The following is a 72,089-nucleotide window of genomic DNA, read 5'->3' as shown; positions in this document are numbered from 1 at the left end:
CCAACAGATCCAGAGAGGATGCAATCTCTATTGCACTCCACACTGCCCTTTCACACCTGGACAAAAGGAACACCTATGTGAGAATGCTATTCATTGAATACAGCTCAGCGTTTAACACCATATTGCCCTCAAAGCTCATCACTAAGCTAAGGACCCTTGAACTAAACACCTCCCTTTGCAACTCGATCCTGGACTTCCTGATGGGCTGCCCCCAGGTGGTACGAGTAGGTAACAACACGTCCGCCACGCTGATCCTCAACACGGGGGCCCCTCAGGGGTGCGTGCTCAGTCCCCTCCTGTACACCCTGTTCACCCATAACTGCACGGCCAGGCACGACTCCAACACCATCATTAAGTAAGCATTTCACTGTAAGGTGAACCTGTTGTATTCGGTGCATGTGACAAATACAATTTGAAACGACACAAAACTCTGTGGCCTTTTACAAAACAGTAAATGCATTTTCGAAATGTAGATGCCTTCTCAAAACATAAATGAATTAATCAAAACTAGTTAGACCCAGTAGATCATGGTTCTATTATGAAAGGTCACAATGTTAGAGATGATTTACTGTAGGACTAACCCAAGGTTACTTAGAAGTAACCAAACTTTTGACTAAAATATAATTAGGTCATAATAACATTTTTGTCATTTGAATAATGATTTGGTTTAGTAATTGTCAAAATGCCAAAAACAGTGGACTATTTTAGTAAACGAAATGCCCTTTCATTTTAGTCACATTTTTGTCACACCACATTTGTATTGCCTCATTAACCTTTAGTAAACATAAATCACTGACTTCCAAACATACATAGCTTTGTCCTACCAACACATTTTTCTGCATAACAACATATTCTCTTCCCAACAGCAGAAATATGACAAACATATAGAAGAATATAGAATAATTATCTGGCCAACTAAATTCCTAATTGAGAAAAATAGATATTGGTAATTAAATACAAAACAAACAAGACACACACAAGCAGAGAGAGAGAGAGAGAGAATCACCAGATGGTGCTACAAAGTGTTGGAAAAGTAGTGTGGGTTGCACCTCCATCACTCGGTCGTGTCATTGACATCGTTATCAACGTTCCACAGACACCGCAACCACATTGGTGTGCAAAAGTAAAACAGGGGCTAATGACTATGAGCGGGAGCTAATGACTGTTTCGCCCAGTGTTGCAGTCGAGTCACTAAACCTCCAGTCCGAATCGAGTCTCAAGTCCGAGTCAAGTCACGAGTCCTTATGACGGAAGTACGAGTCCCAGTGCTCAAGTCCTGGTCCAAGTGCCGAAGTCTGAGTTAATCGGTCCACATTAACTCAAAATAAAGTTATTCACTCAGTCAGATATAGTGTAGTTGCAAGAGGAATTTAATCAATACATTTTTTACTATCCCTTTTCCATTCTTTCTGTGCCACCAAGTGTTTGCATATATAGTCGTGGCCAAAAGTTTTGAGAATGACACAAATATTAATTTCCACAAAGTTTGCTGCTTCAGTGTCTTTAGATATTTTTGTCAGATGTTACTATGGAATACTGAAGTATAATTACAAGCATTTCATAAGTGTCAAAGGCTTTTATTGACAATTACATTAAGTTGATGCAGAGAGTCAATATTTGCAGTGTTGACCCTTCTTTTTCAAGACCTCTGCAATCCGCCCTGGCATGCTGTCAATTAACTTCTGGGCCACATCCTGACTGATGGCAGCCATTCTTGCATAATCAATGCTTGGAATTTGTCAGAATTTGTGGGGTTTTGTTTGTCCACCCACCCCTTGAGGATTGAAGTTCTCAATGGGATTAAGGTCTGGGGAGTTTCCTGGACATGGACCCAAAATATCGATGTTTTGTTCCCCGAGCCAATTAGTTATCACTATTACCTTGTGGCAAGGTGCTCCATCATGCTGGAAAAGGCATTGTTCATCACCAAACTGTTCCTGGATGGTTGGGAGAAGTTGCTCTCGGAGGATGTGTTGGTTCCATTCTTTATTCATGGCTGTGTTTTTAGGCTAAATTGTGAGTGAGCCCACTCCCTTGGCTGAGAAGCAACCCCACACATGAATGGTCTCAGGATGCTTTACTGTTGGCATGACACAGGACTGATGGTAGCACTCACCTTGTCTTCTCCGGACAAGCTTTTTTCCGGATGCCCCACACAATCGGAAAGGGGATTCATCAGAGAAAATGACTTTACACCAGTCCTCAGCAGTCCAATCCCTGTACCTTTTGCAGAATATCAGTCTGTCTCTGATGTTTTTCCTCAAGAGAAGTGGCTTCTTTGCTGCCCTTCTTGACACCAGGCCATCCTCCAAAAGTTATTTACCTCAGATGCACTCACACCTGCCTGCTGCCATTCCTGAGCAAGCTCTGTACTGGTGGTGCCCCGATCCCGCAGCTGAATCAACTTTAGGAGACGGTCCTGGTGCTGGGCTTTCTTGGACGCCCTGAAGCCTTCTTCACAACAATTGAGCCGCTCTCCATGAAGTTCTTGATAATCTGATAAATGGTTGATTTAGGTGCAATCTTACTGGCAGCAATATCCTTGTCTGTGAAGCCCTTTTTGTGCAAAGCAATGATGACGGGACGTGTTTCCTTGCAGGTACCATGGTTAACAGAGGAAGAACAATGATTCCAAGCACCACCCTCCTTTTGAAGCTTCCAGTCTGTTATTCGAACTCAATCAGCATGACAGAGTGACCTCCAGCCTTGTCCTCGTCAACACTCACACCTGTGTTAACGAGAGAATCACTGACATGATGTCAGCTAGTCCTTTTGTGGCAGGGCTGAAATGCAGTGGAAATGTTTTTTGGGGGATTCAGTTATTTGCATGGCAAATAGGAACATTCAATGAATCTGATCACTTTTCATAACATTCTGGAGTATATGCAAATTGCCATCAATTTGAGGCAGCAGACTTTGTGAAAATTAATATTTGTGTCATTCTCAACTTTTGGCCACGACTGTAGGCTACTGCTAATATTACAAAGGCCACGTTCAGTTGCAAAACGTTCTCAAATGTTGCTGATAGAAATTCCAATGAATAGTTCCAAAGTTATTCCTTATTCAACATGTCAGAGAGGCATGTTTGTTCTACCTAGCATATTTCTATCTGTACGTTCCAAAATGTTGCATCCTGCTGAACGCACCTCAGGTTGTTAGCCGAGAAAGAAAAAAACATATCGCTGGTGTTACGGGTCACATCATTTGAATTAAGGGTTCAAATTAAGCCATTTTGTCTGAGAAAAAGAGGGAGATTGGACTACGTTGGCTACAACCTGGCTATGAAATCCATTGGGGAAAGTGGGAGGGAGACTACAAATTCAAAGACAGACTAATTTTTATACTCAAGGGAGAGAAAAACAGAGCTTGACTGTTATATTACTATTACACTCAATGCTGTTGTTGTTTTTATTTCGTCAAGCAGCTTACGTTTCTTATCCAGGCAATGGGTAGTTCACTACTGTAGAAGGCTGGTGATGACTGGTTAGCTACAGGTAAGCAAGAGAGTTGCCTGCGAGAAGGGTCGCTAACTAGAAGGCAGGCAGTGACTGGTTATCTACAGGGAAGAAAGAGAGTCCCCTGTGCAATGTGTATAATCGGAAGCTGAGCTGGAGCAGAGCCTTTCTGCCCACACTCATCTCTTGCTCCCCGAACCTCACCAGCTGATGTAGGCTGTATGTGACGGGTGTGGCGAGTCCTTCCCACTGCTGAACACAACTGCACTGTGCATCTGTACTGCTAATATTAAGTGTACTGTTATATTAATACTTTAATATAATTGTACTTTAACATTAATTGTAATATTAATTGTACTCTCTACACTCTCCAAAAACCATTGTCTAGTCCATTTACTAGTCAGATTTTCGTCACAAGCTAGGTTTCCATCCAATTGGCAACAGATTTTCATGCGAATATTCTAAATTCCGAATAAAGAAAATATGCACATTTTCCTGACGGACTTGTTGCTGATAAAAATAATTGTGTGATGACATAGTGCACACAAAATGTACCTTTTCGCTTAAGTTTTCATGTACTGAATACAAATCTAAAGTTCAATGTGTTTCCATCGCATTTTCAACTCTGCGGATGAATACAAATGTGCCTACTCTGGTTTTGGCACTAGCCAGCAGTTCGCAGATACAGTACAGACGGCTAGTCTACATGATGAGACTATTATGGACAAGAGCCTGGCAGAGACAGTACAGACGGGTAGTCTGTGCTGGTAGGCTAGTCTACATGATGAGACTATTATGGACAAGAGCCTGGCAGATACAGTACAGACGGGTAGTCTGTGCTGGTAGGCTAGTCTACATGATGAGACTATTATGGACAAGAGCCTGGCAGATACAGTACAGCTGGGTAGTCTGTGCTGGTAGGCTAGTCTACATGATGAGACTATTATGGACAAGAGCCTGGCAGAGACAGTACAGATGGGTAGTCTGTGCTGGTAGGCTAGTCTACATGATGAGATTATTGTGGACAAGAGCCTGGCAGAGACAGTACAGACGGGTAGTCTGTGCTGGTAGGCTAGTCTACATGATGAGATTATTATGGACAAGAGCCTGGCAGAGACAGTACAGACGGGTAGTCTACATGATGAGATTATTATGGACAAGAGCCTGGCAGATACAGTACAGATGGGTAGTCTGTGCTGGTAGGCTAGTCTACATGATGAGACTATTATGGACAAGAGCCTGGCAGATACAGTACAGATGGGTAGTCTGTGCTGGTAGGCTAGTCTACATGATGAGACTATTATGGACAAGAGCCTGGCAGATACAGTACAGATATGTAGTCTGTGCTGGTAGGCTAGTCTACATGATGAGACTATTATGGACAAGAGCCTGGCAGATACAGTACAGATGGGTAGTCTAGTCTACATGGTGAGATTATTATGGATAAGAATTGAGAATTATTGTATTTGTCAAACCGCAGTCAGGCGATGATCATCATGTCACCAGAATAAGACCCTCAATATTTATTGGATTGGAGCACCGATATCACCATGCACTTAAACCACCCTGTGAAGTTAAACCACCGATAGCCAAATAAACTGCATGGTTTCACACACCATATCATACCAATTCATTTTACCCACAGAAAAAGTTTCCACCATGTTGAATGAACAAATTACAGTATCTGTCGGCATTTATAAAATTGTACCGAAGCTACCTGTTTCCATCACAGCTGTCATTATTTAATATTTTTATATAGGGTACGACTTCACTCATAAAGAGTGTGGATGGAAACGTGGTTAGTGAGATCATTTTGTCTCTTCTCGTTTTAGTCAACTGAAATTAAAAATCATTTTTGTTAATTTATAGTTTTTTTGGGGGGGTCTATTATTTAGTCAGTTAAGTCTCCTCAATTGTTTGCTGAATATTTGAGTCACTATTTTTGTTAATGAAATTAACACTGCATCTCTAGACAGTCCCCATTGCCTAGATCTTTCCATATATTGTACATGGTAGGACCCTAGTGGAGGCTTCTCAGAAAAGGACCATCCTGCTCATTGAACTTCTGAAAAATAAAAATAGTTAAACATGAAAAAGTTATCCTTTTTAGATAAAACTATACTAAATGTATTCACGTCATCAAATAATTGATTGAAACACACTGTTTTTCTAAGGTCTACAGTAGTCTCAACAGCTCTCTGTAGGGTAGCACCATGGTGTAGCCGGAGGATGGGTACATTGACTTCAATACAAAACCTAGGAGGCTCGTGGTTCTCACCCCCTTCCACAGACTTCCACAGTAATTATGACAATTTCCAGAGAACGTCCTCCAAGCTATCAGAGCTCTTGCAGCATGAACTGACATATTGCCCACCTAATCAAAGGATTAGGGAATGAATCTAGTACTGAAATCCTGAGATAAGGCTATCTAGCAGTGCATAACATGTGATGAGTAGTTGACTCAAAGAGAAAGTTTTGAAAACAAACATTTATTTAAAAAGGAAGGAGAAGCGAGAGCGAGAGAGATTTTGTTGTATTTTTATTTCCACTTTCACTTTCACTTACTTAGCTAGCGAATGCAGCTAGCTAGTTTAGCCTACTCAAACACCAGGGTAAAACAGAAAGGGATGCTATGTTAGCTAGCTGGCTATGGCTATCCAACACTTGAACTCTTCCAAGTCAAGGTAAGCTTTTGGTTTTATTAATTTATTGCCACCAGGGCCCGCCAGTGTAACTGCTAAACTGCTTATTGGATGTGGTGCATGATTGTAGCAGGTTTACTAATGCGTTGGTTCTAGTAGCTATATTGACTAAGATGCTAGCTAATATGGTGACAACGATGTAGGCTGTGTGTAGCGGTTAGCGGTTATGATATGGTTTGGCTTGGAAAGTTTTTTTTGCCTGGTCACAGAATGCTGATGCACTGTGCACTGAAGTCCACAAGCGAAGGGAATAGGTGAGAGGAGGAGAGCGAGAAGATGCAATAATTAATTATACAATGGTCAAAGGGATCACGCTCTTTTTATGTGGTTGCTATGAAAGGGAAATGTTTTTGCGTGTGGGGTATATATCAGGGGTGTATTCCTTCCTCCGATTCTATTGAAAAAGATTTCTTAAAACGGAAGCAAACGGAACAAAGCGGGGATAAACATACAATACATGACCAAAAGTCATCGAACATCTCATTCCAAAATCGTGGGCATTAATATGGAGTTGGTCCCCTGTTTTCTGCTATAACAGCCTCCACTTTTCTGGGAAGGCTTTTCACTAGATGTTGGAACATTGCTGCGGGTACTTGCTTCCATTCAGCCACAAAAGCATTAGTGAGGTCTGGCACTGATGTTGGGCGATTAGTTGTTTGACGGGGTTGAGGTCAGGGCTCTGTGCCGGCCAGTCAAGTTCTTCCAATCGATCTCGACAAACCATTTCTGTATGGACCTCGCTTTGTGCACGGGGGCATTGTCATACTGAAACAGTAAAGGGCCTTCCAGAAACTGTTGCCACAAAGTTGGAAGCACAGAATCGTCTAGAATGTCATTGTATGCTGTAGCGTTAATATTTATATTCACTGGAACTAAGGGACCTAGACCGAACCCTGAAAAACAGCCCCAGACAATTATTCCTCCTCCACCAAACTTTACAGTTGGCACTATGCATTAGGGCAAGAAAGCATTTCCCTGGCATCCGTCAAACCCAGAATCGTCCGTTGGACTGCCAGATGGTGAAGCATGATTCATCACTCCAGAGAACGCATTTCCACTACTCCAGAGTCCAATGGCAGCGAGCTTTACACCCCTCCAGTCGACACTTGGCATTGCGCATGGTGATCTTAGGCTTGTGTGTGGCTGCTCGGCCATGGCAACCCATTTCATGAAGCTCCCGACGAACAGTTCTTGTGCTGATGTTGCTTCCAGAGGCAGTTAGGAACTCCATAGTGAGTGTTGCAACAGAGAACAGACGTTTTTTACGTGCTACACTCTTCAGCACTTGCCGGTCTTATTCTGTGAGCTTCTGTGGTCTACCACTTCGCGGCGGAGCCACGATTTTTTACTTCAACAGAGATTTTCTACTTCAACAGCACTTACAGTTGACCGGAGAAGCTCTAGTAGGGCAGAAATGTAACCAAATTACTTGTTGGAAAGGTGGCATCCTATGACAGTGCCATGTTGAAAGTCACTGAGCTCTTCAGTAAGGCCCTTCTACATTCAATGTTTGTCTATGGAGATTGCCTGGCTGTGTGCTCAATTTTCAAAACCTGTCAGCAATGGGTGTGGTGAAATAGCTGAATTCACAAATTTTAAGGGGTGTACACATACTTTTGTACCAGTCAAAGGTTTGGACACACCTTCTCATTCAAAGGTTTTCCTTTATTTTTACTATTTCTGAATTGTAGAATAATAGTGAAAACTTCAAAACTATGAAATAACACATATGGAATCCTGTAGTAACCAAAAAAAGTGTTATACAAATCTAAATCTATTTTATATTTGAGATTCTTCAAAGTAGCCACCCTTTGCCTTGATGACAGCTTTGCAAACTCTTGACATTCTCTCAACTAGCTTTATGAGGTAGCCACCTGGAATGCATTTCAATTAACAGGTGTGCCTTGTTAAAAATGTATTTGTCTAATTTCTTTCCTTCTTAATGCATTTGTGTCATGTGTGCTCTCTCCGGCCTCAAGGTCACCAGGCTGGTTGTTTATGGCACACACCTGTCACCAGTGTTACTCGCATTTGCACATAACGCCACTCACCTGGACTCCATCACCTCCTTGATTACCTGCCCTTTATATGTCACTCCCTTTGGTTTCTTCCCCAGTCGTCATTGTTTCTGTTTCATGTCGGTGTGCTGTTTGTGTTTCTTGTTTTGTTCATTTATTAAATGTATTCACTCCCTGAACTTGCTTCCCGACTCTCAGCGTACATCGTTACAATTTCAGCCAATCAGTTGTGTTGTGACAAGGTAGGGGTGGTATACAGAAGATAGCCCTATTTGGTAAAAGACCAAGTCCATATTATGGCAAAAACTGCTCAAATAAGGAAAGAGAAACCACAGTCCTTTTTTACTTTAAGACATGAAGGTCAGCCAATTCGGAAGATTTTCATAACTTTGAAAGTTTCTTCAAGTGCAGTCACAAAAACCATATAGTGCTATGATGAAATTGTCTCTTACGAGGACCCCCACAGGAAAGGAAAATCCAGTGTTACCTCTGCTGAGGAGCATAAGTTCATCAGAGTTACCAGCCTCAGAAATTGCAGCCCTAATAAATGCGTCACAGAGTTCAAGTAACAGACACATCTCAACACCAACTGTTCAGATGAGACAGCGTGAATCAGACATTCATGGTCAAATTGCTTGAAAGAAACCACTACTAAAGGATACCAATAAGAAGAAGAGACTTCCTGGGCCAAGAAACATGAGCAATGGACATTAGACCGGTGGAAATCTGTCCTTTGGTCTGATGAGTCCAAATTTGAGATTTTTGGTTCCAACTGCCATGTCTTTGTGAGACCCAGAGTAGATGAACGGATGATCTCCGCATTTGTGGTTCCCACCGTGAAGCATGGAGGAGGAGGTGTGATGGTGTGGGGGTGCTTTGCTAGTGACACTGTCTGTGATTTATTTAGAATTCAAGACACAGTTAACCAGCATGGCTACCACAGCATTCTGTGGAGATACGCCATCCCATCTGGTTTGCGCTTAGTGGGCCTATCTGTTCTTCTACAGAATGACCCAACACACCTCCAGGCTGTGTAAGGGCTATTTGACCAAGAATAAGAGTGATGGAGTGCTGCATCAGATGACCTGGCCTCCACAATCACCCGACCTCAACCAAATTGAGATGCTTTGGGATAAGTTGGACCACAGAGTGAAGGAAAAGCAGCCAACAAGTGCTCAGCATATGTGGGAACTCCTTCAAGATTGTTGGAAAAGCATTACAGGCGAAGCTGGTTGAGAGAATGCCAAGAGTGTGCAAAGCTGTCATCAAGGCAAAGGGTGGCTAATTTGAAGAATCATTGAACTGGGTTACATTGAGCATGGTGAATGGAATGTGAAAGACAGTCATTCAATATGCTGAACTAGAAATACGTTCATGCTCATTAAAAATGTTTTGCTCTCCCTCATCTTAATAAATGGCACCGACCACCACTGTATGACACTGATGGGGTGATTTAGAATTTTGTGCAGTAGTGTTTACTGATTGACAGAAAAGGTTAACACAATTGTGCACATTTCTCTTTGAAACAACGTGCAAATATTTTGTGAAACAAACACGTAACAGTGAATTTTGTATTCACTGACGACATGTGTGTTCAAAGAGTTGCAAAAGGTGGTCTAGGGCAAGAAAATAGATCAGATGTATTTGATCATTTACTGTTCTGCTATAGATACACTGTACGTTTCAACATAAAAAAAATAGATTTTCCTCGATTGAGAAAAAAACCAACACAACAACCTCCCTTCTTTGGAGAAAGTAACCTGCAGTCGGGCAGTATGGAGAGATTTTAGAGGAGGGGAGGGTGTTCAATAAAACCACATCCCTCATCCCGAAGATGGAGAAGCATTTCATCTTCAGCATTTTGTCTGGGCATGTGATGGATGAAGGGGCTTGGCGGTATACACCTGCAGTCCTCATCCAGGCAGCCTAAGAGATCATAACTAAAGACGTGGCAGACAAAGATTATCTACAACATCCGTTATAGCCGCATGTGTCAGCCACCATCATTCTGCCAAGACAACTTTGTCACATCTCCCTCCTACGCCAACATAACCTTGCTTTGATAAAAAAGGGCCCCTGGCTGACCATCTAAAACAACTGCACTATTTCTGACACTAATATGGCATTTTACAAGGGCGCCTCAGTGGCAACCAGCAGATATCAATTACATCCAGCTGAAGGAAGCAGTGTGACTGCAACATGATGGACTCCATTGAGTTACAACACCATGAAACACCAGGGAGAGTGTTCAGGGTGAATCAATGATACAGCGGACTGATCAGCAGCATAGAAAACCTGGAAACTTAACTAGAGAGTGAAATTTCATATCCTAATCTCGAGCAAACTATTTCTGTGGAGCGCTGTATTCTAACTGAAGCAAATATCAGGTCAACATGAAATTTGACAATGGAATGAGAAAAGGAAACGCGTTATTTAGCCACCTTTCACGTTACACAAACACACGTCGATAACCTCCAACGTTGACAATAGCTACTCATATCATGAGACAAACAGATTATCCCTGTGTTCGTTTCAGTTATGGTACCAAGTTGCCTTTTGTCTGCGTTGGTTTTGTTGTGCTGATACTGTCGGGCATTGTTTTGCTGGGAGCGTGTGGTATTTTGAGGGGGTATTAAAGCGTACGTTGGCGCGCACAGAGTTCAAGGCTTTAAGCGCCCGGTGGTGGTATCCTCTGCTGCCGCTTGTCTTTGTTTAAGGGGGAGTAACTCTGATCTATCTGCCTGCCGGTAACCACGACATATTCACAGGTAAGACAGTCCAGACACATGGACCTAAAAGGTACTTGAGGTGTGTGTGTGTGTGTGTGCGTGCGTGTGCACGCAATGTACAGAATACAAACCCAGAGGCAGAGCTTAGTTTTATAATACACCTTGAAGGGGATTTAATGCTCCTGTGAGGGATCAGATGCAAAGTCATACAGGAAATGAAAACATGGCAACACACACACTTCCTCGAGCATTTGAACGATTGAGATCTGATCGAGTTTAGGAGTGGCTAATGTTACATACACCTTTCCATTTAGGGGACATTTCTCTATTATTTGTAGCGATTGTTCTTCTTTCATATTTTGTTACAGTAAGAGCGGCAGAGAAGTTGATATGTTCACCTCCACATACTGTTACAAGCCCAGGTAATATTTAGTTATTCTGTCTGTGGCCCTTCTCGACACCCACCTCTGTCTGCTGCTCCTGTACATAATGGTCCGATCCCTGGGAGGAAGTCGGCATTTACTAATACAAAACCTCGAGGAAATCCCCACGAATCCTCAAGGCGCACGTTTCTGCGCGCCCAAAACACAAAAGCTATGCAAATCTGCCCAGACTGTGTTTATCTACCCTCGGTTTCCGTTTGCACCACGGGAACCAGCATTGTGTCCTGCGTTGCGATTATCGCATGTAATTTACATAGAATACGCACAGGAATACGCACAGGAAACAGTGTGCTGATCTCTAACAAAGCAGGGAGAGAGTCTCTATCTGCTCAAAAGACAGCGATCTGACAGCAGAGCAAAATTACAGGTTTAACCGTAGGGTATTAAACCGACAAATCTACAAGGTTTTTTCCTTTTTGAAAATGTATTGTGTGCATTGAACAGTATCTCCTCAAAGTGTTCCTTGTTTATCTCCTCTGTTTGTTTTTTTAACCCAACTCCCTAACACCCTTCCAGGAAAACTGCCTCCTCATTCCAGGTTAATCTTCACTCTCTGTGTTTCCTTTGTCACCGAATCCATGTAGCACATGCTAAGGTGCAGCTGGATCAAAAAAGGTCTGTCATTTTTCCCCACAAAGACTCTACTTACTAATGTGTGTGTGTGTGTGTGTGTGTGTGTGTGTGTGTGTGTGTGTGTGTGTGTGTGTGTGTGTGTGTGTGTGTGACAGTGATAGGCACAGCGCACTCTGCCAATACAACACGTTTTGAGAATGAGGACTGCAAGTCATTACACTGTTGTGCTCTTCTGCTGACACAAAGTCTAGTTAGTACCCCGTCTGAAATCTGAGACCTGAGGGAGAGATGAGTGATCAGATTCTGGATGGTGCCATTTCTCTACAGCTGCTCGAGGAACGTATCTTATGTGAGACTGTTAAACTACAGCAAAGGTCAAACAAAGCTCACTTCCCACTGGGCACATTTCATTGAAATGACATGGAAACAATGTTGATTCAACCAGTGTGTGCCCGGTGGGTTAATACTAGGATTCATCTTTCTGTCCCTGATCTAATGCATTAACTCTTGTAATGTTGGCTGTGTGACATTATTAAGAGAAACTCATATTATAGTATTGTCTCAGGCCAAAATACTCATCTTAATTGTGTTATTTATTGAGTTGCTCAGTGTCGACAGTCAGCAGTCTGTGTCAAATGGAACAGACACCCATCGGACTCGTTTCCAGGAAGACAGGCACAAGCACATTCATTCCCATCATGAAGACAACACTGATTCTTTCAGCGCAGAAAACTCCAAAGGCCAGTCACAAGCCTAGCATGGGGCTCACAGCACAATAAACACCCTTACAGCTTATCGTCACCCTCATCATCATCATCATTATATGATGATTCTCAGTCATTAGTCTGCGGTATGACACTAGGTTTTTTTATAGACATTCTTTTTTTTTAATCAATGATGAAGGAAAGCTAATGTTCTTTTGTGTGTGCCCTACACATAATATATAATTTTATGTCATTTGTTCTAATATAATGTTGCACCTTATATAACCTTGTAAACACAGAATGTTGTGCAAGGCGAGTACTTCGTTACAGTATTTCATCTGAGCAACTATAAGAGTGTTATTTATTTTCTTACCAATAAAATAGTAACCAGGGAATTATCGAAGTTAGCCCCAGTCTTTTCACTGTGTCTACAGTTGAAGTCAGAAGTTTACATACACCTTAGGAAAATACATTCTAACTCAGTTTCACAATTCCTGACATTTAATCCTTTTAAAAAAGTTACTGTTTTAGGTCAATTATGATCACCAATTTTTTTGAAGAATGTGAAATGTAAGAATAATAGTAGAGAGAATAATTTATTTCAGCTTTTATTTCTTTCATCACATACCCAGTGGGTCAGAAGTTTACATGCATTCAATTAGTATTTGGTAGCATTGCCTTTAAATTGTTTAACTTGGGTCAAATGTTTCAGACCCGTGAAAGCCTACCACCAGTAACACACTACGCCGCCAGGGACTCAAATCCTGCAGTGCCAGACGTGTCCCCCTGCTTAAGCCAGTACATGTCCAGGCCCGTCTGAAGTTTGCTAGAGAGCATTTGGATGATCCAGAAGAAGATTGGGAGAATGTCATATGGTCAGATGAAACCAAAATATAACTTTTTGGTAAAACCTCAACTCGTTGTGTTTGGAGGACAAAGAATGCTGAGTTGCATCCAAATAACACCATACCTACTGTGAAGCATGGGGGTGGAAACATCATGCTTTGGGGCTGTTTTTCTGCAAAGGGACCAGGACGACTGATCCGTGTAAAGGAAAGAATGAATGGGGCCATGTATCGTGAGATTTTGAGTGAAAACCTCCTTCCATCAGCAAGGGCATTGAAGATGAAACATGGCTGGGTCTTTCAGCATGACAATGATCCCAAACACACCGCCCGGGCAACAAAGGAGTGGCTTCGTAAGAAGCATTTCAAGGTCCTGGAGTGGCCTAGCCAGTCTCCAGATCTCAACCCCATAGAAAATCTTTGGAGGGAGTTGAAAGTCCGTGTTGCCCAGCAACAGCCCCAAAACATCACTGCTCTATAGGAGATCTGCATGAAGGAATGGGCCAAAATACCAGCAACGGTGTGTGAAAACCTTGTGAAGACTTTCATTGCCAACAAAGGGTATATAACAAAGTATTGAGACATTTTAGTTATTAACCAAATACTTATTTTACACCATATTTTCCAAATCAATTCATTAAAAGTCCTACAATGTGATTTTCTGGATTTTTTTTCTCTCATTTTGTCTGTCATAGTTGAAGTGTACCTATGATGAAAATTACAGGCCTCTCATCTTTTTAAGTGGGAGAACTTGCACAATTGGTGGCTGACTAAACGTTTTTTTGCCCCACTGTAAGTATTTGATACATCAGAAAAGCAGAATTTAATATTTGGTTTGTTTGTTTGCAATTACTGAGATCATACGTTTCCTGTAATTATTGACCAGGTTTGCACACACTGCAGCAGGGATTTTGGCCCACTCCTCCATACAGACCTTCTCCAGATCCTTCAGGTTTCGGGGCTGTCGCTGGGCAATACGGACTTTCAGCTCCCTCCAAAGATTTTATATTGTGTTCAGGTCTGGAGACTGGCTAGGCCACTCCAGGACCTTGAGATGCTTCTTACGGAGCCACTCCTTAATTTCTCTAGCTGTGTGTTTCGGGTCGTTGTCATGCTGGAAGACCCAGCCACACCCCATCTTCAATGCTCTTACTGAGAGAAGGAGGTTGTTGGCCAAGATCTCGCGATACATGGCCCCATCCATCCTCCCCTCAATATGGTGCAGTCGTCCTGTCCCCTTTTCAGAAAAGCATCCCCAATGAATGATGTTTCCACCTCCATGCTTCATGGTTGGGATGGTGTTCTTGGGGTTGTACTCATTCATCTTCTACTTCCTCAAAACACGGCGAGTGGAGTTTAGACCAAAAAGCTCTATTTTTGTCTCATCAGACCACATGACCTTCTCCCATTCCTCCTCTGGATCATCCAGATGGTCATTGGCAAACTTCAGATGGGCGCTGGCTTGAGCAGGGGGACCTTGCGTGCGCTGCAGGATTTTAATCCATGACGGCGTAGTGTGTTACTAATGGTTTTCTTTGAGACTGTGGTCCCAGCTCTCTTCAGGTCATTGACCAGGTCCTGCCGTGTAGTTCTGGGCTGATCCCTCATCTTCCTCATGATCATTGATGCCCCACGAGGTGAGATCTTGCATGGAGCCCCAGACCGAGGCTGATTGACCGTCATCTTGAACTTCTTCCATTTTCTAATAATTGCCCCAACAGTTGTTGCCTTCTCACCAAGCTGCTTGCCTATTGTCCTGTAGCCCATCCCAGCCTTGTGCAGGTCTACATTTTTATCCCTGATGTCCTTACACAGCTCTCTGGTCTTGGCCATTGTGGAGAGGTTGGAGTCTGTTTGATTGAGTGTGTGGACAGGTGTCTTTTATACAGGTAACGAGTTCAAACAGGTGCAGTTAATACAGGTAATGAGTGGAGAACAGGAGGGCTTCTTAAAGAAAAACGAACAGGTCTGTGAGAGCCGGAATCCTTACTGGTTGGTAGGTGATCAAATACTTATGTCATGCAATAAAATGCTAATTAATTACTTAAAAATCATACAATGTGATTTTCTGGATTTTTGTTTTAGATTCCGTCTCTCACCGTTGAAGTGTACCTATGATAAAAAATTACAGACCTCTACATGCTTTGTAAGTAGGAAAACCTGCAAAATCGGCAGTGTATCAAATACTTGTTCTCCCCACTGTATGCTTGAGGTCATTGTCCATTTGGAAGACCCATTTGCCACCAAGCTTTAACTTCCTGACTGACGTCTTGAGACATTGCTTCAATATATCCACAGAATTTTCCATCCTCAGGATGCCATTTATTTTGTGAAGTGCACCAGTCCCTCCTGCAGCAAAGCACCCCCAAAACATGATGCTGCCACCCCCGTGCTTCACAGTTGGGATGGTGTTCTTCGGCTTGCAAGCCTCCCCCTTTTTCCTCCAAACATAACAATGGTCATTATGGCCAAACAATTCTATTTTTGTTTCATCAGACCAGAGGACGTCTTCAAAAAGTAAGATCTTTGTCCCCATGTGCAGTTGCAAACCGTAGTCTGGCTTTTTATGGCGGTTTTGAAGCAGTGGCTTCTTCTTTGCTGAGCGGCCTTTCGGTTTTGTTGATATAGGACTCGTTTTACTGTGGATATATATACTTTTGTACCTGTTTCCTCCAGCATCTTCACAAGGTCCTTTGCTGTTGTTCTGGGATTGATTTGCTCTTTTCGCACCAAAGTACATTAATTTCTAGGAGACAGAATGCGTCTCCTTCCTGGGCGGTAGGACGGCTGTGTGGTCCCATGGTGTTTATACTTGCATACTATTGTCATGCGTTTGGAAATTGTCCGCAAGGATGAACCTTGCGGACAACCGACTTGAACCAGACTTGGAAGTCTACAATTTGTTTTCTGAGGTCTTGGCTGATTTATTTTGTATTTTTCCATGATGTCAAGCAAAGAGGCAGCGAGTTTGAAGGTAGGCCTTGAAATACATCCACAGGTACACCTCCAATTGACTCAAATTATGTCAGTTAGCCTATCAGAAGCTTCTAAAGCCATGACATCATTTTCTGGAATTTTCCAAGCTGTTTAAAGGCACAGTCAACTTAATGTATGTAAACTTCTGACCCACTGGAATTGTGATACAGTGAATTATAAGTGAAATAATCTGTCTGTAAACAATTGTTGGAAAAATTACTTGTGTCATGCACAAAGTAGATGTCCTAACCGACTTGCCAAAACTATAGTTTGTTAACAAGACATTTGTGGAGTGGTTGAAAAACAAGTGACGCCAACCTAAGTGTATGTAAACTTCAGACTTCAACTGTATGTACTTCCATGCAAAATTAACACACAATCACAAATGCATGACTGTTAACAAGAACTGCTTTGAGATTTATTTTACAATTGAGAAAAAACAAAATGAAACAAACTAATCGGTGCTAGAAATATTTTTTTTTTACAATATCATTGATAAAACATTGAAATGTATAGTCATTGTGCATCGCTTAATTCTTTTTCACACCATATCATGCATCAAACTGGATGCAAGTATAATTCAAATCATTTCTGTAAACCAAGCCAAAGAAGCTAAATTCTTATTTCTTAAAAAATGACATTTTTGTGGATCTACAGTATATATCTATATACACAATTTTTTAAAACATTTTTTTTATTTTTTTATTATATAAAATGATGATATAAAAAGTTCAAGAATGCACACACCTTTAAGAACAAAGAATGTTGAGCTATTGCAAATGGTAAAGATATGTCTTATGGAGTATGACATTTAATTGCGAGTCATTTACATGTAAAGGACTGCTCTTTTTATGGTTGAATTCAAAGCGGCAACATTTTAAAAGAGGAGTTGGTAACAAACCATACAATTGGAAAATTACTGTAAGTGATACTTCACATAAAAATGTTTTTTTTTTTAGCAAACTTGCATACTGTACGGCCATTCATTTTCACTGACTGATATGTAACCGAAAGCAGCATTTCAATTACTCTGAATGTTTACATTATCTGTTTAGTTTTGTCATACACTGACAGATTTCTGAGCAGGCCATTCATTATCAAAGATGTTGCAGAGTGACAAGAACCGAGAGAAGAAAATAATTTATCTTTCAAATTAAAACATATTTTGACAAATGCAGAATATCTTAAAACATGTTCTCTTTACAAATAAAATCTTAAACGTCTATAAGGTGCTACTTTAGCCTTTGAAGGGGTTCTTCCATTCTTTTGGTGTGTACAATGATTTTTCACCTTCTTCATATCAAGTATTGTACAGTTTTCTTTTCCCCTTAATTCGTTTTCACCACTTTAGTCACCATTGAAACAGTAGTCGTTTTTTTTGTCATGAAAAGATACAAAAAAACGTGTGTTTAACCTTGGTTCACTAAAATACATGCACAGATCAGACAAATAGCATATAAATACATTACAAAATAAGTGTTAAAAAAGCTTGGCAAATAAAATCTAATAAGACATGGTCCAGTCAGGCAGTATCACAACAAAAAAATAAGACTGATTCTGGCAGCTCAGTTTGGCCCAGTGCAGTAACTGTGAACAATGTTATCTTAGTGCAATGAAATTCTGGTCAGTTACACAGCCGTCTTTCTGTCTGTTTATCTGTCTCTTCCCTCAGCTCCAGACCACTCTACTACTTCTCCAGTTTCTCAAGAGCAGTGACGAACACCAGGTGATCTTCTGGTGACTTGCCATGGGTCTTGCTGAGGTGCAGTTTGACCGCGTGCTTGCTGACGAATGTCCGATTGCAAAGCCTGCACTGGTAAACTGAGCCAGTGTCGTCGTCTGGTGAGGTCAGGGATGCCAGGGTGCTGCCAAAAGTCATTTTGTCTGTGATCACTTTGGAGGCAGCCTGCTGCTCCCGTAGGTGTTCATTGGACAGCTTGGACAGGTCCTTCAAGCTGAAGCCCAGGTGAGACTCCAGGTGGCCGATGTAGGCGGACGCAGTCCTGAACTGCGAGGCACAGTCACCGCAGAGGAACACAGGCTGGCAGGAGTCCATGTTCTTCAGGAACTTGGTCCCGCCAGTTCGCCGGAGCTGGTACTTGACGTTGGCCAGCCAGTGAGAGATGGTGGTCATGGAGAGGCCTGTGAACTTACAGATGTGAACCCGCTCTTGGGGGCCGAGGTCCGTCATGGCGTAGCGGCCCTCCGGGGTCTCCCGCAGGCTAGAGCAGAACTGAGCCTGGAGGATGAGGAGGTGCTGGGGGTTCCAGTTGGACTGCCGCCCTTTCCTCTTCTGGACCGGGGAGAGGTCATCCAGAGCATCCTCGAACGCACTGCAGTCTGCGTCCGACTTCTCGGAGATGGATGACGGGGTGGAGGACTTGGGTGTCAGCCTGCCTGTAAGGTTCTTCACCATGTCTGAGATGTCCATCAAAGCATTCTCTCTCAGAGGAGAAGAAATGTCAGACAGAGACAGGTTTGACATTATGGGTTTGTTACCATTTATGCTGCTGTTGCTGTTGCTGACAGTGCTGCTGTTGCTGTTGCTGTTGTTGTTGTTGCGGTTGTTGTTGTCGTTTTTGGACTTCCTCAGGTCCATAGGCTGGTCGTTGCTCTCGTATTGATAGTAGCAGTTGATGGGCTCGGGTTGCTTGGCTTGAGTCTGGTTGAAGGCCGGTTTCTCCATCACGCTGTTGCTGATCTTGTAGAGCATGGCTAGCGGGTCGCCTGCGGGGCTGATGGGCTTGGAGGCCTTGCCCAGGTGGTTGTTCATGATTGACTGAAGTGCGCTGAGGGGGTTGATGAAAGGCCTCTCTGGTGAGTGATCGGTGATTATGCCCAAGCTGTTGGTGCCGTTGGTGATGGGTGACTGGCGAGTCTCTGGGCCGTTCTTTGAATGGCTGTGGTGGTTGTCTACCAGGCTCTCTTTGGGCTCCTTTTTGCAGACCAGCTCTGACTCTACATTTCCAGGGCTGCTGTTCCTCACGAGGGGCTTCCCGACGGTGAAGTCATTGGGTGCTGAGTGGTGGTCCCTCTGCTCTTTCAGTACAGGAGACGGCGACTTTAGGGAGGATGGATGACTGTGGCGGTCCAAGCTGACCAACTTCTCCTCTTTCTTCACAGCAGCAGCAACAGCTTTCCTTGTGACCTTCTCCACCAGCTCTTCCATGGCAGTAACATTGCTCCTGCGAGAGGGTGGAGATGCAGGGCTCCTGGGGGAGTGGATCACTGAGCTGGAATCCTGGGTCACCAGCCCGCGGAGCCCGCTGTTGAACACCGGCTGGATCTGCACACTCTGGACCGAGGAGTGCAGTGCTGCATGCTTCATGTGGCCCTGGAGCTGGTAAGCAGCGTGGATGCTGGGGTAGCCACCACCCCACTGAGGTGTGCCCGTCTGGGCCTTGCTGATGGCACTGGACACAGTGTTCTCCAGGGACTTGAGGATGTCCAAACCTCCTTTAGGAGCCTCCTCCAGGTCCTCCTCTGTCAGATACTTATACGACCCAGCGTTCACCTCAATCTTCTCACCTGGCTCTTCCATCTCCTCTTTGATCTTTTTCTCCCCTGGTTCGCTCGCCTCCATCCTCTCGTCTTCCGGTTCTCTCTTTTCGTCAGAGCCGCAGGAGAGTGCAGGGGAGACAGGCTGAGATTTGACACTGGGGACGGGAAGCCTGTTGGTGGTGGGTGGCAGAGGGATGGATTGGATCTTCTCCTCCACCACTGGGTCAAACACTAGCTGCTTGCCCTTTTTTGAGGCAGAATTGGTGACCTTGAGGAAGTGACCCGTGACCATCATGTGGGCAGTCAGCTGCTGCAGTGTATCGTGGGAGCTCCCACACTCCATGCACTTCAGGATCTGTGCCTTGCGAGCCTCGAACTGCCAAGTGTAGCTGGCACCGTTCTGATAGCCGTAGCGGTTGTTGGGTGTGACATAGGGGTTTGTCGTGGACTTGGGGTCTTTCCCAGTGTCCCCTTGGGGCATGTGGCCACCACTACCATGTACAGAGTCTGGGGAGCATGGGGATACCAGGGCGTCCTGGAGGGCTCTTTTTTTGGCAGAGGGCATCAGTTTAGTGGCCAGGGCTGGCACCGGTTCTTTGAGAGGCACTTTCTGATAATGCTTGGTCTTGATCATGTGGACGCTCAGGTCCTGCAGAGACTCGAAGGAGTGGCCGCAGTACATGCACTTGAGCACCTTCTGAGCGTCCTCTTTGCCCTCCATCTCCATCAGGGAGCGCTTGCGGGGCTTGGACCAGCGCTTGCCCCGCTCTTCCTCCTTGTCCTTGTTGTCGTCACGGTAGTGGCCCGACTCGTTCATGTGGACCGTGAGCCCCACCAGCGTGTCGTAGGCGCCGCTGCAGTCTTTGCAGCGGAACTTGCTGGCGCCGGTGAAGACTGAGCCGTAGAGCTTGTTGTTCTGGCGGTAGAGCTGTACCGTGCTGAACAGGCTGGGTTCAGGCAGCAGTTGGTAAGGGGTATGCTGGAGGGTCTTAGCCAAGGCTGCCTGGTGCCAGTCATAGGCCACAGCCCCACCGTTACTAGCACCGCCACCACCACTGCTGGTGCCACTGTTGCTACTGATGGAGTTAGCCGCGGTGCCGTTAGAGCTGCCACTGCTTCTGTGGTGGTAGGTGGTGGCGGTACTTCTTCTCCCATTGTGGTGGTGGCTGCTAGCATTGCTGTTCTCACTGTGGTTGTTGTTGTGTGTGGTGGTAGTGGTGGGGCTGGTGGCGGTGGGGATGGCGCCAGCAGTAGCCGGTGTGGCTTTCATGATGTCCATGGCAATGCTGGACCAGGAAGCATCTGAGATCAGGTTTGCATAGACAGCTTTCATCTGAGCCAGGCTGTCCCTCAGGGAGAGGCCATTGTTCAGTACAGAGGGGAGGGGGGCTTCCTCCCTCTCATGGCCATCCCTGGAGGAGGTGCTCTTGAAGTCCGTGAGCCGGTCGCTGGCATCGCTGAGGGGGGAGCCGTAACCAGCGTCTGGGTTGGTGCCGTTGCTGAGTGGAGAGGCCCGGTAGCTGGGCGGCTGGCCTCCATCCTCTCCCTCGTTGCAAAGGTACGCAGTGTCCTCCCCGTTCAGTGACAGCCCGTCATCCTGCAGGTGTTCCTCTTCGACTGCTCCTGCCTTAAACTCGTCCTCTGGCGAGTAAGCTGGAAGAGAGAGCGATAGAGAAAATGAAAAAAGGAGGTCAACAAAGTGAAATAAAAGATTTACAATGCACTAACACGAACACTGACAAAACTTAGTGATGAATAATCTGTTGCAGGAAATATGGGCTTTTATCTGTGTGTGTGTGTGTGTGTGTGTGTGCGCATGCGTATGTCTGAGTGTCAGTGGTGAAGAAATCTAGTTTCATAGAGAAAAAAGACACTAAAGTGTTGACATTTTCTTTCTTTACTCCCTATTTCATTGCCCATGCCTCCTGTTCCCTAGGATATCGCTAAGTGTGTAGCCTTGTCAGCCAGCTACTTGACTCTCCTCCTTTCCTTCTCCCTCATGCCTCATCTCTACACCCAATCATACACACACACACACATACACACACACACACACACACACACACACACACACACACACACACAGTGAACTTCACTTTATTTAGTCATTCACATGGTGAGCTTACGCAACCAATCAGGAGGGAGGGAAACAAAACACTCATTCTGGGATGTTGCTGCATCTCCTTCAGGCCACTCTCACTGAGTTAACAAATACAATGATATTAAATACCAGACAGTACTGTCAAGTCGTCTCTACAATGTCAAATAGGGGAGTGACACTCCTTGACTGTCTCTGTTATGTTTGAGAGGTAGACATGGGTATGGGTCATACTATACATGGCGTTCTGTATTTTCTTCCCTGACACATACAGCGTGTAAACAATTTATCATCAAAAAACACAGGGGATGAAACTACAACATAACGTAACAGGTGAGAGAGAGAGAGAGAGAGAGAGAGAGGGAGAGAATAAGGGAAAATATTGTGAGGGTGTCTGCGAGCAAGTAGAACGTCAGGGAGGGGGGGGGCAGAGTAAAAAGAGGTGGAGAGGGAGAGCGAGAGACGGAGCAAGGGAGGGAGACAGGAAAGACGGCCCCCTCAGTTCTCCCTTTATCTCCTTCCTCCGTGGTGAGATGTGTGTCCCAGATGCCAGCATCAGTCTCTCCTGATGAAACAGATGTGCTGTCAGCTTCAAACAGCACGCTAACCTGTCATATCATAATCTAAGTGGACATAATACCTGATATATGTACACTGGCACCATTTACTGCTGCCTGAGAGGAGATGGGAGGGAAAAAAGGCGAGCAGCTGCATATGGAAGTGTGTGTGTGTGCATGTGCACGTGCGCATGTTTGTGTGTGTGTGTGTGCCTGCATTGGTGTGTGCCATTCGCATGTTCTCATACGTGTAGGTTTTAACGCGGTAGCTTTCGAACATAAAGGCCCTAACGTTGTCTATAGGTTTGTATTTTCTGTCTATGACTGATAGGCCCTTCTCTCCAAATGAGCCACATACTGTATTCTCCTCATTCTCTTGATTCCTGACAGGATTTGGAGGGAAACGAGCGCAGCACAGGAGAACCTGGCTGTGTTTCAATCCCACTGACAGGCAGAAGCTGAGACAGTTCCTAAAACTCTGAAAATCCCTAACACAGCAGATTAGCATTAGCTGTATACTGTACAAGCTCTAACTGTAAAACATGTCCCCGTTATTATGCCAGCCTTCCCCTCACCAACGGCCAACCTGTGCTTGAAAATAAAGAGGACTATGAAATCATACAGTAAAATGGCTATTCAGTCGTCACTAGCCTCTGATCAGTTCCAGTGAACTCATGTGAATTACTATGTCCACATCATCAGTGCCAAAAACAGCATTTTGGCAGCCCCACAAATCTACGGAATGAAAGGGTGAATGGAACGGGAGAAAAATGTCTGAGTGAATGACAAAATACAGACTGGGAGGGGAGGGGCAGGGAATGGTGAACGACAGGACGTGAAGGAAACCCTTTGACGATAGCTGTCAATCAATGCTTATCCCCTCATGTTGTCATGGAAACAACAAAGAGAGAGCCTGCAGACAAAAGAACGACCTAAAACATCTGTAAAATCACAGGTTGGAAAGTGGAAGGCTTCAGATACCATGAATATGGGATCTTATGATGAAACCCATCAAAAAATTAAGCCTAGGTAGAGAATTGTGAAACATAAAATCTATATATTATATATTTTGTGATTAAATTGCAAGCAGATGACAATGCCCCCTCCCCCCCTACACATTATTTTTTATATATTTTTTTATAAACAGAAATAGGACAGCTTTATCAGTTCAGCCATTCATGAAACCCGATCAAACACAACGACTCAAAATCCGACTGGTGACCGAATCCCGCCTCCTCAATGTGTCCTAGACCTAGACGCACTTATGAGGGGAGACGGGAGCGAGGGGAGGGGTTTGGCGTGCCGTCCCCGGTGGTTTAGCTTGCCGAGCGGGTGATGGCTGTGAGCGGGGCCATCTGCACGGGCGTAAAGGCGCCTGTCACTTCTGCTCCGGGACGCCTCGACGTCAAGGGGACAGGTGGTGGCGCGGCCAGGATGTGTCCGAGGCCTGTGCTGTCACAAACGGCCCGGATCACGCCATGTCACCGCAACGCACACACTAAACAGCACGCCATTTCTCGGGCACCACACACACACGTACACATAATAAACATAATCAACCCCACGGAAGATCTACATTGTTCTGAAGAAAGTGGTTAGTGGACAGTCCATCTATATTATGTGCATCAAACCACACAATCAGTAACAGGCCGACTGCACGTCTGTGGACATGTAACAAGGAAGCCTTGACTGTTACCAAACAAAGTAAACCCTAGCTTCGTCTCACGTCAGGGGGTTTCCAGATGTGTGTAGTCTTGTAGGAGAGGAGACCGACAGACAGAGAGACAGAGACAGAGAGACACGGGTTTAGACGGTGTTATGATTAATGAGGATGACTGTGTTCCTTTTCACTCTGTACTGTCTCAACACAATGTTAGGGCTGGAGGTGACACACACACACACACACACACACACACTAGTCTGTTTCATTTGACTTGGGGAATGATAACAAATGAAATGTAATCACATGCACATCAGCGTTTTAGCAGAGAGTAGCTCGGCGTCATATCACTTCTTCTCAAACTTTGGCATCTCGGTCTGGCCCTTCCATTTTGTGTTTTTGTTGTCTTTCCTAATTCTGCTAGTTGTTAAATCAATAAATCTCTCCGTCAGGCTGGCGGTGCCTCGCCATTTGGCCGCAGTCAAACCCAAACAAAACAGATAAGAAAAGCAAAAAGGCGATGAAACGAGAGAGGGAGGGAGAGAACGGGAGGATGAGACCAGTCAGTTACTCCGCCATCCGACCCCATTTCCCGTCCCCAACACCCCTCCTATTTCCTTACACACATCTCTCTATTTATCTGATGTGATTTTGGGAAGAGGGGTGCAATCACCGCAGTCATTTGCGCCACTAATGTCCAATCCCGGCCCCCTTCACTCATGTGATTTAGGCTGGTGTTGGAGTGGGCTAGTGGGGGTATGGGGAGCTGGGAGGGAGGTGGGGGCCAGGGGCCATTTATCCCACGCTCTAATGGGAAACTGGCAGTCTTATTCCTTCCCCTACATTCTGTTTGTCACCCTGCTCCTCCATTACAGTCCTCTCAGCCCTGATGGCTTTGGACAGGAGCTGATCAAAAAGCCATCGCTTGACCTACGCGCCGTGGCAGCCCGACGAGAACGACTTGCGCCAGCCAGAGAGAGAGAGGGATGAGATAGAGGAGGAGGGGGAGGTGGGTAGGATGAGTGTATGTGAAGGGGATGAGGAAGACGGGTGGGGGGTGATAGCTCCTCGGACCAGGACAAGAGGGGAGGCGGTTGTAAATAAAATGACATTATTACTTATTCTGTCCCGTCATGTAGAAAACCCAATTATGGTAATGTCTGCTGCCGGGCCCGCCGTGTCAGAGAGAGGGAGAGCAGACAGAGAGCATGCTGGGTTGTGGATTCCTCTGGAGCGGCTAACGTGAGAGAGCAGTGGGCTGCCTGCATGTCGGTCTGCCCACCGAGGCCCTCCTCTCCCTCCCCTGACGGTACACACTTAGAAAAAAGGGTTCCAATTGGGTTCTTTGGCTGTCCCCATTTTTGGTTCAAGGTAGAACTATTTTGGGCTCCATGTAGAATTTTCTGGGGAAAGGGTTCTATATGGAACTCAATATTTTTATTTCACCTTTATTTAACCAGGTAGGCTAGTTGAGAACAAGTTCTCATTTACAACTGCGACTTCACCAAGAAAAAGCAAAGCAGTGTGACACAAACAACAACACAGAGATGGAATAAACAAACATACAGTCAATAACACAAAGTCTATGTACAGCGTGTGCAAATGAGGTAAGGGAGGTAAGGCAATAAATAGGCCATAGTGGCGAAATAATGGCATTGAAGCTCATCTGATGTCCAAAGGAGGGCCAGAAGTATACAGAATGGTGTCGTCTGCATAGAGGTGGATCAGAGAATCACCAGCAGCAAGAGCGACATCGTTGATGTATACAGAGAAAAGAGTCACCCCGAGAATTGAACCCTGTGGCACCCCCATAGAGACTGACAGAGGTCCGGACAACAGGCCCTCCGATTTGACACACTGAACTCTATCTGAGAAGTAGTTGGTGAACCAGGCGAGGCAGTCATTAGAGAAACCAAGGCTGTTGAGTCTGCCGATAAGAATGTGGTGATTGACAGAGTCGAAAGCCTTGGCCAGGTTGACGAATACAGCTGCACAGGTGGTTATGATATAGTTTAGGACCTTGAGTGTGGCTGAGGTGCACCCATGACCAGCTCGGAAACCAGATTGCATAGCGGAGAAGTTGACCAGGGTAGGGGTGGCCAGGTGGAAAGCATGGACAGCCGTAGAAAAATGCTTTTTGAAATTCTCAATTATTGTGGATTTATCGGTGGTGACAGCGTTTCCTATCCTCAGTGCAGTGGGCAGCGGGGAGGAGGTGCTCTTATTCTCCATGGACTTTACAGTGTCCCAGAACTGTTTGGAGTTTGTGCTGCAGAATGAACATTTATTTTTGAAAAAGCTAGCCTTAGCTTTCCTAACTGCCTGTGTATATTGGTTCCTAACTTCCCTAAAAAGTTGCAAATCGTGGGGGCTATTCGATGCTAATGCCGTTCGCCACAGGATGTTTTTGTGCTGGTCAAGGGCAGTCAGATCTGGAGTGAACCACGGGCTATATCTGTTCCTGGTTCTACATTTTTTGAATGGGGCATGTTTATTTAAGATTGTGAGGAAATCGCTTTTAAAGAACGACCAGTCATCTTCTACTGACGGAATGAGGTCAATATCCTCCCAGGATACCCGGGCCAGGTCAATTAGAAAGGCCTACTCGCTGAAGTTTTTTGGGAGCGTTTGACAGTGATAGGGTTCTAGGGTTCTAGGGTTCTACATGGAACCAAAAGGATTCTTCCTGGAACCCTTCTTCAAAGGGTTCTCCTATGGGGACGGCCAAATAACCGTTTTAGGTTCTAGGATAGTACCTTTTTTTTCTAAGATTGTAGGCTCAACAGCGGGCCAGCATTTGGGCCTGGCACCATCCACTCTGGGCCTGGCACCTTCCACTCCCCACTGTCCATGATACAGTTGGTTGCATACAGGACCGTATAGAGTAGGCTACATGTAGATGTGTAAGAAAGAACTAGAGGTCGACCGATTAATCGGAATGGCCAATTAATTAGGGCTGATTTCAAGTTTTCATAACAATCGGAAATCTGTATTTTTGGACACCGATTAGGCCAATTGTTTTTTTTACACCTTTACTAAATCTTTATTTAACTAGGCAAGTCAGTTAAGAACACATTCTTATTTTCAATGACGGCCTAGGAACGGTGGGTTAACTGCCTCGTTCAGGGGCAAAACGACAGATTTTCACCTTGACAGCTCGGGGGATCCAAATTTGCAACCTTATAGTCAACTAGTCCAACGCTATAACCACCTGCCTCTCGTTGCACTCCACAAGGAGACTGACTGACTGTTACGCGAATGCAGTAAGCCAAGGTAAGTTGCTAGCTAGCATTAAACTCTCATTAAAATCTTATCATCTTATCATAATCACTAGTTAACTACACATGGTTGATGATATTACTAGTTTATCTAGCGTGTCCTGCGTTGCATATAATCTGACTGAGCAGTGGTAGGCAGAAGCAGGCTCGTAAGCATTCATTCAAACAGCACTTTCGTGCGTTTTGCCAGCAGCTCTTAGTTGTGCGTCAAGCATTGCGCTGTTTATGACTTCAAGTCTATCATCTTCCGAGATGAGGCTGGTGTAACCGATGTGAAATGGCTAGCTAGTTAGCGGGGTGCGCGATAATAGCGTTTCAAACGTCACTCGCTCTGAGACTTGGAGTTGTTGTTCCCCTTGCTCTACATGGTTAACGCTGCTTCGAGGGTGGCTGTTGTCATTGTGTTCCTGGTTCGAGCCCAGGGAAGAACGAGGAGAGGGACAGAAGCTATACTGTTACACTGGCAATACTAAAGTGCCTCTAAGAACATCCAATAGTCAAAGGTTAATGAAATACAAATGGTATAGAGGGAAATAGTCCTACAATTCTTATAATAACTACAACCTAAAACTTCTTACCTGAGAATATTGAAGACTCATGTTAAAAGGAACCACCAGCTTTCATATGTTCTCATGTTCTGAGCAAGGAACTTAAACGTTAGCTTTCTTACATGGCAAATATTGCACTTTTACTTTCTTCTCCAACACTTTGTTTTTGCATTATTTAAACCAAATTGAACATGTTTCATTATTTATTTGAGGCTAAATTGATTTTATTGATGTATTATATTAAGTTAAAATACGTGTTCATTCAGTATTGTTGTAATTGTCATTATTACAAATTTTTTCGAATAAATAAAAACGGCTGATTAATCGGTATCGGCTTTCTTTTGGTCCTCCAATAATCGGTATCGGCGTTAAAAAATCATAATCGGTCGACCTCTAGAAAGAACGAATGGATATCTACTGTAAGTGTCTGGAGTTTAGCACCACTGGAGGGACCATCTTACCTAACAACTTAAGAGGTAAAAAGTATTCCTTAAATACAGAGAAATCAAAAGATATAAGATAATTATCCATTTCTGCAATTCGTTATTTGTTTCCCTTGCATCGTCTTCCTAAGTCCTAATATCGAGTCGGGAGATGTGCGTGATATAGGTTCTCCAGAAATAATTCCCCTCCACTGCCACCCACACCTCTCTCCACCTCCACCTCCTCATTTCCTTCCTCCCCTGCTTTTCTCTCTCTCTTGTCCTCCACACTGGTCCAACCACCGGACGTCAGCCCCTCCCGAGTAGAAGAATAGAGCATATGGCCAAGCACCTACAGAGCCTTAAATAACTGCTGCGCCATTCCACCTCACCGATTCATCTCCACTCATTTGAGAAAACTGCCAGCCGGAGCAGAGTGGAGCGGTGGCCGCACACACTATTCCTGTAGACGGAGCCGCAGCGCGCGTGTGTGTGTAGACATGTTTAACAATACTTGTGGGGACCAGAAGAACAGTAAACAAACCAACATTTCACCAACTGGGGACATTTTGCCAGTCCCCACAAGGAAAAAGGCTATTTCTAAGGGATTTAGGGTTGGGTTAGAATTAAGTGTTGGAGTTAGGGAAAGGTGATACCTAGTCAGTTGTACAAATGAAAGCATTCAACCGAAATGTGTCTTCTGCATTTAATCCAACCCCTCTGAATCAGAGAGGTGCGGAGAGCAGTTGTTCGAATTAGGCTGAGGGGTTAAAGGTTAGGTTTAAGGTTAAGGTTAGGGGTTATTGAAAATAGGATTTTGAATGGGTATCAATTGTGTGTCCCCACAAGGTTGAGGGTTGAAAGCTGATGTATACACAACTCGCGAGGCATAGTTACAGTTGCTGTAATGTGGCCTCATAACCTTGAATATTTTTGTCAGCTTAAGTGTTAGCCAAGGGGTGAAGAGTGAGACGATGAAGTCATGTCAACAGAATTCCTTCCAGATTGCTCTATTCCCTTATTCCCTTCTGTGTTCATACAGTAGTACCACAGCTTAGTGACGGCACAAAACACCATTATTATTTGTGAGATTCAAATGTGAGATTATGATGGGAAACACACACACACACACACACACACACACACACACACACACACACACACACACACACACACACACACACACACACACACTGAACACTGCAGTGTTGTGTGGTAACAGCTCTTACATGACACATCTAGAGGGCATAGAGAGGAAAACTACTGCCTGGCAGACAGGTAGCACTGTTCTGTGTGTAGGTTTAGACATATTGAATGAGAGGGAGGGGAGGTGTGAGATGTACATGTACAGCATGTGTGTGTAGATACAAGAGGTATGGTGTGTGTGTAGATACAAGAGGTATGGTGTGTGTGTCTACATACAAGAGGTATGGTGTGTGTGTGTAGATACAAGAGGTATGGTGTGTGTGTGTGTGTGTGTGTGTGTGCGCATTAATAGACCTGGCTCTAAAAATAAAACAGAAGCACCGCACGCACCATACCTCTTGTATTTACACACACACACACAATATCTCTTGTATCTACACACACACACACACACACAATACCTCTTGTATCTACACACACACACACAATACCTCTTGTATCTACACACACACACACCATACCTCTTGTATCTACACACACACACACACACACACACACACACACACACACACCATACCTCTTGTATCTACACACACACCATACCTCTTGTATCTACACACACACACACACACACACACACAATACCTCTTGTATCTACACACACACACACACACACACACCATACCTCTTGTATCTACACACACACACACACACCATACCTCTTGTATCTACACACACACACACACACACACACCATACCTCTTGTATCTACACACACACATAATTTCTGCACCATGTATTCTTGTACACTATCCCACACACCCACATATATATTTAGCAACATGATTGTTGGTTCTCCTGTATAATTGTAAAGAGGGGGATGTAAAAACGAGTGGCTGTTTTCAGAGGGTGTTGAATGAATGCACTGGGTGGAGTACAGCTGGGTTGAACGTGCTGTGTGATCAATAGAGTCGACCAGCAGGGATCGATCGCAATTCATCTCACTTTTTTATTTTCATTCTAACCCACACACGCACTGAGCATGTTACTAGCTTGTTAGGGGAGGGGCAAAATACGTGTTCACGCACGTATAGGTGTGCATGTGAACACACACACACATGCAAACACACACAGACACACATTCAAACACATGCACACAAACAGTCCGAGGTTCAATAAAACAATATGCAATGTATTTATTGGGCATATCAGCTCACCCCCGTCGTCTCCTCTGCATAACAAGCCCTGTATAATTAAACCATCAATTTCAACACTTCCGTTTAATTACCAGAGACAATGTCGGGAGGCAGGAGAGTAAACAAGTGCCTTTGAAGTGAGGAGTTAAAAACCCGCTCCAACACAGATGCTGTTCATTTAGGTGGTATGTTGTTTTATATGAAGATGTAATGTTCAAAATAATGCGTGTGTGTGTGTGTGTGTGTGTGTGTGTGTGTGTGTGTGTGTGTGTGTGTGTGTGTGTGTGTTTTGTAGTTTTTTGGTACTTCTTCTCCAGGAATGCTTGGAAAGTAGTAGGCTAGTGAGGTAGTGGGTGTGTGTGCGTGTGTGTCCGTACATGCCCGGTGTGTGTGTGTGTGTGTGTGTATAACACAGCAGTTTATGCATTATGTGTGTGTGTTCCCTGAACAAACACAATGGGCTGAGGGTATAATAATTGATTGAAGGCCACCTCCTTGTCCAGGGTGACCGTGACAGCAGACGACAGACACGACAGTGGCTGGGACGGTCGAGTGGACGCTTCAGGTCAATGTCAACACACACTCGTCGCTTCCAGCAGCTTAGCTAATTACACAACGGCCCTTAAGGCCACTTACAACAGGTTAGCTAATTAACAAACAGCTGATTACAAATTAACAGAGAGGTGTTCTTAATCTCCCACCCAAACAACGTGATGACAAACACTAACCGCTTGTAATTAGTTCTGGGTAAAGGGAGGGGTGGAGAGGGCAGGTGTGTGTGTGTGTGTGTGTGTGTGTGTGTGTGTGTGTGTGTGTGTGTGTGTGTGTGTGTGTTGTTTTGGTAAAGGGACCGCATCTATGTGTCAGACTAACAACACCACTGTCATAATGTAGTTGCCACTTCGTGAAAAGTTCACCGGTCCAGCCACAGTTAACCCAGTCTACGTACCTTCCTATTAGCATAGTGAGAGTCATCAAGATAATATAGAGGTTGAGGGCTAACACAACTCACAGGCCCAGATGGCCATAAGGCTCCGAGTCGCACCTGCCGACAGTTAAAAAATCCTCTCTCTCCTTCCACCCTAATTTTCACGGCCCCTAAAACATCCGCTCTCTCGCAAGGCACCAAACGTCCATCTGCTCATATAAATCCCTTTTTAAAAACGTACCCCACAACCAGAAACACACACACACACACACCTGTGCCTTTTAAGCTGCCGCCCTCCCGTCCCTCCCTCCCCCCCAAACACTTCCTTTGATTTCCACCTGCCCCATTTCAACATCCATACCCCTTCCTCTCTCCTTCCTTCCCTCTCTCTCGCTATAAAGGCACCTGTGACTTTAAATCTCTGTGTCAGGCCCGACAATCCAGCAAGCCCAACTTCACCTGAGCACCCCCCCCCACCACCTCGACAAGACAACAGTGCAGCCTAGAAAACGGCCCGGCCAGCCGCAGCTGTCTCCATCGCCTAGCAACCGCGAGCCTGATAGATGACCCCAACGATGGATAATTACCGTAAATCACAAGAGCTCAGACACTAAGGGGGAGAGCAGGGGAGAGAGAGAAAGAGAGAAAGAAAAATACAAAAGAGAGAGAGAGCAAAATAGAGGGTGAGAGAGAGTGAGAGAGCGAGATCAAAAATAAAAGGAGGGGTGGAACTGGTCATGCATGCACTAATGCACCTTGATGAGCTCAGACCCCCTCCCCTCCCCTCCTCCACCCTTGACTCAAACACGCACACAAAAACACAGGAACACACAAAAACACAGGAACACACAAAAACACAGGAACACACAAAAACACAGGAACACACAAAAACACAGGAACACACAAAAACACAGGAACACACAAAAACACAGGAACACACAAAAACACAGATGCAGCAGCCTTGTCGCTGTAATCCGACACCCCATTCCCCGCCTCCCTGCAGAGGCGCTTGTCCGTCAGAGATTCACCTCTTTACACAGAGGCGCCAATCAAAGGCCAGACAGAGCAGCCCAAAACATTGAGAAGGCAGGGGAGAGCAGACCGGTCCAAAAGCCAGAGGGGAGGGGGTGCACTGCACTGTACAGCATACCAGTATAAAACAAAGACACACTTGGATTGAGGAGGAATGGTGACAAAAAGTCCAAAACAAGTTTAAATAACCTAAAGATTTCACGTAGAACTGTCCAAAGCACAGTTTACTCACTAGCAAAGGTTCAGCCTTTTTTTTACTAGTCTTACAAACTGTCCCTTCTCTCTGCCTCTACTTCACTCCTCCCTCCCTCTCCACTCCCCTCCCTCCCTCTCTCTCTCTCACTGCCTACACACCTCCCTTCCTCTCCTCTCCTCCCTCCCCGTTCCAGATGTTTGATCTGGTTCTGCGTGTGATAGATTGACAGGTAATGGGGGAAGTTGAAGGGGCGATGGAGGCAGGAGCAGGTGTTCAGCACAGTCTTTCTGGCCGGCGTGAAGCTGCCTTGTCCTTCAATACATCTACACCGCCCGTCTACTTCCTTTCTCGCTCTCTTTCTCTCTCCCCCATGGCTCTCTCGTTCTCTCGTTCTCTCGCCCCTCTCATTCGGTCTATGTTTGAGAGATGTAATCCGTCAGTATAGTGAAAGGGTTGGACATGTAGGCCTACTGTCGTTCATGGGGAAACACATGTGCAGTGTGTGTTTGTGTGTTGGGGGGGGATAACATATTAAGAGCCCAGAGTCCCAGCCACAAAACTACAGTGTAACTGTGTCACACTGAGCAAAAGAGGTTATTACTGAGTAACTCGCTCAACTTCATGTCACGTGTACATCGCAAACTCCAATTATTACAGTAGGAGGGGGAGAGTAGAGAGTAAAGACCAAAGGGAAAGAAAAATGAAGAGGAGTGTGATGAGTAGGGGAGAGAGAGTGAGACAGAGAGACAGAAAGAGAGAGAGACAGAGAGACAGAGAGACAGAGAGAGAGACAGAGAGAGAGAGACAGAGAGAGACAGAGACAGAGAGACAGAGAGACAGAGAGAGAGAGACAGAGAGAGAGAGACAGAGAGACAGAGAGAGAGAGAGGGAGGGGAGGGGGGGATGCAAGCCATAAATCAAAAGTGTGGTGACGGTAAATAACTGCGGCGAGGCTGTAACTACCTGCCACCATGTGACCCCAGGAGAGCGTTCAGCGCGAGGGAAACAGGGGTCTCGCTGATAAATCCCCTCCAACTTTTACTGCATAACATTAAAGGACATGTCACCGTCGCAAATCACTCCGGCTCTGCGAAGTAGGGAGTTCAAAACAGGCTGTATTTGCATGTTGGGGCTCCAACATTCCGGAGGAGTGGATATCGGATAAGAAAATCCCTCACTGACTGGGGTGTATTAACTTGAAAGTACAAACACTTAAAGACATGCTCCAGAATTTTGGCGAGTAGTAAATATTTTTCAAACCTCCTGCTTAGGCCTGGATCTCTCAATGCGTAGTCCATGCAGTACATGCATAATCTATGAGCAGAATTACTGTCTTACCTCAATTAGCCACAAAATCCCTAGTTTGAAGTGACTATTCACTGGAAGCCGCACAGGGCCACTTCCCTTACATTCCCCCCCCCCCCCCCCCCCCCATGTGGACCGGCCCCCTAGCAATTCGAGTTCCAGCCAATGAGCTTCAGCCCCTCGGTCCTTTTCAGCGACAGCTAGCAAGATGCACACACAGCAAAGTGAGAGAGCAATGACGTGTTGCACATATCTGCACACTCGTGAGTGCTACTTTCAGAACTACTGGCTAAAAAGTACTGGAGAATCTCTTTAAACCAGAGATTATAATCATTAGGTAAATGTGGTGGACCTCAGTTTAATCACTCGACTTGGTGATGGTGTTCGTATTTTTAAAGAAAGGGGAGGACACAGGCAATAGAGGAATCCTACCGTTTGAGTCCCACTGTGGCTGCATTGTAAACATTCAAATTCAGCACTTGTTCACAAAGCATCAGCTTGAAGCCGACTGACCTGAAACAGGGAGGGACCACCTTGACCTTTCCAATAAGGAAGGCTCATTTTCACTTTCTGTTGCAAAACAATGTCTGTTGAGTGCTCTGCTGAACAGGACCCGGCTCTCAGCACCGGCTCTATCTCTTCCAGTTCTAACCTCGTCCAAGCCTGTGTCCCAAATGCCCTACATAGTGCACTGCTTTATAGGGAATAGGGTGCCATTTCGCCTGAACTGACTCACAGGAAAACTTGATAAACAACATCGGTCTGTATTTATTTCCTTATTGCCCATCATATAAGACTTACACAAGTTAACAATATCACCAGCAGAAAGATACAGAGGTTCAAACTGGTCACTCCTTGGCAGTTATCTAGAAACAAACAATCACTTTGAAACACACATGCTTTCTGTCATTTGATAACTCGCTCTTTCCCTCGCGCACACACACACACACACACACACACACACGCCACACACACACTTTGCAAGCAGTGTGCCGGGCATCTGCTGTCACACGACCGGTCTCAGTGAACTAAGCAGAGACAGACACTGTCAACTTAAGAGTGCCTCAAATGCCCACCTAAGAACAGGCGAGGCAGGAACCAAGGCTGTCTCCCTGTATAATTTGAGCTAATCCGCAATAGGAGATAGTCACGTTTATGGCATATCTGGCTAACAGCGCCAGTCACCGGCAGCTTTTAATCTCATATTTGGACCCGTTTCCATCACGCGCCGACGACAAAAGCAGCCGCACAAAGTGTGATTGCCTCGCCTGTTTTTACATTTCTGCATGACTTCTGATAATGGCGAGGATTTGAAACAAGAGAAAGAATACACTTCAATTCTCTTCGTGAAGGAAAGCAGGTAAGTTATGGCAGGCGGCTGGCTATAGGAGAGGAGTGAAAAAGGAATGTTTTAAATGTGAGCTATACACTGAGTGGACAAACCATTAGGAACACCTTCCTAATATTGAGCTGCACCACCTTTTGCCCTCAAAACAGACTCAATTCGTTGGGGCGTGGACTCTACAAGGTGTCGAAAGCATTCCACGGAGATGCTGGCCCATGTTGACTCCAATGCTTCCCACAGTTGTGTTAAGTTGGCTGAATGTCATTTGGGTGGTGGACCATTCTTGATACACACGGGAAACTATTGAGTGTGAAAAAACCCCAGCAGTGTCGCAGTTTTTGATACACACAAACCGGTGCGCCTTGCACCTCCTACCATACCCTGTTCAAAGGCACTTACATAGTTTGTCTTGCCCATTCACCCTCTGAATGGCACACATACAGTCCATGTCTCAAGGGTTTAAAAATACATCTTTAACTTCTTTGGGGTAGGGAGCAGTATTTTCACGTCCGGATGAAAAGCATGCCCAGAGTAAACGGCCTGCTACAAAGCCATAAAAGCTAGAATATGCATATTATTAGTAGATTTCTAAAACTGTTTGAATGATGTCTGTGAGTATAACAGAACTCATATGGCAGGCAAAAACCTGAGAAAAAAATCAAATCAGGAAGTGGGAAATCTGAGTTTGGTCGCTCCTATTGAAGATACAGTGGGATATTGGTAATGTTGCACTCCCTAAGGCTTCCACTAGATGTCAACAGTCTTTAGAACTTTGTCTGATGCTTCTACTGTTAGGTGGGGCCGAAGGAGAAGGGAATGAGTAAGGTCTGCCATGAGCTGACCATGCTCTGACCATGCGCGTTCACATGAGAGGGAGCTCTGTTCCATTGCACTTCTGAAAACAATGGAATTCTCCGGTTGGAATATTATTGAAGATTTATGTTCAAAACATCCTAAAGATTGATTCAATACATCGTTTGACATGTTTCTACTGACTGTTACGGAACTTTTTGACATTTCGTCTGCTTTTAGTGAACGCGCTTCGTGACTTTGGATTTGTTTAACAAACGCGCTAACAAAAGTAACTATTTGGACATAAATGATGGACATTATCGAACAAAACGAACATTTACTGAGGAAGTGGGAGTCCTGGGAGTGCATTCTGATGAAGATCAGCAGAGGTAAGTGAAGATTTATAATGCTATTTATGACTTTCGTTGACTGCATAATATGGCGGATATATTTGTGTCTTGATTGGGCTCTGAGCGTCAACTAAGATTATTGCATGGTTTGCTTTTTCCGTAAAGCTTTTTTGAAATCTGACACAGCGGTTGCATTAAGGAGAAGTGGATCTAAAATTCCATGCATAACAGTTGTATCTTTTAGCAATGTTTATTTCTGTAAATTGATGTGGCTCTCTGCAAAATCACTGGATGTTTTGGAACTACTGAACGTAACAATGTAAACTCAGATTTTTGGATATAAATATGAACTTTACCGAACAAAACATACATGTATTGTGTAACATGAAGTCCTATGAGTGTCATCTGATGAAGATCAAAGGTTAGTGATTAATTTTATCTATATTTCCGCTTTTTGTGAATCCTCTTTTTGGCTGGAAAAATGGCTGTGTTATTCTGTGAATAGGCACTCACCTAACAATCGTTTGATTTGCTTTTTGAAATCGGACACTGTGGCTGGATTTACAACAAGTGTATCTTTAAAATGGTGTAAAAAACATGTATGTTTGAGGAATTGTAATTATGGGATTTCTGTTGTTTTGAATTTGGCGCCCTGCAGTTTCAATGGCTGTTGAAGAGGTGGGACGCTACCGTCTCACATACCTTAGAGGGGTTAACTGGCTCCTCCCCTTCATCTACACTGATTGAAGTGGACTTAACAAGAGACATCAATAAGGAATCATAACTTTCACCTGGTTCGCCAGGTTCACTATTTCATGGAAAGAGCAGGTGTTCCCATTGTTTTGTACTCAAAAAGTGGAGGTTAACACACACACACACACACACACACCCACTTCCTTTTCAGTGCCAAGGTTTACACCCTGTGGTGTTTGTCCTGCACTGTTGGCCACATGACCGCATGCATTTGAATGTCGGTTTGAGTGCATCCCTCCTCTTCATCCAGAGAGAAGACAAGAACCATAGAAGACGACACACACAATGAAGGCTTTTACCCGAGAGGGGCTTAGAGGGGGGGGGGGGGGGGGGGGGGGGGGGGGGGGGGGGGGTGCAATTCTGGCAGGGTAGGTACTTTCAGGGCACGTGGGGTAAAGTTAACTCCGTAAAAAGAGTGGAGGTGCTTGATTTAGGTGACGAGTCCCTTTCTCCCGGTCTCCCCCACAGAGAGTGGTTTTGGTTTGGCTCTTCCATAGAGGAGTGACCTGGGAGAGAGGAAACAGACAAAGGGAAAAGGGGAGACAGCACACGGATCCTAATGAAGCCATAAATCAAACGTCCGGTGAGAAAAGACTCCGAAGGAGGATCACATCGCCGGGGATCAATGGAGACACATCTAAAGGAGGAGACAACAACAGCCGGAAAACACACACACACAGCTAGAAGGACACAGACAAGTGCATGCATGTACACACAGGCTGAACAACAGCCTCATAAACACACCCATATACACACTTGAACATACACACACAGCTAGGACACAAACAAGCGCATGCATGTAAACACAGGCTGAACAACAGCCTCATAAACACACACATCTACATCCTTGAACATACACACACACTCTCTCACAAAGGCGCAGAGTAACTGAGACACATGCTTGTCTTCAATCTATTAAACTTCCTCGTACATTGTCCCCCCTACCACCCAGGAGGGCTCTGAGTTACACCTCCACGCTCAATCCCTCTCGTCTAAATAATATCGGCCGTGATAAATGGCGCCATAACTCTGATATCCACAATCAATCTCTGCTTTAAAGACACATCCATCTTCAGTAATTCTGATGGGGGGGGGGGGGGTTCCAGGGGAGTGTGAGAGGTGGGGAGGGGAGGGGGGAGCCGAGGGAAGACGTGACTGTTTTCCTGACCTCCTGGCGGGGGACTAGGGTGGGGGACAGGGGGGACCTGGTGGAGGCGGGCCACTGAGTGATGTCTGTCAGCTCACATCTGGCTGGGAAAATAAACTAGGCTTTATGAAGACAAATGAAAAGGGCTGTTCCTGCCGCCACCGCCGAGACACAGCGAGAGTGAGAGGGCGGGAGAGAGAGAGAGAGAGAGAGAGAGAGAGAGAGGAGACAGAGGCAAAGAGAGAGACTGAATAAAAAAGGGAGCGAGGGGGAGAGAAGCAAAGCAGCCATTAACGTAGTCACGCTGCAAAGACGCAGGGCTCACTTAGTCAAAACCTTGTCTTTCTCTCTTCTCTCCCTTCTTTTTTTCCTCTCTTGTTATCAGTCGTTGAGTGGCACGCCAGGAACATTCTAGATGGCAATATGGCCGCAGTATGAGGAAGACCAAAAGACAAGACACAGTCTCCTTCCTTTGATCCTCAGTGGTTGTGCAGTGGGGGAGGAGTGGGGGGTGGAGTGAACTAGGGATGGGAATTGCCAGGGACCTCACGGTACAATATTATCACGATAGCTAGGTGCCAATATGATACAGTTGAAGTCCAGTTGGCGTAATTAAAACTCGTTTTTCAACCACTCCATACATTTCTTCTCAACAAACTACAGTTTTGGCAAGTCGGTTAGGACATCTACTATGTGCATGACACAAGTAATGTTTCCAATTTACAGACAGAATATTTAACTTATAATTCACTGTATCACAATTCCAGTGGGTCAGAAGTTTACATGCACTAAGTTGACTGTGCCTTTAAACAGCTTGGAAAATTGCAGAAAATGATGTCATGGCTTTAAAAGCTTCTGATAGGCTAATTGACATCATTTGAGTCAATTGGAGGTGTACCTGTGGATGTATTTCAAGGCCTACCTTCAAACTCAGTACCTCTTTGCTTGACGTCATGGGAAAATCAAAAGAAAAAAAGAAATAGAACTGTTTGGCCATAATGACCATCGTTATGTTTGGAGGAAAAAGGGTGAGGCAAGGAGCAAGGAGGCCTACAAACCTGACTCAGTTACACCAGCTCAGTCAGGAGGAATGGGACAAAATTCACCCAAATTATTGTGGGAAGCGTGTGGAAGGCTACCCGAAACGTTTGACCCAAGTTAAACTATTTAAAGGCAATGCTACCAAATACTAATTGAGTGTATGTAAACTTCTGACCCACTGGGAATGTGATGAAAGAAATAAAAGCTGAAATTAATCATTCTTTCTACTATTATTCTGACATCTCACATTCTTAAAATAAAGTGGTGATCCTAACCGGGATTTTTTACTAGGATTAAATGTCAGGAATTGTGAAAAACTGAGTTTAAATGCATTTGGCTACGGTGTATGTGAACTTCCGACTTCAACTGTATGTATCGCGATTCTCACAGTTCTATATGTATTGCGATTCGATAATTACATTTGATTGCAATTGGATGTTCCAAACATATTGCTGACATATGTCTGCTGCAGAGGAACAAGAGAGTGCCATGAGAAAGTTCTGATCAGTCATGGAAATAAAAGATGAGGGAAAAAATGATGGCGTTTTGGTGCAGTTACAGCCAACTAGTGCAAAAATATTATTGCGATATTGTCAAAACGATAAGCTACGATATATTGTCAAAAATAATATACACTGCTCAAAAAAATAAAGGGAACACTTAAACAACACAATGTAACACCAAGTCAATCACACTTCTGTGAAATCAAACTGTCCACTTAGGAAGCAACACTGATTGACAAATTTCACATGCTGTTGTGCAAATGGAATAGACAACAGGTGGAAATTATAGGCAATTAGCAAGACACCCCCAATAAAGGAGTGGTTCTGCAGGTGGTGACCACAGACCACTTCTCAGTTCCTATGCTTCCTGGCTGATGTTTTGGTCACTTTTGAATGCTGGTGGTGCTTTCACTCTAGTGGTAGCATGAGATGGAGTCTACAACCCACACAAGTGGCTCAGGTAGTGCAGCTCATCCAGGATGGCACATCAATGCGAGCTGTGGCAAGAAGGTTTGCTGTGTCTGTCAGCGTAGTGTCCATAGCATGGAGGCGCTACCAGGAGACAGGCCAGTACATCAGGAGACGTGGAGGAGGCCGTAGCAGGGCAACAACCCAGCAGCAGGACCGCTACCTCCGCCTTTGTGCAAGGAGGAGCAGGAGGAGCATTGCCAGAGCCCTGCAAAATGACCCCCAGCAGGCCAAAAATGTGCATGTGTCTGCTCAAACGGTCAGAAACAGACTCCATGAGGGTGGTATGAGGGCCCGACGTCCATAGGTGGTGGTTGTGCTTACAGCCCAACACTGTGCAGGACGTTTGGCATTTGCCAGAGAACACCAAGAATGGCAAATTCGCCACTGGCGCCCTGTGCTCTTCACAGAAGAAAGCAGGCTCACACTGAGCACATGTGACAGACGTGACAGCCTGGAGACGCCGTGGAGAACGTTCTGCTGCCTGCAACATCCTCCAGCATGACCGGTTTGGCGGTGGGTCAGTCATGGTGTGGGGTGGCATTTCTTTGGGGGGCCGCACAGCCCTCCATGTGCTTGCCAGAGGTAGCCTGACTGCCATTAGGTAACGAGATGAGATCCTCAGACCCCTTGTGAGACCATATGCTGGTGCAGTTGGCCCTGGGTTCCTCCTATGCTAGACCTCATGTGGCTGGAGTGTGTCAGCAGTTCCTGCAAGAGGAAGGCATTGATGCTATGGACTGGCCCGCCCGTTCCCCAGACCTGAATCCAATTGAGCACATCTGGGACATCATGTCTCGCTCCATCCACCAACGCCACGTTGCACCACAGACTGTCCAGGAGTTGGCGGTTGCTTTAGTCCAGGTCTGGGAGGAGATCCCTCAGGAGACCATCCGCCACCTCATCAGGAGCATGCCCAGGCGTTGTAGGGAGGTCATACAGGCACGTGGAGGCCACACACACTACTGAGCCTCATTTTGACTTGTTTTAAGGACATTACATCAAAGTTGGATCAGCCTGTAGTGTGGTTTTCCACTTTAATTTTGAGTGTGACTCCAAATCCAGAGCTCCATGGGTTGATCAATTTGATTTCCATTGATCATTTTTGTGTGATTTTGTTGTCAGCACATTCAACTATGTAAAGAAAAATTTAATAAGAATATTTCATTCATTCAGATCTAGGATGTGTTATTTTAGTGTTCCCTTAATTTTTTTGGAGCAGTGTATATAACTATATTTAACTGTATCGATCACTAGAGTGAACTATCTCTGACCTGTCGGAGGTGTCGTCACTCAGCCATGTTCCCCCTCAATGATGAACCACGTCTTTTATCAGACGGACAAAAGCAAAGGAAAACAAACACTTCACAGCATCTCTTGCTTTTCTTCTCTCCCCTCCCACCATTTCTTCTTTGTTCTATCTAGCTGACCCCCCCCCCCCCCTCTCTATTATTATTTTTTCTCTCTCTCTTTTTAAAAATGTTCTCTCTCTCTCTGTCTGTCTGTCTTGTCTGTTAGCCACCTAATGCTGCCCTGGGTCTGAACTTAATTATTAAACAGGGATGTCCACACAGCCTTTTTAGCTGCTCTGCTCTCCCCCTTCCTCCAACAGCACCAGATAATATTATGCATCTACCACCCAGCCGCTGCTTCTGCTCCAGTCAAAATATCTTCCACTTTCTTCCCCCCCCCCCCCCCCAAACAAATGAAAAGGTACACAAGTTACATTTACTCAAAGTTATAAGGTGCGCGACCTGAGGTTTTTAACCGAGCTTGGCCGCGGTGTGAGAGCAAACACTTCAATAAATACTAAACTGGCCGGTTTAAAGGCCGGTTTAAAGGCCGGTTTAAAGGCCGGTTTAAAGGCATTTTTACGTTCCGTTTAGGCGATCTCCAAGAGTTTGTCACATAATTGGACTAGCATGTGCTTCCTGTCACCATACACTTCCATGGCGTCACTCACAACAGAGGGTAGTGACTCAACAAGGTCAGATGTAGTACTAGCCCTACTGTAAACACTATCTGCTGTAGCTTAAGTTGCACTAACAAAGCATCAGAGAGAACCTAAGCAACGCTGTGATGTAGTGCAGCGTTTTGACAGGGGCCCTCCCACACACCCCAATCTGTCTCTACGATAGAGGAAATGAGAGAGAGAGAGGGGGGGGAAAGAGGAGAGAGAAAGATGAGAGAGAGAGGGAAAGAGGAGAGAGAGAGGGAAAGAGGAGAGAGAGAGGGAAAGAGGGAAAGAGGGAAAGAGAGAGAGAGAGAGAGAAAGAGGAGAGAGAGAGAGAGAAAGAGGAGAGAAAGAGAGGGAAAGAGGAGAGAGAGAGAGAGGGAAAGAGAGGGAGAGAGAGGGAAAGAGAGGGAGAGGGAGAGAGAGAGAGGGAAAGAGGAGAGAGAGAGGGAAAGAGAGGGAGGGAAAGAGAGGGAGAGGGAGAGAGAGAGGAGAGAGAGAGAGGGAAAGAGGAGAGAGAGAGAGGGAAAGAGGAGAGAGAGAGAGAGAGAGAGGGAAAGAGAGGGAGAGGGAGAGAGAGAGAACGAGGAGAGAGAGAGAGGGAAAGAGGAGAGAGAGAGGGAAAGAGGAGAGAGAGAGAGGGAAAGAGGAGAGAGAGAGAGGGAAAGAGGAGAGAGAGAGAGGGAGGGAAAGAGGAGAGAGAGAGAGGGAGGGAAAGAGGAGAGAGAGAGAGGGAAAGAGAGGGAGAGAGAGAGAGAGAAAGAGGAGAGAGAGAGAGAGGGAAAGAGGAGAGCAGACACCTAAGCCTTGTCTGCTGCTCCGTGTCCCTGCTTCCCTGCCACACCAAGGTGAGTTTGTTTATTGATTCTGGAGGCGTCTGGTGATGTGATGTTCTAACCGTTGGCGTGGCCGGTGGGGGTAGAGGGGGGTAGGGGTGAGGTGTTTGGTAGTGCTGCTAACCCCAAGGACCTCACTGGGCGATAGGAGCCTGGGTAGGAGATAATCACTCTGTCAAACAACTCCGGCAACAGCAGGTAACGAGTGACGCACACAAACACACACACAGACGTAAACACACGGACACACACACACACAAACGTAAACACACACACACACGGACATGAACAAACACACACACAGGCGCACACACAAACCCTTACCAAAACGAGATACTGGGAGACAACGTTGTAGACCATAGCGAGAGACAAAAAACACAAAAGTAACATAAGTAGCTACTAGTATGTTAGTGACTACAGTGAAGAATGACGTGGGAGGAAGGGGGGCAGGCAGGGCCAAACCATGCTTAGCACTAGGCACTAGTAACAGTTCCCAGGAGGAGCTACAGTGAGCCACACACAAACACACCACAGCTGAGTACAGACAGGGCCCCTGTGTGTGTGTGTATGCGTGCGAGTAGTGCAGCGTTGGTGTTGGGAAGACAGAAAACATTACAGGGCCTGTTTTTGGCAACAGGCGAAGCGAGGAGAGCGAAGGGGTGAGGAAAGAGAGAGAACGGTGGGGGCGGAGTGGAGACGTGGGGGGGGTTGAGCGTTGGAATGAACTCTCTCAGGCTTTGTGGTGCACGTTTCCCAAGGCCCCGGCCTGGCCCCTTTGATAAATGACACATGTCATTCTGTCAGCCCGTGACACTGCAGCTGGGAGGCCCTGTGATGTATAGCTCTGCTGAAAAAGGAAATCAACCTTTTTCCCCTCCTCTCTCTCGCGCTCTCTCTACCTCTCTCTACCTCTCTGTTGTCCTGGGCAGAGTGCATGTTCTTTTTTTTATGAGGATTTAGGTTTTCTTTAGCCCAGTAAGCCCCTCCCCCCCTCCCTCGCTCTTCTCCCTTCGCTCTTTCCCTGACACAGGCATGCTCAGAGACAGCTAGGCTGTGGCCTGGTTTGGTTCTCACTCACACAATGACACAGCCTTCTAATGACGTACTAATCTAGTAACTCGAGGAAGGACACTGCAACGTCTGAGGTGAATCGAAGATTTATCACAGTGAGGAAGTAAACAAGGTATGAACATAGCGGGGCCTTAGCACATTCCGGTTATTCAGGATGACTGTCTCCCTACTGGGGTCATCTGTCATCCATCTGTCTATGAAAAGGACAATGCAGTAATAAACATGATCCCGCGGAATGAATGTACACGAATAGCTCTGTATATCTGTTTGACTATCAGACTCCAAAATAGTTTGGCGGAACAAATGAGCGAGAAAGCGAGCACAGCCAATAAAGAGCTCCGTGAGACAAGGCCGACCCTCCTGCCAGATTAGCCTATCACAGCTCCCTACTGACCCTTCGACTGCGCACGCCGCCCACACAGCAGCATGTGAGGCAAACTCTCTCTCTCTCTCTCCCCCTCCCTCTCTATCTCTCTCTCTCTCTCTAACGGCTGACCTGTTATCAGTTCTCTGGAGATTTGACAGCCAACAAACCCCATAGTGTGAATCAGCTGAGACAGAGGAAATGTCATGCGACCAAAAGCCAGTCCAGAAAATCAGAGAGGCCTTCAACAAAGCGGGTGGGAATAAGGATCAGTAGATCAGTACATATCATCCAACCATGTGGTCGGCTGAAAGAAAGACAGCCAGATACTGCAGAGGGATCACTTGATATCATTCCTGAATGATGAGGGAGAGTGAGAAGCGACTGATACGAGATCAGTTCGGGTTCCGTCAGAAATGTCAGGAATGAGGAATAGGAGAGGGCCAGATACAGGCACCAACACAGGGTATTCATCAACACGGATTCCACACATTATTAGTCCACTGAACCACTACAACATTAAAAGAGTTCACAATGTGTTGCTATGGGGACCAGCTACTTTGACTGAGGGAGGGAGGGAGAGAGAGAGACAAGAGATAGTTAAAGCACACAGAGAGAGAGAGAGAGAGAGCAAACAAAAACAAGAGTCGTCTAGTGAGAGAGCCAGGGCAGCCACCTGGGGGTCGTGACCCACGAACGACCCCGTCAGATGTGCACTCTGGCTGGGTGCTAGTAGGGAGAGGGGCGGGAAAACAAGGCATCATTAGGGCTGAGTGATGAGCCCCTTGCCATGTTTGACCTCCTCCTTCAGTGACTACAGGGCTGCAACGCTCCACCACATGACCGACACTGCATTTATAAATGCCAGAGGGCCTAAACACACACACAGGCGCGTGCACACACACAGAGAGCGAGAGAGAGAGAGAGAGAGAGAGAGACACACACACACACACAGAGCGAGAGAGACAGACAGACACACACACACACGAGGGAGAGAGAGACACACACACACAGGGGGAGAGAGAGAAACAAACTACCTAAGCACACACACAAAACACACAGACACAATTCCTGAGGAACCCGCTACTGAGACTGACCCCACACACCCGTAGCAGCCCTGCGAACAGCATAGCATGACCGAACCAACAAACGCCGTTGCCTTTAGCTAGCAGAACGTCATTCATATGCCCGGTGTGTTGCGCTTACAAACACACTGAGGCCATTGTTTACATTTCAGGGTTTTTTTTTTTGGGGGGGGGGGATTTTTCACGTTTAATCACAGAATAGGAAGTGGTGGGGAAAGGAAATAGGGGACAAAATGAAACAAAAAGGCCAGTGTATGGTAGTCGTACAGTTCAGAGTGCGTATATAAGCGACCGTACGGGGGCAGTTCGCTAAACGACACAGTCCACAGTGTTGGACTCTATGGTTGATCATGGGAGGCTAAACAGAACCCTAAATTCACATAATTGGCCCAGCGATGCTGAAAGTCCTGGGCATCGAAACATACGGATGTGAGTCAAAGTGCCTTAGTTTTGAGGGGCTTCATCCTGTCTAGTAATTCTATTTCTGTGGTTCCCGGTACCTCTGCTCTCTGAGCCTCGGTACGCTGTGTGTTTGCCTCAATGAATCATCCCAGTGGTTATGCTGTGGTAATAAGAAAACAATCTCCATGATCACACACACAAACAACATTTCAAATTGCTATCATCCATCTCACCTACCCCTTTAAGAGCAGGGGGGGGGGGGGGGGGGTAACAAAAAAAATGTGCCGCGGCTGCCAAACGCATAAAGGCGCCAGGATCAATGCATTGCGGACCGCCGCGACGGGAGCTGCTATGTAAAACACTGCCTTAAGTCAGCCCGCATCCGGTTAATATTTAATCCCACCGTCCATCTCGGCGCGAAGCGCTGCTTCCCTTTAGCTCTGCCGTTTACTTTGATTACACACAAACGTTTGGGGGGAGAAAGTGATAAGAGAGAGCACATCCGATTTGCATGGGGATGGAATATGGAATACGATGGAATAAAAAAAAACGCAAGTTTGATAATAGCTTGGAGCAGTCTGGGGCCAGCTGAGAAATTGAGGGAGAGATAGAAAGAGGGAGAGGGGGGGAGAGAGAGAGAGATAGAAAGAGGAGAGAGAGAGAGATAGAAAGAGGAGAGAGAGATAGAAAGAGGGGAGAGAGAGAGAGAGAGGGGGAAGAGAGAGAGGAGAGAGAGAGGAGAAAGAGGGAAGAGAGAGAGGAGAAAGAGGGAAGAGAGAGAGGAGAAAGAGGGAAGAGAGAGAGGAGAAAGAGGGAAGAGAGAGAGGAGAAAAAGGGAAGAGAGAGAGGAGAAAGAGGGGAGAGAGAGAGAAGGCCTGAGTAGGAAAAGGCTCTAAAAAGCAAGCATTTCACTTATTTAGAACAACGAGATATGCAAATACAACAGAATGGAAAAATAACACAGATAGTATCGTCTCTTTCCCAGTAAATGTTGTGTGGCAAATGATTTCTAGGGAGGAATTTCCAAAGAAACTACTCCCACGTGAGCATGTAAATCTCCATAACTGAATATTCCCAGAGTTCTCAGTTCTCCTCGGCTACTTCACTTCTGTCACAGATTGTCTATTCCATGAAGGCTGTTGATAAATGGTTTCAGAATATTCATATTCTATATCCCATACTAGGTGTTTAACTGGTTTGATAATACCTTGTAATATGGATGTGATACGTACTCACTCTCTCAACAACCGCGTATGTAATGACAAACCAACACACTTCTCTGCACCCCCTACTACAAGAGCTGAGCATAGTCAGTGAAAACAGCATTTTACCAGTCATGCCAATGACATCATTTCCTACAACTCCCATCAGCGCCCTCTTTCCCAGTTCCCTGCTCGGGAGGACGCTGTTCCTCAGTAATGATGAGGTGGAAGCAGCATGGGCCTCAGAATGAATTCCTCCCTCCCTGTATTTCAAACATCCAACTGCACTCACACTCAACTAAACCCCTGCCAACAGTTGGGGAAAATCTGTTTCTTTGACTTTCTTGTACGTTCTACATACACACACACACATGTGCCGACCATAGTGAAATGGACTGGTGACAAGCAGTGGTGTGTGTGTTAGATGTGAGTTAAAGCAACACTTAGGGAGGAAATAAGCCTTCAGGACTGCCAATGACAAGTGTTCATTTTCTCACTCACTGAACAGAGCTAGCCACTTTACAATGTGTGTGACCGTGAGATTAGCCTGTCCTGAAATAGAGAGAAGGGTTAGAGTGGGAGAGTGGGTCAGTGAAATAGATGGCGAGGAGATTTGGTCTCTCTGCCAGGGGGAAGGTTTGCCAGTCTGACTTTGGTCTCACAGGTACTCCATACAGGATAGAGTCCACCCGGCCCGACACACATCCCTCAACACACCCCTCTCCCAACTACCTCAGCGAGGCCTGGTGAAGAGGAGGATCATGGGAAGTCCTTATCTCTGGCTAGCAACACCCATCGGACGCCACAGCCCTCCACGGACCCGAAGGGCGCAATAATTACTAATACAGCACTTTATCGATTGGCACGCTCGCTGGCGCCCCTTGTTTTCGGGGGCCGACGGCTAGGGGGGCTAACCAAAGTGACACGAGTAAAGTGTTATTTCTTTCACATGCCGACAGCTGGGTGAGAGAGGAGGAGTCGCCCTGGCTCACTCCACCCGGCAGTAATTCTTAATTGACACCTGTCAGGATAATGGTGGCAGTCACAGCTGCTGCAGGAGAATTTGTCCATCGCCCCATTCCTCTGTCAGCTTTAATACCCGTCCTGTGGAACTGCCCCCCTCCAGCCCAGTTGCTGCCTGCCTAGCTAGTAGCTACCCCCTCTCCTGCTTTCCTATCCCGCTCACCCCCTTTTATTTTGCTCGCCTGCATTTTGCCGCCAATCTACATACTTGCTTTGCTTGAAAAAGTTTTTAAAAAACTAAATGGCTATCTTAAGCGCTGGTTACGGAGAGCTTGACCTAATCTCTGCAATGTTGGGAAAAGAGTAGAAGATACGATGAGAGGTCTTTGCACTAGTAAGAGAGGAGGGAGTGTGAGGGATACATGTTAGAAAGAGGGAAGGGGCAACAAAGATAGAGGGAGAGATGAGATGGACGTGAGAAAAACAGAGAGAGTGAGGGAAAGGAGGACGATGAGTGCGAGGGTGTCCCTGGGTAGGGCTCGGCTCCCCTGTAGTAGGCCCACCTCGTTTGTCTGTTTGTTTGTTGGCATCAAAGTGCTTGCCTCTCGTTCTCCGTGCTCGTCCCCTGCTAACTGATGTAATGAGTGGGTAAGCTACATGTTTTTCTGTGCCGAGGAATTCAAATACTTATTAGACAAAATATTCTGTAATTGCTCATCTTTTATTGATGGCAGAAACATGTTCAATTTGGCTGGTACAGGCTTCCCATAGCACTGCCAAGCCTCTCGAGGATGAACACTACCACTGATCAAGAGGACAAACTAACTCTCTGCAAATAGAACACTTTAACTTAACAACATTTTGGAGATCTTAAAAAAAAACATGTTCCTGTTACTGGACTCAAATGATGAACCAAATAAAGCGGCAAACAATTTGACAATAATTTGCTGTTAAACCACCTAGACCTTCTGCAACTACTATACGGCAAGCAATAAGCCTACTCAGCATTAAATGCCATCTACAGAATAACATACGAAACAAAACGGGGACTTTAACAACAAACAAACCCACATTTATTTAAATACATATCACAGTTATTGTATTGCATTTACTCTTGTTCTCAATCTAATTCAAATTCCATACAAATAACATTACTAAAATACTTTCACTTAAAAAAAAAAATGTTTTTTAAATTAAATCACTTTTTTTTAAAGTAAAAACTATAATAACGGTGACAAAGCAAACAGAGAGGACAGGGCTAGTGAATCCAATCCCACAGGGCTAGTGAATCCAATCCCACAGGGCTAGTGAATCCAATCCCACAGGGCTAGTGAATCCAATCCCACAGGGCTAGTGAATCCAATCCCACAGGGCTAGTGAATCCAATCCCACAGGGCTAGTGAATCCAATCCCACAGGGCTAGTGAATCCAATCCCACAGGGCTAGTGAATCCAATCCCACAGGGCTAGTGAATCCAATCCCACAGGGCTAGTGAATCCAATCCCACAGGGTTGCCTTCTATATGTTCGGCGTTGTTTTCTTTTCTGCCCCACTCCGAGAGACATTTTTCTCCCGAGCAACAAAGCACATCTGGCTGCTTTAATGATATGATTTCCCATCATACTAAGCCACCCCCATTATGACCTCCCACCGTGCGTGCGTGCGTGTGTGTGTGTGTGTGTCTACAGTGCAGAGAGGGCGACACTCTTCTGATGGTAGCTTCGTGCCCTGAGGACAGCTTAGTGAAAGAATGAGAAAGATAGAGAAAGACAAGATGAGCTTAAACATGATATGAAATGTATCCTTAGCTTCACACATACAGTCCTGAATGCTTAAAAAAATATATGTATGGTTGTACGGCTTAAACACTTACAAAGAAATATTCCCAATGTCTACTACTCTCATGCCTTATATCTGGAATGTGTTTCACTACTAAACACACACACACACAACTCCAGCTAAGGCAGTAGAGGTTGGGCGACTGACTGGCTCAATTCCCAGATGCAAATTTAACTATTAGTCTCAGAGGGTGGCAGAAGAGCAAAACTGGCTATCGACGAAAGAAATCGATGCCACCTGCTAACGACACAGGCGCTCCAATTAAAGTAACCTCTAGTGAAGCAGAGAGAAGAGAGCCTGACCGCCAAACACACACTCAGGGAACTGTTACACACACACACACACACAGCACAGGAAAACACCCTACTGTATATCACTGTACATTAGTGATACATGTGTGACGCTTGTGTGTCCTAGTTAGCTTGGAGTCCTTGTGTTACTCATATGGTAAACAGAGTGTCAATGTACTGCCCTCTCACATACTAGAGACGCAGGGCCCAACAGAAAGGAGACGCTAGAGTGCTACAACGACTACTATTTATTCCATCAAAACACACACACACACACACACACACACACACACACACACGTTCCTACCCAGAGGCCCATCTTTGTACTCACAAATGTCATATTCACATTTCCTTAGAATTGTTAGATGTACACAAAAACACACAATTCTCACGGCGACAAACGTTGATGTCTCAGTCGACGTCAGAGAGAGCGTGTGAAACATTTATCGCTTAACATTCCCTTGACCTTGACTAAATTGCCCACTACATTTGCACGCACCTCCAAAAACAAATCTTTACGGTCTCCGGCTTCCAGATTATAATTTTTTTCCCGGTGCTAATATCATTTTTCAGATTACTCCCCAAGATATTTTAGGCAGACGACTACAGGGAAATAAAATGGGGGGGGAAAAAAATACACCTTGTGGAAGATGGTCCTCCTCAGGCCGTTGATCTAAGAGTGGGCCACATAAATCTCGGCATTGCTGATTCTTTCGAGCACAGAATATCATGTAACAGCATCGTCTAGTTAGAGCACAAAGGTCGCTGTGTAATCTTAGCTACCCCGGGCATGCTAAACCATTAATCCCAGGGCACTGGGCTTCTTAACTCACTAGAAATACACTGGGAGATGTTTTTATACCAGGTTTCTAGAATGCCCCCTAAAACACAAGAGAGGGAGAGATACATTTTCCACACATTGAGACTAGGGCTATACGTGGTTAAGACGTGAAGATGTGAAAAGGTGTGTGTGTGTGTGTGTCTCCCTCAATGCGCTGCTTCAAAACGTTTACAAAATGTACCATCAAATGAAAACGCCTAGCAAATAAAAGCTATACCTTGTATGCAAGAATTATGTTGCATAAACATATTATCAGATTATTATTATTTCATATTACACTGACCAGAATGTTGTGAGAAAAAGAAATAGGCCCGTCCCCCCCAAACAAAAATGTTCTGGAAAAAGCAGCTACAACTCCCGCATTAAAAACATTTACAAAACCTCAAAGCTAGTTTGAGGTGTACAATTGTCTTCTTACGCACAGTAACGATTAAGAAAGACAATTGCGGTTATTATAATATATAAAAGGGAAACATAAACATTGCACATGCAGGAGTGTTACGACGCAGCTGATCGTGGTTCGGTGTGTCTGGCCTTTTATTATGTCGTTAAAGGCGGAGGATTATGGAGGTCATTAAGAGGCATCGTCTCCTCCGACATGATTAGTCAGGTAGCAAAGTCCATTTGTCACCTGCACGAGCAAATTGAGTTGAAACTGCACTAGGGGCTACGGGGACTGTATAATATCAACTTGATTACATCAAGGCAGCTGCGGACTTGACACCTTACTGAATTTGTCAGCATTAATCGTCAGGGCCCCGTCACAAATCCATCAGGTTTACAGATAATTAGGGGCTTTCTCTAATGAAGCCCAGAGAAGCAACCTTACCTTTTCTCTCGGATAATGAAGAAGCCTCTATCCCTGGGAAAGAGATGTTTTTTTCTCCCCAGACTACTAGCTCTGACTGGCTGAGACACACAGACCCCAATTTAATGAAAGACAACGTCGCTCTTCTCTTTTTTGGGTTTTTACATCGCTCCTGTCCTCATCACCCTCGACTGAAACTGATATTCAAGGACAAAATGAGGCCTGAAATGAAGCGACACACAGTGATGTGTAACACACACACACTCTTACCAACTGCCTTAAATACACTGCAGGAGATGAACCGTAGCTCGTCTTAACCGTAAATGACAGGATATCTGAAAGAAGAGGAGTAGATATCATGGCTTTCCCACGACACTACGTATACTGTATATATGGGAAAGGCCTTTTGTATGGTTATGGCCCCATCATAACCGTTAAAATGTTCACACACACAGAAAGTAAAAAGGCCCTATATCAAATGTCGCTCTATTCTACCTCCCTAAAACGAGTGAAAAATAAGGGTGCCCAATACTATATATTATGTGTATAAAATTTGTCCAGACATGTCTCCTTGTGGTGCTCCGTTCCATTCTCCTCTAAAGCTCCAGTCCTGTACCCCTGGGGTTCCACATTTGTTTTGGTTGAACCTGGTTTACCCTCTCAGTGAAAATATAACTCACAACAACCTCTTTTCCCGATGGTCGCTCGAGTACTCATTCTCTAAACCTCTATTACCATGGCATTACCATGGCGATTTCCCCCTCGACTCCCTCTCTATTTCCTCGTAGGCTTCAGAGTACCAGGCATGGTTCAGCAGCTACTAACTAGCATTGAAACACTGGACCATCATGCTTTAGCTGAGTGTGTGTCTGTATTTGTGTTAAAGGGGAGGGTTGGAGGGTGCTGTTACTTCCAACAAACTGTCACGATCATGACAGAATGGTAACACTCCCGTCTGCCAAGTTGTGATTGACCATTAAAGGCCATGATGTATAAGCCGGTCAATGACAGTCAAGCGGATCAATAGGACCATGTTGAGGGGTCAAGGTGATGGCATGTTTTCATGTAAGATCTGCTCGGAACCATCCTATATAGCCTGATACCCAGCTTTTTTCGTTTTGTTTGTTGATGTGATACAACACAAGAGACGAATCAGATGCGACTCAAACAGTGAGTATAAAGCATAAGACGGGGCTATTCAACACTGTGCGTCAGAAGTGTATGAGCTGTAGAGAGAAGTACTAGTTGAATACTTTTCACAGTCAATCCACACTGACTCCCCATCACTTGGCGCCTATTTAAAATGATAAACCTGCCCGAGTTCAAAGTCTTCGCTGCCCGGGCCCTCCTGTTCGGTCCGCTTTACACCTCATATTTCAGAATCTCTTTAAAATTCCATGACTGTCTTTTGTTCACTCCACTTGTTAATGCCTAACTTCAAAGGCTGCGCCTCATTAGCACAGAGGTAGAAATCGCTGTCACTCATTTACATTTGTTTTAAAGTCGGCTTGAAAAAGAGAAGAAAGTCAAAAATCCAAACCACTAGACCTCCACCTCGACATGTGGTTTATCATTGGTTGTCAGATAGTAAACACTGCGGTCCTGTGGATGGTAGACATGGGCTGCATTGGTAAAGTGCTCTGTAGGATGAGAGGAGAATGTGTGTATTTGGATAAGAAGTGCAAATCTCTGGGTCTTTAACGCAGACCTAGGGGGCTACTGGTGGTAGGCTGGTTCAGGTGCCCGAATTAATTAGGATTTAGCCCTTTCTGTGATCCTCAAAACACTTCTACCTCCTCCCTCTTTCATTCTTCCCTCTAGTATTTTCTCTAGAAAATATTAAAGAAAGAAGGATTCCCCTCCTTTTAAAGAGTTTTTTTGTCTTTTTTTTTTTTTTTTAGACAACAGGGTTAGGGTTGTCCTTTGAGTGGCTAAATCCGGTAAGGAGCATGCGTCTCCATGGAGAGATATATTGATGTTTATCAGGGATGAATAGATCAAAGGCTGCCACATGACAGGCGATCAATCACGCATCAAATCAATGACGGCAATCCTCAAATAAAACCGAAAAGAAACAAAACCGGCTCTGGACAGTTTTTCTCCCTCTCTTCCGAAGTCAATTATTCATTATTACTCGCTCTTTAACACTGCAATGAACCCTAAATGGAAACTCTATCTCTAACGTTTCGTTTATCTAGCTCCCCAAGTAGTCGACTTTTCTGGCAAGTTAATAACACATCAGGCCTATCGTTGACAGAAATCATATGGCAAAATAGAAAACAATAATGGTCAACAAACGAAGATGTGTTGAAAGTCAAACTTATTTTTAGGCTATTGCGTATGTATAACACGAGAAATGGAAAATGGAAAAAATAAAACATTTAGTGAATTAAAATGAGAAGGAAAAAAAAGTCCGACATTGTATCTCCATTTAGTAAGAGACGGTGAAAATGAACTTCTGTGTGCGCTGGTGCTTACCTGCTGATCGCCTGGGCTCTTGCTGCTTTCTCCTCGGCATAGTGACCGTCACGGTCCACGGTACTTTTCATGCAGGGATCAAAACAATAAGTCTGTCAGTGGAGAAAAACCATCCCGTTGCTTTTTTTTCGGGAAATAACCGTAAACAGTTTTTTTCTATTAGAATGGTTTGTTTCTTTTGTAATTGTGGGCTTATGCCAGACAACCTGAAACGGCCACAATGTAACTAAATATGTCCTTAAGGCCTAGGAATAGAAACAAATGACAGGAGATAAAGGACAAACGGGGAAAAAAGGGTTTATGTGATATCAAAACGACGCATGAATTTCGCCAGCTCATAACATGTCTATCAAATACCATCTTCCCTCATCTCTGTGTGTCAGAAAAAAAAGAGGCAGACATCGAAGCCAAGTTTCAGTCACTCCCCTGCTGCCATATGGGGCTATATGGCGGTGTTGGGGCTACTTTGTATCGTCTTCACTCCAAAATAAATAAACTCTGATGGTAAACGAATAAGTCCAGTGTGAGCGAACACAATGTATTTCCGTGGGAAGGCTGCGCTTCTTCAAGCTCAGATCTGAAACAAAACAGAATTGAGAGAAAATAGACAGGCATTAGATGGTTAATGTCAGTCCGTCACCACGCCACCTATTCCGACCAAAGCCTCGCCGTCAGCGGACACTTTTCTCCCCTCTCTAGCTTGAGTCGGGGTGGTAGGGCTTCTACTTACATTTCTAGTCGTTAAAATGACTATTATCAGCCGCCGATCAAGGAATATGCAGGTGGTTGATGTGGTGGGGAGCCTGCGACTAAAGAGAAACAAACAAGATGCAGGCATCCACCCTCGCCGGAGAGAATGTTCCTTCTGTAAACTCCAGGGGAGTGAACCGAGGTCTCGTCTGCTCCTCCGGAGAAAAAAAATGAAACGCAGGGAATCTCGACGCGTTTCAGACAGTCTCAACTGATAGACAGACGCATCGAGTGGCTTTTCCTGCTTCATTTTCACTCCTCCCCTCGCGCTACAAGCGTCACCCTGACAGTAGAGCCCACCTGTCAATCTTTTTAATTGTCTTGTTTTTTCCTCCGCCTCAAATTGAAATGACTGACAAAGGAAAGCTTGCATCAGTAGGCTAAATATCAAATTGTTGCTTTGAAATATTGGTACATAAACTTCCTGCATAATGTTATTATGGCAATTAGTCAATTACTACAAAGCTATTCCTAGGTTAGGCTATATTACTATAACTAGGCTAATCATGAGTCATCATCATCCTCATGTGACAAACTCACACTAACTTTATTTTGCCTGACATGTGCGATCCTATGTCAAACCCAACATGGCAATGTTTTGGACTTATTTGTTGGAAACATTCGGGCTGAAGTTTCCTAGTGCGAGAGCGCCAACATTTACGCATGCTTGGGGAGAAACTATATTTCTGCAGGTAATAGCCTACTAACGGTGCTTGTTATTAATACTTGAATGGTGGTGGTCGGCACTGGCTGTGTTGGCAACTCGTTGGCTTTTTGTGTACAATCGTTGAGGATATGTTTGAGACTACGATTGATATGTTTCACCTTACGAGGAAGTGTGTCATGTCCCGGAAGGGGAGGGACTCGAAAGGAGACACGCCGCTACAGTAGGAGTTTGGCTGCCGCTACAAGGTTGCGCCGTGCTATAGCCTAGTGATCATCAAAGCAAACATTGCAAAAGCACGTTATTGCGTGTCGATCTTCTGCGACAACAAAAAAAAACAGCGCGGCTAATATTGTTTTAATCGCATTGCATCGGCGTGGCCTACCCTGCTACGTGAAGAAAGCCTAGCATAGGCTAACGATAAACATATTGATATCAACGCACAGCCAGTGCCCGTGAACTTTGTCACATAGTCCCTCCCTGGTGCAATGTCCACCTCTTTCTTGTTGAGAAACGGTAAGAGGGTGTTTTCGATAATCGGCGGTGTGTGCAGAGGAACCGATGCACTTTCCAGAGTTAATTTTATATCGCGTCGCTTCATTGTAGATTTGTCATACTCCACGCACTTCATGGATTTTAAAGGTTCTTCGATACCGAGCTCCATGAAAAAGCTGGTCGTAACGAAGCTCAGCCAGAATTTCAGAGACGCCGTTGCCTTACAAACTGTTCCAGTCCCGACACCTGGCGACGGGGACTTGCTTGTCAGAAATCGGTAAGTTTTGGTTAGAAATTGGATAGGTTCCCATTTTCCGCGTATGCATAGCCTATGTATAGACCATTCCAATATGGGGCACATTTTGGAGCCAATATCTTTGATAAACTATTTGGTATTGTTTTCAAGTTGTGAAAGGGTCTCTTACCTCTGTTAGAATCGCCTATCCATTCCCATCGATTATAGTAGCCCACTCGCGACCATTTCAGGAGCGAGCAAAATAGGTGAGGAATATTTCCAAGTTCCGCCCCTACATTTGTCTATCAATCCATCTCGGCATCTCGCTCTGTCCTGTCTCCTTACGTCACGAACCTGCAAACAGAAAGTCATGGGTGGGGGTGTAAAGACTCACGAATAGATGAGGAGATGGAGAAACAGCTTTGCATGGCATTGGGGCTGCGGCAGGATCATCATTTTCCGCTGCATAAAACCAATGCATAAGACTCTGTGTCTGTCCAGTTCAAAGCAAGATATTTACAAATGTTGATTACATTCGGGGTACTGTAACAGCAGGAATGTAGGCTACTTAATCTAACCGGTTATTTACTACAATTTAAGTCGAGGAGATATTAAAATGCGGGTCAATGCTGGTGTAGCCTATTAGAGCGCAATTGATCAGTGAAATGAAGGGAGGGTCTTGCATTATGGTTTAGAGACCAAGGACATAGTAGCATTATCTAAAGATCAAATAGCTTTGAACATTTACAGAAATTGTCATATGTAGCCTAAACCTTTTTCACAGGATTTGTTTTGTGTGCTTAATTGTGTATGCGTAATTTAGGGAATTAAAAAAATATATCGCATTTATAACTTGAGAATGTGGAATTTTGAATTATAAATACAATTTGCCATGGAGGGGTAGCCTATCTCTCATCTTGGGAAAAGGAAAGAACTGTTGATGCAGTGGTAGGTTATTCTCCCCCACCCGAAACCTTGAATTGTAGATTGAAATAGATTGAAAATTATGGCATCACGTATTGTTCTATAATTTAATGTAGGCCTATGCCCTTATACTTCTTTTTTTTTAGCAATTCTTTGTGTGTTGTCTGTAATGAATCCCCATCATATGAGTTGGCCTGGGAAATTACAACATTTAGCTATTAGCTATCAACTAGGCTTCACAGGCACCTTCAACTGAAGAAAAAAAAACAAGTTAACGGGCCTAGTTATCAAGGCATATTTCTTGATCTGGGTTATTATTTATTTGTTAATAACTACATCAGAAAGGCCAATTCTATGGTCTCAATGCAGAGCTCGGAATTAGCAGATATGTCTGTGATGTCGCATTTAGGCCTTGTATAAAGTCTGCTTGGTTAAATTATCTGGGTTGGGAAGACAGTTGCGCAACACGGCCTATTGTAGTCCATGGTCATTTAATTGCACATATTGCCTATGATCATTTCCATAGGCTATTGATGACCCTTGACCTTTTGAACTGTGATTTACCCATGAATTAGGCTGGACTTTAGGAATTAGATAGCGTAGGCTATAATATAAAATGCACACAGCTGCAAACCACAGGTGAAACGAGCATTGTTTAGAAAATTGAGTGGGTCAGCGCCACTGCTAAGGTAATTGCACAAAAGACGAACCATTTAGTGATAGTGAAATGCAATATCAGATGATGTATTGGTGTAGATAAAGGTTTTAGGACGTTATTGTAGTTGTGTGGCATGTTTACGGACAGGACATGGCTGGACCACTTGTTGGCCTCTGCAATGCTTTGGTTCACAATGCAATGTGTATCAGGAAAATGTTTGTTTTTTTTCTTTTCTTTTATGCATTATTAACCCGAATTTGACACATGTTGAGTTTAAATTGAGAAATGCATTGATATGTTTCAGTGGCCGAGATGATTGTGCATTCAAATGTGCACATTTTTTAAATCCAGCATCTTTAAGAATATCAGGCCCAATCCTGACTAGAGATCCCAGTTCTCTTTAGTTTTAACTTTTGAACTGGCTCTTCTTTAATGCATGGTGTCTCAGTTCTGTTGGTCCATTATGAGAGATTCAGGTTAAAATATTTACTGGTATGGAAAAAAATTCAGAAAGGCTGCAAAGGAAAAAGTGATTTGGAAAGTATAGTCAAACTAGATGTTTTCCTATATTTAATTGGAGCCATTTATTTGTAACTAAACCGGGCTGATACATTTTAAGTGCTAAAAATGCAAATGTGACATGCACAATGATGAGTCGCAACAAGGGTTCTTCTGGAGGATAGAAAATGATTTATTTATACATTTGTTTCACACAAAGATTTTTTTTCTTCTCCATGTCATCAACTGAGATGAAAACAGTTATTTTTTTCATGTCGAGGTAAAGAAATATACAAGATTTTAAAAGTGCAGTTTGTTCTTGTGTGTCTCTCAAGACAATGACTCATGACATCATGCAATGTGTTTCGGGTGGGTGTTTTTTCAAGACAAATGGAATCATTGCCAAAACAAACCAATGTTTCCTTCCCGAACGGTGTCGCAGAGGTTTTCTAGGGAATAGAAGTGAAATCTTGACCTTCGCAGACATTACTGTAGGCATTCTGAAGTGCACCTCTTTATTTTATTATAACTAACTATTGTCATGTTATTATCAAAATCTTTAATTCATTGACTTTAATTAATTGACTTGAATGCTAGGTAACAATTTTTAATCATTCACTTGTATTTTGTTCTCTGTTCCATTCCATGCAGATTTGTTGGAATCAATGCCTCGGACATCAACTACTCAGCAGGCCGCTATGACCCTACGGTGAAGCCACCGTTTGACGCCGGGTTCGAGGGCATTGGCGAGGTGGTCGGACTCGGCCTGAGTGCCAGCGCCCGTTACACCGTTGGCGACACAGTGGCCTACTTTGCTGATGGGGCCTTTGCAGAGTACACGGTGATACCCATGATCAAGACCGTACCCGTACCCGCGGTGAAGCCAGAGTTCCTCACCCTGCTGTTAAGCGGTGCCACGGCTTATATAGCCATGAAGCGGCTTGGCGACCTAGTGAAGGGCGAGACAGTGCTGGTGACGGCCGCTGCCGGTGGCACGGGCCAGTTCGCCGTGCAGTTTGCCAAACAGGCCGGCTGCCACGTTGTGGGCACCTGCTCCTCCAATGAGAAGGCTGGCTTCTTAAAGACCATTGGCTGCGACAGGCCCATCAACTACACGTCCGAGGACCTGAGCGCCACGCTGCGCAAAGAGTACCCACAAGGCCTGGACGTAGTCTACGAGTCCATAGGCGGCAGAATCTTTGACATGGCGGTCAACAATCTGGCCAATAAGGGCAGGCTGATCGTGATCGGGTTCATCTCAGGGTACCAAACGGCATCAGGGGTCCCAACTGTTAAAGGAGGGACTCTGCCCGTGAAGCTGCTCCAGAAGTCAGCCAGCGTGAGGGGGTTCTTCCTACCTCACTTCCTGTCTGACTACAAGGAGGCGATGGGAAGCATGATGCAGATGTTTGCTAAAGGGAAGCTGGTGTGTGAAGTGGACTGTGGGGACATGGCCCCCGAGGGCCGTTTTGTGGGGCTAGAGTCCGTCTTTAGGGCTGTGGACTACATGTACGCTGGGAAAAATGTTGGAAAGGTGGTGGTTGAGGTGACTCCACCCTCACTGGACAGCAAACTGTGATTTGCCTTAATGTGAATGCACTGGAATCCTCAAACAAATCAAATCATATGTATGTATAATGAAATGAACTATGCAAGTACATATGTTGAAGGCAAATTACCCAAACTGTGACAATCTACAGTACTCTTGAGTTGAATATATTTTTCACCTGAATCTCTTTTGATATTACTAAAATGTTGTTCTGTTCGAGACAGTTCCTTTATGTTTTGATGATTGTACTGAATAAAGCAAAGCCAAATTCCCAATGAACGGGGATCATACTGAAAATTGCTGGTGTAACAGAAGGTTATCTCAAGAAAAGAATACTGTACCCCTCTAGTTCAAATGCCTCCCTCATTCTCATGCTGTCACACACACACACACACTTGTTTAATTGCTCTGTGCTCAAGACTAGAGCTAACTAAAATTTGTATTTACAGTAACTAGACCAGTGGCTGCATTGACTGTCCACAGCTTATGCTTGATTACTGCACTTCAGACAATGTACCAGCATATCAGCTGAACTTGTCCCTCTATTTAACAGGAAACAAAGTATCTGAGGACAATAGTGCATAATGATCACATTTAGTGTTACCAGTTTAAACCTCTGTCATACTTTTGGAATAAATGCCTAAGCATGCCCAGAGCAATTGACCCATTTAGTCCCTCACACATATACACACACACACACACACACACAACATATTACACATTCATATAATTAATACATTAACTTAAATCAACAGAAAAACAATGTATTGTAGATGTACAGTAGTTTTTAAACAGCACATTTTGAGAAGTATTTGCAATGTATGATGTGTAATTAACATTCAAATATCTAGAATACATTATCTTACATTCTTGATTAAAAAATGAAATGTGTTTTGTTGTAGTAAAGTCTGTATAAATACTTGTCAGGACTGAATGCAGCATCAGGTGTGCTTGGTATTTTATAGCATGTTTGTGGCTGACCGAAATATCTTTCCATTCACATGCCCCAAGCTGCACATAATAAAAAAATTAGTCCAGCTAACCAGAACTTGGGGTTGAAAATACCATTCGTTTTTCCCACAACAAGCAGAAACCACTTATATTGAATGTATTGTGGAATGCCTTCTGAGGTAGGCCTACGGTTTTCTTATTTTTTTTTGTTACCGTGAGGATAAGGTTCCACTTGACGTTTTGGATTCTTTAAAGCCAATTCACTCATTTCTATTTTTTTCCTAATTTAAATATAGAACCCTTTTAAGCTAAGTATCATGTTATCTACCCTCACATTAGAGGTGAGGGTAGATGAGTTACCAGGTGGGATACAATTGTCATGGAGAAATGCCTTATCTTACATATTAATTCTAAAACTATTTACAAGTTAAGGTGGGTGTTACTCTGTGGCCTTTTTTTTTTATTCATTTTTTTAGAAGTGAGAAAAGGTCATCAAAAAACACTTCTAAGGCAATACGTTATGTATCAAGCCTAGGAACACAAAACAAACACCTGTTTCCACCTGGGAGGGACGTCTGTGTGTTCATGCACTGTGGACATGCAATATCCTCCTCCAGGTGGCCACTCAAAAAAGATCTCAGTGTGAAACACGTTACAGGTGTGACCCCAGCATGCAAAGCTGCTACCTTCGCCAGGCAGGCAGCTCAGGAAATCAGAAACATACCCACCAGCCTGAAGCCATTTGAACCTGCACCAGTGTGTCTCACACACACATACACACACCCATATGTGTTCCAATAGAATAGTGGTCTGTGTAATGCATGCAGTGTATTTCTGTAGATTGGTTCTTACTATCTTTGGTATTTTTTTTTTAAATTTGAGGTCCTCTTTGATTTCTACTCCTGTGTGAAATATAGAAATGAAGTGATCCATCCTTGTAAGTGTTTGATAACAGCGTCACTGTACAGCATGGATGAAGGTGAGCAACCCGAAAGCTATTGTTAAAGGCAGATGCACTTACCGCTCATAAAATGGATTGTTCACTCAGTCATTCCAATGCAAGAGCACACTCTCACACGCTAGTCACAGAAAGGTGAGAGAGGTGACACAAATTAATGTTCACTTGAATTTACCGTGCTCGAGTACAGTAGCGCGCATACTCTGGCTAGACGTACGGACTGTCAATGTGTATCTGTCTTCAATTTCCAACCGAGGCCTCACTCTGGTCCTCCGGGGCCCACCTGTAGCAGTCATGATTAGTGCACATACACAGTCCAATTAAAGCACAAGACAAACTGGAGAAAACAACACATTTTATTTAATTGGCTTGTAGCTGTTAGCAGGCTCTTAACAAATCATATAGACACATACCTGTTGTAGTCACCTTCTGAGGTACATGACAAATGTTGGTGGAGTGACAAACATGTTTTGGAAAAGTGTCGCATTTCTCAACGTAGCTTGAAAATATTAGTTATTGTTAAAAAAAAATGTATTGCTTAGACTATCGTTAGGGGTTTTGAGATCCAGTATATTGCATCCACCTTTAACCTGGGTATAGCCCTGAAATCCTAAACATAAAATTGAAAAGTTTATAATATGGCAAACGTGAAACGACCACAACAATTTATGCGAGAAAAGTTCAAATCTAAAATGAATGTCCAAAAGTGCATATCATGAATAGTTGTGATACTTGGTTTGCCAGAGGTCTGTGCTTTGTGCATACACGCCCAAAATGGGATCTGTGACCTTTTTACAGCTTTGCTTTCAATTCAATTGAACCAAATAATTGTTGATTATAAGAATACGTGGAAAATACTGTCAACAGTTTAGTGAAATGCCAGTGTTGTAATACACAAAATCAATTTGATCAGCTGGGTATTCAATCAACCGTGTTACTTTAGACTCTGCCGTCCCTGTTCCCATACTAGAACACCTAACATAGACTTCATTCGGTGTGGTCTGGTATAACCTGGTGCCTTAGTGGCTAACTCTGTCATGGCTCAGGTCCACTTTCAGTCACTAAGAGTCACAAAGAATCACTCAGACCCCTCAATCACCATCACTCCTCCCCTTGTTACAAAACCCCACTGAACTAATTAGTCAATGCACACACTGTAAGTTAAGGTACAAACAGGTGACTTTCCAATACTTTTACCTGGTGGTTTTATTTGACAAAATATATAATAATATGCTACTTTTGCTCATTTTGTATTGCATAGAAATATGAACACAAGGTTTCTCTTGCGAGCGTTTTCCATACTAATGTCATTATTTTGCATTTCTCCATTTTTTTTATGGTTCACTTTTAGAAAATAGGAAAAAATAGGGGAACCCTTTTTTGGTTCCAGGTAGAACTCTTTTGGGTTCCATGAAGAACCCTCTGGGGAAAGGGTTTTTACATGGAGCCCAATAGGGTTCTACCTGGAACCAACAGGGTTCTACCTGGAACCAAAAAGGGTTCTTCAAAGGGTTCTCCTATTGGGACAGCCAAAGAAACCTTTTAGGTTCTAGATAGCACCTTGTTTTCGAAGAGTGTAGGGTAGCAGTGTGTGGGTGTGCATGTATCAGTACTGCTGGCAATCTGTCGGTCTGTCAGGGTCACAAGGACTCAGTGGGACATAAATTAGAATATGCAGCCGGGCCACTCAAGTCTCACTGAGGAGGAGGAATTCCTTTCTTAATCAAGTTCCCCCGATTAATTGTAATAAAGGTGTCGTCCATAAATGTGTCTTCCTGATTGAGTAATTTGAGGCTGAAGACAGTAAGCACATCCCTGGTGATTGGGGTTTTACAGTGGGGGGGGGGGGGGGGGGGGGGGGTGTAACAGGGAGACACGGCGACGACACAAATAGCTCTTCAGTGCGCTGGCAGTCACCCTCCCTCCACGGACAGCTTTCGCACAGCTGACGGAAATACAATTATCAGTGTGATCTGCTTAAGAACTCATCAGCGGCTCCACTGCCCATTGAAGACATTCACAGAGTTGGAGAGAAAAAGAGAGCCGAGAGAGAGGAGGGGATGGTGCCGAGAGAGAGGAGGGGATGGTGCCGAGAGAGGGGAGGGGATGGTGCCGAGAGAGAGGAGGGGATGGTGCCGAGAGAGAGGAGGGGATGGTGCCGAGAGAGAGGAGGGGATGGTGCCGAGAGAGGGGAGGGGATGGTGCCGAGAGAGGGGAGGGGATGGTGCCGAGAGAGAGGAGGGGATGGTGCCGAGAGAGAGGAGGGGATGGTGCCGAGAGAGGGGAGGGGATGGTGCCGAGAGAGGGGATGGTGCCGAGAGAGAGGAGGGGATGGTGCCGAGAGAGAGGAGGGGATGGTGCCGAGAGAGAGGAGGGGATGGTGCCGAGAGAGAGGAGGGGATGGTGCCGAGAGAGAGGAGGGGATGATGCCGAAAGGGATTGAATGAGGTTCTATTTTTGTACAGGCCGAATGTTCCTTATAAATTCATGTATTGATTCAACCCGCATGTTATTTTACATGTTCCAAATCAATGTCTTTATTCCAATGAATGAAAAACATCCAGGTGCCTGTAAACATACTATATGTGTATTAAATACGGTTCAGATTGCATTTCAATACCACACACCAGTCAAATACATATTGGTCATACGATATGAGTGGTAGAGAAAACAAAACGTATCCAAATGTATCTGATGTTGGTGGCAGTATACAAAGTAGCGAACCTGAGCCACGTAACAACGCAGTGCAACCTGTACAGTCAGGAAAGGCTAGCCTACGATCATTGAGTCGGATGTATTCATGCAGTGGATGGATGATATTATCAGCACACCGTGCCGGACGACAGCATCCCAGTTTCATCGGTCGGTGTCTCTCCACTGCAGATGTAAAGGTCGAAACACCCAGTCCATCCCACCCCATGCGAATGACGGACAGGTCCTCAGTTAGCCCAAACACCAGGTCCCCATTCTTTACCCGCCAAACGCCACTGCAGCCAAGGACGCCGGGGTGTCAGCAGCGAGGCATCTGGGCGACATCGTTCATCAGGGCGCAACGGTAATGGGAACCTCCCGGTGACAGTGGTCGTCAGGACACAAAAGCAAAAGGGACCATAAACATGGTATGACAGATGGCCAATGGGGGACAGGCTCCGACAGGGAGGGAGGTAGTGAGAAAGAGAGAGAGAGTGAGATAAACGTGAGATAGCAAGAAGGACAGAGAGGAAGAGAGATTTCATGCTAAAGTGTTTGGTGTTATGAAAAACAAATCCTCAAACCCCTGGATGATAACTATATGTTCAATGTCAATGGTGAAGAGGTGGACTGGAAAGCACAAGATAAGTACTGCCTTGCCTGTATATAACAAAAAATGCAATGGAACCCCTTCTGTCGGGTCCCATCAAAGATGAGGGTAAAGAAGTAGTTCTGTCTCTCCCCTACTCAATGAACAAGATAGGCTAGCTACATTTAGAAAAGAAGAACGTTCAAAGCAGAAAATCGTTTTTTTTTCTCTTAACATCTCTTCCTTTTTTTCTCTCTCTCCTCTGATCAGTCTAATGAGCTTGCGTTTGTTTCAGTTTGTTTACCATCGTGTCAGCGTTGACATCGGCCAATTAGCGAAGTGAAACCGTTTAACTGTAGCTACGGTATGTCGGGGAGTGAAGGAACGGCGAGAGGAAGGAAAGAGATGTTGATTTAAAGGACACGTGGACAACCACCAGGTTTTATGACAAAAACTGGGACCAACAGGCATGGTAGCTACTGCCGGAGCTAAAGCTGCTAGCATCATACGCTAGCTCAGAAGTTCTTCAGATATTGCCTCCCTGATCCTTTGAAAACACATGAGGAACCAATGGGAGGGGGACAGAATTGATCTGGAAGTTTTTGGTTTAATTCAACTACTGGAAATTGGACCTTAAGACTTTGCCTGAAGAGGGTGGTGTTTTGTGGTAAATCGTGGTGAAAGAAGTTTGAAGTGAAGTAAAAACAAAAGGATAATTATGGAGGTGATAGCAACGACAGAATGTGAGAAACAAACAGGTTGCGTGAAAATGAGGTGAGGCAGGGATGCTGAGGGTTGTCAAGAAATGACTACTTGTTGTAGATCCCAGAAGAGAGAAGACATCGTTGTGCTAACATCTACATCACCTCAAGACTCACATGTTGTCTCAACTTTCTCATATGAGGTATTAAAGAAAGTAGCATGCACAGCACAGCTACATCCAATACAAAGTATTGGACTCTATAGGCTGCCAGCTGTCTTCTTCTTGTTATTGTTCTTGTTCTTTTTCTTGTCGTTCTTCTTCGTCTTCTTCGCCGTACCCGGAGCCAAGCTGTGCGGACAAAGATGTGAGCTTATTGTTTGGCGGAAACAGTCTCGTCCATTAATCGTCACCCATCCATCCCTTGCACCTGTATATAACACGGAGATTACAATATCCATCACTCCACCGTGCCGTCACTTTGATTGATGGATTACTCCCAGAGTCCCTCTGTTTACACCAGCAGTGTGTCGTTCTGGTGTGAGAAGTGAACAACATCTCCGCCTATGATCAGATTTAGAGTGCATGTTCCATCCAACAGTGTATTTGGCTCAGTGATACACAATCACCTACGGGGCTGCCAAGCAAAATGCTTATGGAAATCTAATCCCATTAGGCGTTACGGTTTGTCGTGTCTGCTATTCATGTAGTGGGCCATTGACGTACTCAGGCAATAGCGTAACACAATGTAACACGACAGAATCTCATTCGGTGGGAGTTCTTCAAGACTGTCAAGGAGTGGTGTCACTGTCATGGATGTTGAGCAATATCAGAGCAAACACTTGGTAGAACCAGAGGTATGCTTAAATACCAGACAATCTCCCTCAGAAAGGAATCCTTCGATTCATACTATGAGAGCATAATCATCTCTCAGAGGTTTTGAATAACAGATTTGAGCGAGCATGGCGCGCCAGCCTTGCCTCTAGAGAGATTCACACAGAGCGTGAGACAAAAGAGACGCAAATACGGACTCTATTACAGCAAACAATTGAACTAGCACTGCAGCGAAGGCCCGCCTTTCCTCCCCTTCCCAAGGACTTCCTCGTCATTGTAACCCAAGGCAAATGAATTCATCATTATTGTTTTTTCTGTCCCATCCCTAATTTGTGTAGCTCTAAGTGTCTGCAGCACCTGAGCAGGGACGTGTGTGTGTGTGCGTGTGTGTGCGTGTGTGTGTGTGTGTGTGTGTGTGTGTGTGTGTGTGTGCGAGTGCTGGGAGAGGCTTTGACGCGGCAACGACAGGAGACCTAACGCTGCAGGATGGAGAAAGGTGAGCAGGAAACAGAAGGCGCCTATGGAGGAGGTATATGACATCTGTCAGAATCCAGGGTGGTTGGGGGGACAAAGCCCCCCCCTCTCCGGCCAGGGGTCACATCTCACACTGCAGTTGCTGAAGTTGTCACGACACCGCTGACACTTCTTTGGCAATGGTGGCCGGGGACCTGGACAGGCACGGGCGTTGAAGGCACACTTATTTCTGAGTAAATGTGTCTGAGGGCATTTGTTTTCTCTTTTATTTCTCAAGGACCAACAGAAACGTCAGGGTTTTCTTTTTTGTCGGTTGTGGATGCAGGAAGGTCACCTGACATGGCAAGGTCGACAAACAAACAAACAAACAAATAAAAGGAATTAAAATGGAGAAAAACACAACAGGCAAAACAAGGGGGAAAAGGATGAAATGTTTATTTTGAACCTGATGGCGTGTAACAGGCATTACTCTCTGTGCTGTCCTCTGCCCCCCATTGGCTACGACACCACCTCCTGGGCTAACACAAGGGTCGCCCAAGCGTCCAATCACGTCAAAACCAGCGGTCCAACTTCAACTAGAGAACAGATTCATTATTAAAAATCGCAAATACATTTAAATCATTACTTTTGTTTGTGTACCTGCAATTGTTTGAGTAGAACATCACATATTTCACTTCTGACAAAGTATGACTGCAATATCAGTTAGTGATGGCCTGAGAAAGAGAGAGAGAGAGAAAGAGAAAAAGATAGAGATAGAAAGACAGAGAGAAAGTGAAAAGAAAAAAAGGAAGTGCATAGAATCATTTTAAACCCTCGTTAATCGGGCTCCATTCGTTTGACCTTTATTTAACTACGCAAGTCAGTTAAGAACAAATTTTAATTTATAATGACGGCCTACCCCAGCCAAACCCTAACGACGCTGGGCCAATTGTGCGCCGCCGTATGGGACTCCCAATCACGGCGGTTGTGATACAGCCTGGAATCAAACCAGGGTCTGTAGTGACACCTCAACCGCTGAGAAACAGTGTTTAAGACCACTGCGCCACTCGGCAGCCCCATTGACAAAGGCTACATTGAGAAATCTGGGCCATGCACTGGAGCAGTGGGTTTGTATTGGGTATGCATTGGGTATGTATTGGGTATGCATTGGGTATGTATTGGGTATCTATTGGGTATGCATTGGGTTAGAGCTGATTATATAAAATATAGGCCTTCTACAAGAGCCGATCCATTACAGATCTGTATGCAGGGTGCCGTCTTAAAAAGGCATGTTTCCTTTGTTTATTCTTTGCGTTGTCTTTTCCTTTCTCTGGAGTTTTGACATTGGATATGACAGGTGTCTGTGGGGAGGAGAGAGAGGGAGGGAAAGGGGGAGAGAGGAAAGTGGGAAGCGCTGGTAAGAAAGAAAACAATCTTTGACTGCCTGTGGGTGAACGTGGGTTCCTCTAGGCAAGGCGGCCTTCAGCGTTTAGCTGGGGGCGCCGTATCCGAATCACAGCCACTGCTGTACCCCTAAGGCGTTAATCTCAACCAGTTACCGTCAAGTGCTGCTCTTCTTTATATTATCCTCCATTTCCCTCCGTTCCTTACTATCTCTCCATCTCCATCTTCTTTGTTATTTTCCCGCTATACCGTGCCCAATTCACAGAGGTGAGAGAAGAATGACAGCTTGAATAGATACGAGGGAAGACTTCTAGCATCCTAAGGCAAGCCTTGTTTAGCTTTATTAGCAAAAGAAACCATGTAAAATATTCCAAACAGAGGGTTTCTTTCATGAAGTGTGTCGGATATGTTGTTTGACAAGTTTCTCTGCGTTCCGACTGAAATGTGCATAACAAGACATCAACAAATGTCGACGAGACCTCGCCGTCACCCGGAAGGCTTGATTGAAAAGGTTTTGTTGTTTGATCTGCCGAGAATTATTAATTCAATAAGTGTTGACTATGGAGACAGTGAGGGGAAAAAAAAGGGAAACGTAGGTGGGGGGGGAAAAAACGAAGATTAACTGATGACATGTTCGACTGTGCGCATAATAAAAGGCTTAGTTAAAAACACACATGCTTTTTGTCAATTATAAAAATAAAAATAAACTGGAAATTAAATCCAGATAATCTCGTGAAGTGTAAACAACAGTATTTCTCATGGCAGCTTAATTGAATAAATTTGACTCCGTTTAGAAATAACAGAATTACATTCTCTTTCAAACATCCCCTATGCCGTTTGTGAGAAGGTGAAAAGGAAACATAAATACACTGATTCTTTGTCAATTCATTCATTGACAAAGATAGTGATCACAATGAATCTGAATTCATCTAAATTGAATTGACTATGATTTAAACTATAGTAGTTCCCTCCAAAACGTCTATCCCACTCTCTTAAAAGGATAGTTGACCCAAATGACAATATAACACATTGGTTTCTTTAACCTGTAAGCAGTCTATGGACAAGGTATGACAAAACAATATGTAATTTTGTAATTTCGGGGAACTCTCTCTTTAAGGACATATTATCATCAAATTAAAATATATATTTTTTAACAAATAGGAAAATTCCTTACAAAATGGTACCCTGAATGAGGATGATTCCCTACATAGGTTATTCACACAGCGACAGACAAGACAGAAATACAGACAGACAGACACACACACACAGACACAAGACCCATGACACTTGGGGAGGGGGGGGGGGATGTGTGTGTTTATGTGGTTTATGTGAGTGACTGAGGGGAGGGAGGGAGACAGAGAAGGAAAAAGGAAAATGGAAGGATTAGATAAAGGCTGTGAGTGCGTGTCATCATCTCTGACATTCTGTAGGGCTTGACCTTAACAGAACAGATCATGTCAGAGAGAGACGGTCCTCATCATGGCCGAGGAACACAGACAACCCTTCAGAAATCACTACTGACAACAGGAGCACTCAAGACACACACGCACACACAGAACTGCCCACCCACACACACTGGCGGCACACACGCACACACGTACTCAAACACACATGCAAGCACATACACACATGCAGAAAACACATGCAGGATGCATGAGCACACACACATGCACAATTAAACACACACACACAGTCTTACACACGCACACACACACAGTCTTACACACGCACACACACAAATGCACCTATTTCCTTTGGAAATGTAAGTCACATATTCTACCCTATTCATGGGTTGCACGCTTCGTCAACAATAGTGTTTTGCCCATCTGAGCATTCTAACCAATGCCGTCTCAATAGGTGCCGATGAAGATTAAAGTGCATTACTGTGGCTTGGAAACACGATGACATTTCAAAAGGAGGCAAATCATTAGTAGGACAAGCTTTCGTCATCATTGTGATGCAATAGAACTTTAGTTCGCTAGATAAGGTTGAGGGGAGACCACCAACATTTTAGCTAGGTAACGTTAGCATTGCTAGCTATTTCTGACCAACTCAGGGCCAACATTGCCATCTTTCTAAAGTAACTTGACGACATCATCCCGACGGCAAATTGGTTTTCTACTCATTATTTTTTCTACTTTAGCAATGTCATTGTATTTCCAGGCCACTATGGTGCAATGTTGACGGAGCAGTCATTAGCTCCCGCTCAGAAAGACTGAGCATTTAACCATCAGTCTGACATCAATACGCTGCAGCGTCTGTGGAACGCTGATAACAATGGCGACGAACGCGGCCCGAGTGACGGAGGTGCAATACCGTATTATAAACTTGATCTTCTCCATCTCTCATCTTCCCCCTTCTTCATGGCCAGATTTAGAGTTAGCCATTGGGCTGCTATTATAAAAATATGGCTTGACCTTTGAGGACCAGAGGTAGTTTAGATCAGAGGTGGTCTTTCACACAGCTGTTTGGACAGCCTGCTCTTCTCCCTGATATGAACATATGCCAGTCTCCCTAAATGTTCATAGTCACTCTATTATAAATCTTAAGTACAACAGTATAATTTTTATTATGCCCATAAAGGAAGCGCTAGCTGACATCATTTTTTTCATGAACAGTGAACTTTCGAAGCGAACTGCAATGGGTTACATAATTAATTGATGCTTTCTGTTAACCCACAGCTATATATTCCAGTCTGTTTCTCTCTTACTCTTCATTTTAACACTGGCTTTTTGGCATGTCTTTGATGAGACATTGGAGAAAGCTTACAAAATGGTACCCGCCCCCCGCTCGTCCGTCCGTCCGTCTCTGTGAATGCAGTGAGTGTAGCTGTTTCTGACCCATTGCTTGTCTCTACTTTAATGATGCTGAGGCCTCCATCAAAGTGGGGAC

At 44.7% G+C, this 72,089-nt stretch overlaps 2 protein-coding genes across 3 annotated transcripts; one reads left to right on the top strand and one right to left on the bottom strand.

Moving 5' to 3' along the window:
- Positions 1 to 16,835: 16,835 nt before the first annotated feature.
- Positions 16,836 to 57,536, bottom strand: LOC110518315 (teashirt homolog 1). 2 transcript variants are annotated; one of them, XM_021595953.2, is made up of 3 exons: positions 57,179 to 57,536; positions 54,845 to 55,421; positions 16,836 to 21,599 (listed from the first exon to the last, which is right to left on the bottom strand). In XM_021595953.2, exons 2-3 carry the CDS (start codon positions 54,882 to 54,884, stop codon positions 18,133 to 18,135), a joined length of 3,507 nt encoding a protein of 1,168 aa, XP_021451628.2. In that variant the 5' UTR covers positions 54,885 to 55,421; positions 57,179 to 57,536; the 3' UTR covers positions 16,836 to 18,132. The 2 variants fall into 2 exon arrangements, with proteins under 2 accessions (XP_021451628.2, XP_021451624.2); XM_021595949.2 differs by lacking the exon at positions 57,179 to 57,536 and adding an exon at positions 55,575 to 55,837.
- Positions 56,458 to 61,508, top strand: LOC110518336 (prostaglandin reductase 3). The gene is made up of 2 exons (XM_021595958.2): positions 56,458 to 57,030; positions 59,720 to 61,508. The coding sequence occupies exons 1-2, from the start codon at positions 56,747 to 56,749 to the stop codon at positions 60,645 to 60,647; spliced, it is 1,212 nt and encodes a 403-aa protein (XP_021451633.1). The 5' UTR covers positions 56,458 to 56,746; the 3' UTR covers positions 60,648 to 61,508.
- The last annotated feature ends 10,581 nt before the right edge of the window (positions 61,509 to 72,089 follow it).

Source organism: Oncorhynchus mykiss, chromosome 3 (genome assembly GCF_013265735.2).
Source record: "Oncorhynchus mykiss isolate Arlee chromosome 3, USDA_OmykA_1.1, whole genome shotgun sequence".
In the NCBI taxonomy this organism is placed as follows: Eukaryota; Metazoa; Chordata; class Actinopteri; order Salmoniformes; family Salmonidae; genus Oncorhynchus; species Oncorhynchus mykiss.
The sequence above is the reverse complement of the archived record's forward strand: the minus strand, read 5'-3'. Positions and strand labels throughout refer to the sequence as shown.

Coding starts and splice junctions, on each gene's coding strand:
- LOC110518315 (XM_021595953.2), bottom strand. CDS start 54,884: ATGCCGAGGAGAAAGCAGCAAGAGCCCAGGCGATCAGCAG. Junction 21,600..54,844: donor AGAGCCCAGGCGATCAGCAG/GTAAGCACCAGC, acceptor TCTCTCTTCCAG/CTTACTCGCCAGAGGACGAG.
- LOC110518336 (XM_021595958.2), top strand. CDS start 56,747: ATGTCCACCTCTTTCTTGTTGAGAAACGGTAAGAGGGTGTTTTCGATA. Junction 57,031..59,719: donor GACTTGCTTGTCAGAAATCG/GTAAGTTTTGGT, acceptor CATTCCATGCAG/ATTTGTTGGAATCAATGCCT.